Genomic DNA, 72,089 nt, shown 5'->3' with positions numbered 1-72,089 from the left:
TACCATTCTGCTATTCATCAATCTTTTCTTAAGTCACTCTTCAAATCCTATTGGTCGAAAATGGGTTAAAAATATATTTTTTAATGCCTCACAATTAGGAAATTGACTAACGGGCTGGCAATTATATCATTCAAATGTTGTGTCCTTTAATATTATTGGTAGCCATCTTAACCAAATATCTTCAGTATTTCCATTATTGGCTACACATACAATCAAAAATTGTGATAAATATTGATTTGGATCGGCTCCTAGTAAACCTCTAGAAGTAGATAATGGAGCCATGCTAGTTGTGTGATCTCCCGCCGCACCCATTTGGACTGCAATTGGAACTGCTGGTCCTCCGGACGCCATTAAAGATGCCGGTGTTCCATTCAATTCCTTATTAAAATAAAAACTGTCTCCCACAAAAGTCTTTTTTGGACTTCCAGGCCTTCCCGATTGACTATTATTATCCCCAAATATTTTTACTAGTTGAATATGAGGTAAAAATGATGGATTTTGATATACTCTAAAATTGGTCTTTATTGGCAAGTGATTTATGTCAATCTTCATAACTAATCTTGTTAGAATCGGACGTATCTCCAATTGGGACAATACTCAATGGGGTACCTAATTCCTCTATGCCTTCCTCGCTTTCTGTTAACGACTTTAAGAGGTATGTTGGACTATTAGCAATACTCCCCGCAAGTGCTCTTGATAATTTCTTTAACAGTATGTACTTTTGGAATATTACAGGTCAATCATCTTTTGGATACAATCGAATATGCTGACAGGCATGCAACTATGGCTTAATCCAACTTTATTGATGCTTCTTTTTCAATTTACGATCTCGCTTATTATGCAACAAATTTCTTGCTTGCAATCCCTCTGTTCATTTCTTTGATTGCTTTATTCTCTTTGTTGTTAAATTCTCACTCTTAATAACCATACTCTTTCATTATTTCTATTGATTTTGCTTCCTAATCTCCTTTACTGCTTCGGTAGTTAATTCCTAAAATTCAATAATGTTGTCAATCTCCAAAAACGGTGCCAAAATGTGATTGTTGTTTTACTTATTTCAGAAGAAACCTCCTAGAATAAATCCGTATAGGGGAATTTGACACAGGGAAAGACCATGTATATGAGCTCTAATTGTTAGAGTCACACAATTAACCGCTACTGTTGAATGCTTACAATATCAAAGAACATTTAACTTTTTCTCCTATTGTCCACTCTCTCATATCAATACAATAACAACCACAATATCAATTTTAGTACCCTGTATAATTTACGAACACACAAGCATAACCCAAACCCTGGAATGAACAACTTTCAATCCACAAAATTTGATCGAGATAATTCCTTCGATTATAATTCCTCTCTACTGAATTCACAACCTTGCGATAAACAGTGACTGGAAACTTCCATACATCATCAATCTTTCACAACAATTAATAAGCAGTGATCCATAAACAACTTCGTATATCAAACATTGATTCATTAAATCGATTCTTTTCACTAGAATCAACACTAACACAAAAGAAATAAAAAAGCTAAGAAGTGATAGCACCAAGCTTATCCCGGCTCAGTACTATCGCAGTTTGGTGTTTTCTTCCTCTCTCCCATCCTCCTTATACTACCCCGAGATACCAACTCCTATACTACGGATGATAACTACTTTTCCTGACTATTCATCTATTCTACCTGCTGAACCATCTTTTCAGCAATTACCTATCCCTGTTTATACTATACACTAGATATCTACATTCTAAAAATAACTACTTATTCTACAACCATATTAATTATTTACCACTTTTAATCTGATTTTATAAATTTATGATCTTTCTAAAGTAGTAAAAGAATCTCTACAATCTAGAAGGTTAATTTATTAATCAACCTTCAACCTACTAACTATTAAGATAAGAAAACAAATTAAGAAGCTTTTATAAAATTTATATTTAAACATCTTGAATTATTATTAAATTAAGATAATTAGATATTAACTAAAATTTTAATTTTGATTATATTTCACTATATAGTCATATTACATCACGACAATGCATAGATGACCTTCATGAACACCTTCAAGGAACAACTATCTTTGGCAAAGTAGACCTTTGAAGTGGATGTTAGTAGATATCTATTCCAAAAGAAGATATAGAAAAGTCGACATTTTATATATACACTATTGACATTTTGAATGGCTTATTTTATCTTTTGGTCTTACTAATGCTCTAGCATCTTTTATGGATCACATAAAAAGATTGTTTTGGGACCTTTTGAACAAATGTATAGTTGTCTTCATCAATGATGTCCTAATCTATAGTAAAACTTCTAAAGAACATGAGCAACACCTACAAAAAGTGCTGCGCTAATTATAAGATAGTTGCTTTTATAACAAGCAATCAAAGTATGAATTTTGGAAATTAGAGGTCATCTTTTTGAGGCATGTAGTGTCTTCTAAGGGCATATGCATGGAGTAGGATAACGTGAAAGCAGTAGAAGATTGGCCAACCCCTAAGGATGCTTCTGAAATTTGCTAATTTTTAGGTCTTGCTAAATATTAAAACTATTTTATTTAATAATTTGCACATATTGTTGCCTCATTGACAAGCCTATTAAAAAAATGATGCCTCATTTGAATGAAAACTAGAACAGCAAAGCGTCTTTAATAAGTTAAAGCAAGCACTCATTACTACTCTAATATTGCAACCATATGATCTCAACTTTCTTTATACACTTAACATTGATGCTTTTGACTTTGCTATTGGAGTGGTCTTTCAATAAGACTTTGATACAGGCCTTCAACTTGTGGCATATGAATCACACAAGCTTAGAATAGTAGAATATAATTACTTTGTATGTAATCAAGAGTAATTAGCAATTGTACATGCCATAAAGATGTGGCAACACTATCTATTGAAAAAACCTATGATTGTTCAAACTGATCATTGGCCTCTACTATATGTTTTGCATCTAAAAAATATGAAATCATGACATCATTGTTCAGAAGAATAATTGCAATTTTTTGACATTTAACTTAAATACAAGCAAAGGCAACAATATACTATATCAAACAGCTTCTTGAAGAGACCATATTTGAAGCCCAAATTAGAGAATAAGGCAAAATTTGCTACCATTAGTAGTATCATTTTAAATGTAATAAAAGAAGGAGAATAAAAAAAAACTATGCATTGCAATGCTTATTTTAAGACGATGAATGATGAATCAAAGATAGGTAATATACAATATCAAGATTATAGACTTGATAATGGCTTGCTTCATTTCAAGAAGCAGATTTATGTACATGGTGATATTATACTCCGAATGGATATACTTCAAGAAGGATATGACATTCCAATATCTGAGCATTTAAAGTATAAAAAGACTATAGAAAAAATTTCAAAGATATGATTTTGAATAGATTTGGATTATGATTTTGAACTTTTGTGTAGTCTTACAAGTCATGCCAATGGAATAAAACATATAATGTGACATCTTGTAGGTTATTGTAGCCAATTCTACTACTTATAACATATTGGATATAAGTGAATATAGACTTCATTGTGTGTTTGACGCAAACACTTCATAATCACATCATGGTCGCTGTCTTTGTGGATCGATTCTTGAAGCAACTTCACTTTACTGCAATGTGTTATGATATTGGTGCCAAAACACTTGCATGAGTTTTCTTTGACATTATCTTTCATCACTATGGATTATTTCATGTCATCGACTTAGATTGAGATTTGTATTTTATGGAGAGTTTTTAAATGGCTTAATTCAAGCTATTGGACACACGACTTATCATGTCGATAGCCTTTTATTTTCAAATAGATAAAAAAATAAAGCATATAAATTGAACCTTGGAAGATATGCTATGAGCATTTATAACAGTTCATCATAATGATTGGGATGAATATTTGATATCATTGGAGTTTGCTTATAATGATAGTATTCTAACAAGTACAAGTCATTCACTATTCTTCTTTAACAGTAGTCAAGATCTGATTATGTCAATAATTCTTTATTATTCTATGGACAGTAACAACTCGACAACAAAGGAATTAATACAATAGCTTACAATGGTCTTGTATGAGGTGTGACACTACCTCCTTATTGCAAAAAATTAATAAAATCAGTATGTGGATAACCATTAGCAATATAAGTCTTTCTATAAAGGTGACCAACTTTCGACTTGCTACATCAACCCAAGTTTGTAAGTTGGCACCTTAATGGCTTGGATCTTTCTACATTTTTGTAGTATTTTTTGATATTATACATTGCCTCAAACTTCTGCCACATATTTGATCCATTTGGTCTTCTATATTTTATAGCTCAAGGAATTTCATACTGAATCAAGGTACTTCTTAAATTGACACCAACTACCACCACTACTAGTTGTGATTGATGACCAACAAGAATATGAGATAAAGAGCATTTTGGAGCATCACTTCCTTTGTCATGGTAATGGATGTTTGCAACTTCAATACAAGGTCCTTTGAAAAGATTATTCCATCTACAATATAACATAGGAATCTATACATAGCCTCATCCATTATCAAGAAACAATCTAAAGGTACCATCAGGAGTGAAACAAGGAGATTCGACATTAGTGGAGGAAGATTAATTATAATGGGGCATGGATAAGATAATTATACTATTGACATATACAAATAAGTAATTGAAGCTATTTTTGGAAAGTTTCTATAAGTTTTTAAAATTAGAGCCAGGTTAGTGGTCTATGTAGGATCTACCATAGAACATTCTAAAAGAACTTCGGGCAATTATTTAGGTAGGTTTCTCTTCTAGAATCTTCTAGAAGGATATTTATCTTGATAGAATCCTTGATTAAAGAAATTCTAGAAGATTTTAGGATGGTTGGACAAAGTATAAATAAGATTAATTTAGGCCATTTAAGACATTTGGTCAAGAATGGCTTTGGTTCCTTTCTCTCAATAAAGTTTGGTTTGAATTTTTTATTCAGTTTTGTTCTATTTTCTTTTGCTTTGCTTTGTTATTCATGTACTATTTTGTTTAGTTGTATTCAATTTTATTTTGGTCTATTTTATCCTATTTTGTAATAGAAACTATGTTATAATAGATTGAAAGAGTTTTAGATCTTAGAAAGAGTTCATTTCCATTTTGACATATGTCTATAGGTGATTTATAAGTTAAAATCTTGGCCAATAAAATAGCCACATGTTGTATATATTAATAGCTTGTGGTACAAACTAATGATGTGGCACACATATAAAAAACTTATCTTAGAAATTAAGAATTTTTTTTTGCAAATTAGACATGTATTGGAGGTCCTACAGAACATTGTCATATAACTCTTTGATTAGTAATATATATGAAAGCAAGACTAAAGCCTTCTTGACCTTTATCAATTCCTTTCTTATTTCTAGTCTAGTTTTAAGGGTTTGTAGTTGTTATATCTTTTGGCAATAGCCTTTTTAGTTTTTTTTTTTGAATATACATACTTTTATATTTCTAACTTTTCATCTTTCTTTGAAAAAAGTCTCACTTGTTTATTTTCTTTCATTGAGTTCTTGTCCTTGACACTTATTCACTCTGATCAACGCCTTTCTTGTTCTTAATCTTATTTTAAGAGACTTTAATTTTCTTGTCTTATTTTTTGACATTATTTTTAATACCTTTTAATATAATTTTTTTTATATTTTCTAAAAACCACTTTTTAAAATGGATTTTTTTTTTTTTTTTTTTTTTTTTTTTGTGAAAGATATTTTTTATGCCATGTAAAAAAAATAATAGATCTCCTCTCATCTTATCCCTCAAATATAAAGACCCTCTAAACTCCAATAATTATATATGACATACTAACTAGTAGAAATCCATATTGTTGGCTACAAAAAAGGTGTAAAAGCTTAATTTGCAGTTGCTAAGTCAAAAATTGACCACTCCTAAAAATAAATGTTTTTAAGGGGAATCAAGGTAGTCTATAAAAACTATCTTTATTAGCATATTTAGTATTCTAAAAAAAGATTTTAGGATGTGGGATGGTACTATAGCAACCAAAATAAAACAAACAAACCAACAAACAAAACATGTTTGTGTATATGTATATATAATGTTTTATCTAATATGAATAAATGTAAAATTGTCTTTGAAATATGAAGCACATCTCTATTTAGAACCAACTTTAAGATTAGCGATTCAAACCACACTTATTAATACATTATTTGTACAATAGGATATTTAATTTTGATTCCATTGATTTTTTTTTATTGTTTTTATCTTTATAAAACATCTTAATTAGCAAGTATTTCAAACAACTCTGCAATTTCATTATTTTTTTCTCATATTTTTATTCTAAATATTTTTTTGTCTCAAATTTTTTTGATTTATGAGACAAAAAAAACGTCCAAAAATCACCAACAGTAAACCTCCAAAAATTTGACACGATTTATGAACCTCCTTCACATGGAACTAAACCAATTCATTTGAAACAGTGAGATTAAAAGACACTTGTTGTGTATGCTTCACATTTTGATAATCTACTATTTCAGTATGCTCTACACTTCAAAAACGTAGTGTGAAGTAATAATAATAATAATAATAATAATAATCATAAAAAAAACCCAATCACTGTAAAACACACGATATGACAATCACATAGAACCATAATCCTATTTTTAATGTGTAACTATGTTCAACACACACACATATATTTGGTCATTGTTCTCACAAATATGTGAAGCAGAATTAAAAAAATTGATAGTTGCAGAAAATGATTTGACCCAAGCGAAATGGAATCTGCACTGGTATTTGATAATCATCTGCATACCAGTTCTTCAAGCGCCACGCAAAATCACGTCATTGGAAAAATGACCTCATAAGCATCTTCTATCAACAATATTCAAATTCTACGATGTCCAGGTTCTTTGCTACTCGGCAGAGGTCTCAGTTGCAATGGACCTTCAAGAGATTATGTGAGGGTGAGGGGCACATCTGCATCGTTACTTGTCGAAACAAATATTAACGCAAATGTTTGCAGTTAATTGAAGGAAGTTAGAGAGTAGACAGTAGTTAGGGGTCTAACTTTCAGGTCTGAATCGAAGGTTCGGCCGAAATTCGCTGTGAAAAGAAGTTTCTCCAATCGTCCCACCCTATCTTTCATCACCCAGTTCAGGGCAGCAGCTGCATCAATTGTTGTGCACAATCCTCATAAATCAACGCAACAGATCAACTCCACCCAGAGTGGCGCCGATCACACAACCTTAAAGCAAAACCGTAATCCTCAGCGGCTAAAACCAGTTGAAAACATATGCGTTGCATTGCAGTTCAGTCGACATGGGGGCCTCGTATTAGTTGTTGATGACATGAAATTCGAGATTCGAACTTTGAACTTCGAAATTCGAAATGTTTGCGACTAGGAAACAAAACATAGAAAAATGCACAAGCAAAACAGACAGAAAACGGTATGAAATCCAAGAGAAAGAGGAGATTGGTAGAGACCGATACTCGAAGTAAATATTAGTTTCTGATTCAATGAAAACATCAAATTGAGGAGCTGCAGAGTAAGTGTAAGGCTGTGAATGCTGACCGCATTCAAAGCGACCATAGGATTAATTTCAAGCGCGATCACAGTTCCATGACCGCCAACAGACGTATCAGCGTGGATAGCTAAACGCATCAAGCAACAAACTACTCCCCCATCACATTCTATCGAATGAACCTTTGCTGAAGTTGTGAACACAGCTCAGGGACTTCATGCGCTGCAGCAAGCAGACAAACCAAGTTGACAATCTTCGTCACGCAGCTTGGGATGGTGCGATCAAGGCGGGCTCTCCAGCAGCAGCGCGGGCCTCGTGGTTCTCAACTTCAACAGCAACTGGAGGCACATGTGGACGGGCCACCGGAGGACCTCCATAGAAGAGGTATTCGATCTCGCCAGGCAGGAAGGTCAGACTGGATTCAAGGAGAAGAATTGGGGGGATCGGATTGAAGCCCATCGTGACGGATTCACTCTGCAATTCACGATGACTACGCAACTTCTGAAGCCAAATCAATGCAAGTCGAAACTGCACTCACTGAACTGATGATACTGCCTCACATCAAGCTCGACAAATCAACTGAATACTGGTCCCACAAAACAGACTGTATCCGCGATGACAGATTTTCGGCCTTCTTATTCTATCGAGCTCGGGGAGAACCTGTGGGCACGGGCAGAAACCTCACTAGGGGGGGCGGACTAGCTTACTGTTTCGGAGGGAGGGAGGGAGGGAACTCGGTTAGAGAGGCAACCGAGTTGTTGGCAGAGGGGAAAATCCCCTACCGGGCGGAAGCAGGAGCAAATTCTAAATTCGGAATTCCCAACCCGGAATCAGTGGCACCTATGAGATCTAAGGAAAAATGGAGTATAACATGAATGAGCACTACAAGAAGTTGACGCACCTATGATGACATGAGATTTCATAGGTGCCACTGATGCATGGACCAATCGTCTTCTGAGCACATCTGCGTGACCCATTGACGACAACAGACTCAATATTGACGAGTCACTGCTTCCTTCCGCTCGCCCCACCGCGTCCCCCGCGCTCCCCTGCTCGCACCGCCAGGTCCCCTCGAGCACCAATGCTGACCCCACGAGTTCCCTCCGGCGCTCCTCCACGTTCCCGATAGATCTTTCAATCATTCAACCACGATTGATTCTGTCACGCTGTGCGCAAGTGCACATAACCATAAAATTGCAACCTCAGTCCATCGCGTGAGGTCTCGCACTCTTTTACAACCCATTTCCAGAATCCGGGATTCCTTGTCGTTGTTGCCCCCTCCCCCCAAGTTTCTCTCGAAAGGGTACTTCGTTTCTGTACCAGGTTTCATTGTCCCCCCCCCCAAACCATATTTACTGCAGAGCTCACATTCCTGGCACCTTCCTTCCTCTGCTATTGTATTTTATTCAATTCACCTACAATCCTCATTGTTGTTGGGGGAAAGGAATAAATGTTGTGCTTGACGTATGAATGCTCACAAATCAGTTCCAAACTATCAAACGTATGAAAGGCAACACATATGATAATATGATTATATATATATAAGAGTATATTAAATAAATTCAAGCTTTTATTAAATTGACCCACCTATCCTAACCATCATGAAAAGAATAAAATGATATCTAGATTCATTTCTCCATTATTGGATCCAAAATCAATCAAAACCAACCATATTCATCATAATTATGTCATGGACACAGAAATACAGACTTGAGATCTAACAAGAAGTTCAAGAAGAACTGGCAAGAACTAGATTAATCAGATGAATATAAGAACAACACCAGAGAGGTGAGTTAGAGCTCCAAGAGATGTGTTGTCGAGACTGAAGAACTCTTCAGCCTCGATTCCAATATATACTCTTATTTAGGAAGCTTCTCAAGCAACTTCTACCAACTAGGAAGCTTTTAGAAACTTATCTCTAGAAGGTTCTAAGGACTATGTCTCTAACATCTTCTATCAACTAAGAAGCTTCTAGAAGGTTCCAGAGACTTGCTTCTAGAAGGTTCTAGAAACTTGTCTCTAAAAGATTCTAGAAACTTGTCTCTATAAGGTTCTAAGGACTATGTCCCTAACATCACCCCCTCCTTCAGTTTCGAGGTCTCTGAGAAGCAATGTTGTTGTTAATCAGTACCAACACAAGAAAATGAAGATCTATCCCATGACGTCTGCTATGAACTCCAACTGTTGTTCACGAGGCAAGTGGTTCATCGGCCCTTGAAGCCAACAGTAGTGGCCCACTTCTTCAACTTCTGACCAAGTATGAACTTCCGTGTTCTCATTGTGAAATTATCCTACAAACACACCTTTTGGCTGACCATCGTAAGCAGGCTCGGACTCAAATATAATCACTAGTAATCGGTTACTCCGTATCCTTCGTCGTCGCCATGGTGTAGGCGGTTCTTCATCTCAAGATCGCCTTCGTGAGCTAGTCGGTTGAGATAATCTGATTGGCATGGTATCTATCTCTTGGCTATCCATATCAGAAGACCAAACTATGGCTACTGAAAAAATTCTATTTCATCTTAGAGAAAATAACTACATTAACTACGAATTTTGGTGGTGCTCTCCCCCTTTCTTATATTCTTAGGTGAGCAAGCTTCAGAAGGAAGCTATCATCGAACCGGCTTAGATTTATGAAGATATTGTTGATAAAACTCCTGTATCTTTTGCGGCGAATTGGCGAGATTTTCAGCTGGCTCCCACGTTCGCTCATTAATGTCGTAGCCGCACCAATAAACAAGATACTCCAACTTGCTGTTACAGCCATAATCATGTAAGCTAATAATTACATATAAAAATAGATAGAAGTAAGTAAAAGTAGATAAAAGTAAGTTAATTCTATAGTATTTAATATGGAAGCTTCCTAAAAACTTCCTAGACGCTACTTTGACTTCATAGGTGTCTTTAATTGACTTTTTGGATTAGAAACGTGGTCAACAAGTTGGCCATGTGCCACACATGTTGTTAGCTTGAAGATCAAGCTAACTATGTGGCCCACATGTAGAAAAACTTGCTTTGTAAGTCAAGGCATGTATCCTACAAAGTCAACACATATTAGAGGTCCTATAGAACGTCGCCACAAAGCCCCTAGTTAGATAGTATATATAGAGACAAGAGTGAAGGCTTCTTCACTCTTGTCAACTCCTTTCTTGCTTCTAGTCTAGGTTCAAGAGTCTTTAGTTTCTTGTCTTGTGGCAATAGCCATTCCAGTTTCCTTTTAATATACATACTTGTTTATATTTTGACTTATTATATCGAGATAGCCTTTTTGTGTATATTTTCTCTCATCGAGTCTTTGTCCTTGACAGATTGACAAGAGTACACTTATAATATCAGAGCTTTATTTTTCTTGACGAAGAGTGGATTACCCCTTTCTCTTAACAAGACATAAGCGTATTAGAAGTTTGCGGATTACCCACTTCTAAACTGATATTGTTCTTAGTATCTTCTTTGTTATCAAGTCTTTCTTTTCTTTTGTCTTGAGCAGTATCAAACAAATTTTTCTTCTTAGTGTCATTATGGCAGAGCTTGTTGAAATGAAGAGTGCAATGGCATAAATGCAAGAGCAAATGAGGGAGTTAATGCTTGCGATGCATCAACTCAATTCACCAACACATGAAAGAACAAGAATAGCAGAAAGTGGGGATATAGAGATGATCGGAGCTGCTTCAACATCTGCAACAAATCACGTTCCTTCTCCAATTGTACAACACCCTGTAAGCACTAGAGAACCAAGAATTACCTTACCCGAGAAATTTGATGGTACGAGATCAAAGTTTTGAGGGTTCATCAATCAAGTACAATTGGCAATTGAACTTCAACCACAAAGCTATCCAACTCCAGGATCACAAGTCAGGTTTATTGGCACTCTACTTTCTGGTTCTGCATTATCATGGTTTTCATCTTTTCTTGAACAACGAAATCCAATATTGGACAATTTGGAAGCTTTTTTGGCAGAGTTTAGATCTATGTATGGTGAACACGATGCAACTCTTGTTGCAGCAAATAAGATCCGAATTCTGCGACAAGAAAATCGCTCAGTAACAGTGTATGCTTCACAATTTTGACAACTTGCAATTGACATCAAGTGGGATGATGCTGCACTCATCAGTCAATTTCTTTATGGATTGTAATACGAAGTAAAGAAATTGATGCTCAACTTACCTGATCCTCAAACTTTGAATCAAGCAATCGATTTTGCAGTAAAATGTGATAATCGACTTTTCGAATTTCGATCCGAGAATCATTCACGGGAACCTCAACGTTATTACTCAATGGCAACTTCAACATCTTTGCCAAACGTACATTCGGAAGTAGAAGACATGCAAATTGACGTGGTACGTTTTAAACCCCTAACTGAGCAAGAAAAGATTCGTCGTCGTCAAGAAGGATTATGTTTATATTGCAAAGAACCTAAGCATACTACTCAACATTGTCCAAAGAAACGACACAACTATAAAATGAGGGGTACGACGGTCAAAGAAGACAACATGTCGGAAAACGGATTCGTCCAGCTACAATAGGGACCGTGCAACTGGAACCTTGTACAATTCCTAATGAAGGTCCTATCCTCTTCTTAGAACCCTCTCCTTGTTTTATAATAGACTTATATTTAGGACCTAAGAATTACAAAGCCTCTACTTTATTAGATTCGGGAGCCTCAGCATGTTTTTTAGATGAACAATTTGTTAAAAGTCGTAAAATACCTTTTGTACAGAAACCTAAACCAGTACATGTAGAAGTCATAGATGGTCGTCCCTTGTCTTCTGGAGATGTCACTCATGAAACTCATCCTATAAAAGTAACAATAAATGGTCATGATAGCTACATAGCTTTTAACATAATTAAATCCCCGTCTAATCCAATTATTTTAGGTTTATCTTAGTTAGAAAAATATAATCCTCAAATAGATTGGAATTCGCATAAACTTGACTTTTTCTAGAGCGTTATTAATAGTTCTACCAATCAAGTAAAAAATTATAAGTTAAGTATAGTAAAACCCGTACTGATAGGTGCAAAAGCATTTATACACGATGCAAAAGAAGGATCAACTTTTGCTATTTATGCTGCACCTATTTCTGAAAATGTAAAGACTTCAAGTCGCATTCCAAGTCAATATCAGGAGTATCAAGACGTTTTTGAGAAAAAGAATGCAGATATTCTTCCTAAGCATCGTCCATATGATTGTTCAATCGACCTCAAGGAAGGAACTCAGCCACCATTTGGACCAATTTATAGTTTATCGCAAGATGAGATGGCTGAACTCAAGACATATATTGACAAGAATTTAGCAACGAATTTCATACACCATTCAAAATCTCCAATAGGAGCTCCAATTCTATTCGTAAAGAAAAAAGATGGATCTTTACGAATGTGTGTTGATTATCGAGGACTGAATAAGATCACAATCAAGAATAGGTATCCATTACCTTTGATATCAGGACTCCTTGACCAGTTGAATCAAGCTAAGATCTATACAAAAATAGATCTAAGAGGAGCATATAATCTAGTATGGATCAAAGAAGGAGATGAATGGAAGACTACGTTTCAAACCAGGTATGAACATTTCGAATATAATGTCATGCCCTTTGGACTCACAAATGCACCAGCTGCTTTTCAACATCTCATGAATGATGTATTTCGTGAATTCTTAGACAATTTTGTCGTCTGCTATCTAGATGATATCCTGATCTATTCTAAGAACGTCGAAGAACATGAAATACATGTTCGTCAAGTATTACAAAAACTTAGAGATGCAGGATTGTACGCGAAGATGGAAAAGTGTGTATTTCACACTACTCAAGTTGACTTTTTAGGATACATCATTTCAAATGATGGTCTCATGATGGATTCTAAGAAAGTCCAAACAATCATGGATTCGAAGATTCCAAGGACAGTAAGAAATGTCCAATGTTTCTTGAAATTTGTCAATTACTATCGGATCTTCATCAAAGATTTCTCACAAGTTGCAGCTCCACTTACACACTTGACTAGTAAAGATAAATTCCAATAGAATCAAGAAGCGGAAGCAGCATTTGAAGCCTTGAAGATATCGTTTGACTTTGTACCAGTCTTATATCGTGTTGACTTTTCCAAGGCATTTTTTATGGAAACAGAGGCATCAGATTTTGCCTTGGATGCAGTTTTATCACAAATGGGAACAGATGACAAACTTCATCCGATAGCTTTTCATTCAAAAAAATTCTCAGCAACCGAGATCAATTATGAGATCCACGATAAAGAACTTCTTGCGATCGTGGATTTCTTTCAAGAATGGCGTCATTATCTAGAGGGTGCTTCTAGTCCAGTCACTGTATATACAGATCACAAGAACCTCGAGTATTTCATGTCAGTACGCATGTTGAATCGTTGTCAAGCTCGTTGGAGTATGTCTTTGTCAAGATTCGAGTTCATTATCACTTATTGGCCAGGAAAACAACAAGGTTTATCCGATGCCCTGTCTAGACGTTCTTATTTTGCACCAAAAGAAGGAGATGCAGCTTTTGAGCAACAAAGAATGGTCCTCTTGAAACCGGAGCAATTTCATCTCCGAGCAATGAAATCAACATTGACTGTTGATTCAACTTTTCTCAAGCAAATCCAGTCCAGTATGTCCTCAGACCCTCTTGTTCATGATATCGAGAATAATTCTTTCAAGTCTCATGATCCTTCTAATTTCGAGTTCAAGAATAATCTATTATATTTTGAAGGACGCCTATATGTTTCAGAAGGAGAAGCACGTTTACGTGTTCTTCAAGCACGTCATGACTTTCCAGCAGCAGGGCACTTTGGATATAATAAGACTTTGGAACTCATATCAAGAGATTTTTGGTGGCCACAAATGTGGAAGTCAGTCAAAGACTTTGTACAACCATGTGATATTTGTTTAAGATCAAAAATTCCTCGTCATCGACCTTACGGACTTCTTCAGCCATTACCTATACCAGAACAACCATGGTCTTCTGTTTCTATGGATTTCATCACAGATCTTCCAAGCTCAAGATCTTATGATTCTATATTTGTGATAGTAGATCGTTTCACCAAGATGGCACACTTTGTGCCATGTACAAAATCTATCACAGGTGAAGAAACAGCTAAGCTTTTCATTGATAATATCTATCGCTATCATGGATTACCTAAAGATATCATATCGGATAGGGGAACTCAATTTGTGTCAAGATTCTGGAGGACCCTTTTCAAGATTTTAAAAGTGGACATAAAGCTATGTTCTGCTATCCATCCTCAAACTGATGGACAAACAGAGCGCGTAAACCAAGTCTTGGAGCAGTATTTAAGGTGTACTATCAACTACCAACAAGATGATTGGACAACCCTTCTGCCATTGGCAGAGTTTGCTTATAATAATACGGTACATTCTTCCACGTAACAAATACCTTTCTTTGCCAATTATGGCTATCATCCATGACTTGATACTTTTGATTTTTCAAAAGTTGATAATCCTGGAGCAGAAGGTATGGCAAATCGGTTGTCAGAGTTACATGCAATAATGAAGATGCAATTGGAGGAAGCTCAAGAACGACAAAAGATAAACGCAAATCTATATTGTAAGGAGCAACGACAACTCAACATGGATGATAAGGTATGGCTACTTCGTCGTAATATCAAGACAACTCGACCTTGTGACAAGTTGGACTATCGTAGGCTTGGCCCCTTTTTTGTTTCTGAATAGATCAACCCAGTTGCATATCAGTTACATCTACCGGAGTCAATGAAGATCCATCCTGTATTTCACGTGTCTCTTCTTGAACCATATAAGACAGTGGATATACAAGGAAGAAGACAAATGCCACCGCCTCCTATAGAAGTAGATAATAATGAAGAATTTGAGGTGGAAGAGATATTAGACTCAAGGCAGCGCCGAGATAAGCTGGAATATCTTGTTCATTGGCGCGGATATGATATTAGTGAATGCACATGGGAGCCATCCAGGAATCTAGCAAATGCATCAGCTAAAGTAAAAGTTTTTCATCAACGACATCCATCAAAACCAAGATGAAAATCTTTCTTATAAAAGAGACAAGATTGAGGCAAGATAACATTCAATTTCCTATCCTTGTTTGCATTTGTGACGCTAATTAGATGGAGAGCCAACAACCAGCGGATTCAACTCAAGAACCTTCGTTTGCTGACCTGTCGGACGAGACATTACGATTGTCACAACCTTCAAGACGACGCAATCGAGATGAAGATCTTCAAGAACGACATGTTCTTCCTCAAATAGATGGTGATATACAACACGTTTGGTATCACGATTTGGAAAGGGACTCCCGATGTTTGGTGATTTTGCTAGAGGTAGGAACAACTCCTGATAGTGTTCCAAATATTCTATTCAAAGGAAGTTACGAAGGCCTCAACAATGATCAAATAACTAGGTGGTCTTCCCGCCCCGGTATGGGACACTACCGATGGTTGAGAGGCCCTATCAATCATCTTCGAAGAGAACAAAGATCAGAGTATGTGGAGAATACAATTCGTGGCATCATAGATTTCCTCAACATATGGTGACTGCTCCTCGTGGAACTCGTCTCTAGAAGGAGGGGTAATGTTACGGCCATAATCATGTAAGCTAATAATTACATATAGAAATAGGTAGAAGTAAGTAAAAGTAGATAAAAGTAAGTTAATTCTATAGTATTTAATATGGAAGCTTCCTAAAAACTTCCTAGACGCTACTTTGACTTCATAGGTGTCTTTAATTGACTTTTTGGATTAGAAACGTGGTCAACAAGTTGGCCATGTGCCACACATGTTGTTAGCTTGAAGATCAAGCTAACTATGTGGCCCACATGTAGAAAAACTTGCTTTGTAAGTCAAGGCATGTATCCTACAAAGTCAACACATATTAGAGGTCCTATAGAACGTCGCCACAAAGCCCCTAGTTAGATAGTATATATAGAGACAAGAGTGAAGGCTTCTTCACTCTTGTCAACTCCTTTCTTGCTTCTAGTCTAGGTTCAAGAGTCTTTAGTTTCTTGTCTTGTGGCAATAGCCATTCCAGTTTCCTTTTAATATACATACTTGTTTATATTTTGACTTATTATATCGAGATAGCCTTTTTGTGTATATTTTCCCTCATCGAGTCTTTGTCCTTGACACTTGCCCTATCTTTGCCGTGAATCTAGCACCTTTTCAACCTCATATTCCTCGTGGTTCTTGATCTCAATACTAGGTGGCGGACATTGCACTCTTCCAGAAAAAGACGACTCTCGATAAGGCTCCAACAGAGAAACATGAAAGACTGGATGTACCTTCATAGAAGCCAGTAATTCCAGACGGTACGCCACTGGATTGATTTGCTTCTGGATGATAAATGGTCCCAATCTTTGATAGTCCAATTTATCACATGGTCGCTTGATCTTGATATTCCATCAAAGAAGCCATGCTTTATCTCCAATTTTGAAAATAGGTGCTTGATTCCAAAATCTATCTGTAGACGCCTTGTAGGATTCTTGAGCGGATTGTAATTGAAACTTCAACGTATTTTGAAGCTCTGATAGTTGTTTCACAAATCCTTCAGCTACTGGATTATTATTTGTTGATGGACTCAATAAATCAAGCTTTGGATGATATCCATAGTTGAAGAAGAATGGTGTGTATTGAGTCGACGCATGGAAGGTGTTGTTATATGCAAACTCGACTAGCAGCAGATATGTGGTCCAATCATCTTGCTGATAGTTGATGCTGCATCGTAAGTATTGTTCCAAGACTTGATTCACGCGTTCCGTTTGGCCGTCAGTTTGAGGATGAAAAGCTGAAGAAAGTTTGATATCCACCTTCAATATCTCAAAGAGAGATCTCCAAAACTTTGATACAAACTGGGTTCCTCGATGTGATACGATATCATCTGGTAGTCCATGATATGGATACACATTATCGAGAAAGAGCCTTGCTGTGACTTTACTAGACGATGTCTTCTTGCAAGGGAAAAAGTGTGCCATCTTTGTAAGCCGATCTACCACGACAAAGATGCTGTCAAATATTTTGATGATGGCAGGTTCGTGATGAAGTCCATAGAAATTGAAGACCATAGTCGACGTGGAATCGGCAATTGCTGTAGGAATCCATAAGGGCGATGCCGAGGATTCTTGGATCTTGAACAGATGTCGCAAGAGAGGACAAAATCTTTCACATCCTTCCACATTTGGGGCTACCAAAAATCTCGAGAAATAAGCTTCAAGGTCTTGTTAAATCCAAAATGTCCCGTAGCTAGAAAATTGTGGCGAGATTGAAGAACTCAAAGTCGTGCTGGTCCTTTTAGGATATATAACCGCTCTTCAAAGTATAAAAGATCTCCCTCTACCTTGAACTTGTCGTCATTGGCACGTTGCTTAATATCAATGGCTACTAAATCTTCAATGGTTACAGCATGTACCTGATTCAGGAAGTCAGCATCAATTGGCACAATAGTAGCGTAAATCTGAAATTGCTCTGGCTTCAACAATATCGTATATTGTTGATCAAACGTTGCTTCTCCAGCCTTTGATATAAGATACGATCTCCTCGATAAGGCATCAGATAGCCCTTGCTGCTTTCCAAGTCGATAAGTGATAACAAAATCGAACCTAGATAGCAACATACTCCACCGAGCTTGACGCCGATTTAGAACTCGAGCCGACATGAAATACTCCAAATTCTTGTGATCTGTGTATACGATCACTGGGTGTACAGCTCCTTCAAGAAAGTGACGCCATTCTTGGAAAGAATCTATTATAGTAAGAAGTTCCTTATCGTAGATCTCATAATTGATTTCAGTAGCAGAGAACTTTTGAGAATAGAATGCAACCAGATGGAGCTTCTTGTCTTCTCCCATTTGTGAAAGTATAGCTCCGAAAGCAAAATCCGAAGTATCAGTTTCTAAATAAAAGGCGTTTGTAAAGTCTGGATGTATCAAGATTGGAGCCGTAGTAAATGCAGTCTTCAGGTCTTGAAACGCCTTCTCCGCTAGAGGTCCCCATTCCAGCTTATCCTTGCATGTCAACTGAGTGAAATGAGCAATAATTTGAGAGTAATTCTTGATGAAGATCGGATAGAAGTTGACAAAACCAAGAAAGCATTGTACGTCTCTAACCGTCTTCGAAACCTCCCAAGACATGATTGCTTCCATCTTCTTGGGATCCATCTTCAAGCCTTCCGTAGTCGCAACAAACCCCAGAAACTCCATCTCTATTTGATGAAATAAACACTTCTCCAACTTGGCATATAGTCCTCGCTTGCGTAGTTTCTCCAAGACCAAACGAACGTGCTTTTCATGCTCTTCTTCGTTTTTGGAGAATATCAAAATATCATCCAAATAGATGACAACAAAATCGTCAAGGTTCTCTTGGAAAATGCCATTCATCATATGTTGAAAGACCGCTGGAGCATTAATAAGACCAAAGGGCATGACATTATACTCAAAATGGCCATACCTTGTACGGAACGCTGTCTTCCACTCATCTCCTTCTTTGATTCGTACGAGGTTGTAAGCTCCTTTTAGATCAATTTTTGTAAAGATCCTTGCACGTCCCACTTGTTCTAAGAGACCAAAAATCAAGGGTAACAGATAACGATTCTTCTTTGTTACCTTGTTGAGGCCTTGATAGTCCACGCACATCCGCAACGAGCCATCTTTCTACTTCACAAATAAGATGGGTGCTCCAGCTGACGATTTTGAATGACGGATGAAGTTCTTGGTTAGATTCTCGTCGATGTACTTCCGCAACTCCGCCAACTCCGTCTGCGATAGATTGTAGATTGGGCCAAATGGCGGTTGTACTCCTTCCTACAAGTCTATGGCGCAATCATATGGTCGATGTTCTGGTAGCATATCGACATTTTTCTTTTAAAACACGTCTTTAAAATCCTTATATTGCTCCGGTATACTTGCTGTCGAGATCTTCTCTCCAGTAGTTGGAGTCGCATAAATGACAAATGGTGTGCCTTCCTCGGACGATCTTATAAATACTCTTGCTCCAATGAATAAGGATTTCTCTATTCGCGGTTTTCTACTAGGCTTCCTTTTGGGTGGTTTTGTGGGAAAGGTCATCTTCCGCAACCTCTAATCTATGGATGGATTATGCTTTTCCAACTAGAAAAGTCCAAGAATAACAAGATTTGATGGGATTCTAATAATATTGAAAATAATATGACTACTATGGGCCTTAAACATCACTTCTATAGGTTTTGATTCATGGGTGACACTACCAGACAATAAAGGTCGCCCATCTATGACCTCAATGTGAACAAGTTTGGATTTTTATACTAAAGGGATCTTATGACGCTTCGCAAATTCTTCGTCTAAAAAACAAGCAGATGCTCTTGAATCTAATAATGCTAAGGTTCTCAGTTTGTGAGGGCCAATAAGTAAAAGGATTGTAAAGCAAAGGGCAGGTTGAGCGGAAAGAAAGGAACTTGGTTGTTCTTGCGATATTTCACTGTCCAACCGCACGGTTCCTATTGTGGCTGGGCATTCTCGTTTTCCTGAACAAACGCGCCCCTAGTCTTGACAATACGTCAATTTTGCTTCTTGGGGCAGTTTCCAACTTTGTGGCCTTCTTCATCGCAATACAAGCATAGACCTTCCTCCATACGCCACTTTTTTTCTTCTTGGGTAAGGGATTTGATACGTACCGCATCAATTTGCATGTCTTCTACCTCTGAATGTGAATTCATGTTGCTTGCCGACATAGTTGGGGCATGGCGAATCATATGTTGTCTTGAATGTTGGTCTTGGCGACGTTGGAATAGGCGATTATCACACTTCACAGCTTGGCTAATAGCTTCGTTGAGCATTTGTGGATCAGGAAGAATTAACAGCAAATCCTTCACATCATCCCTTAAACCCCAATAGAATTGACTCATCAACGCTTCTTTGTCCCAATTGATGTCGCATGCTAATTGCATGAAGTTCGATGCATAGACTGATGTAGAGTGCATCTCTTGTCGTAGTAACCAGATCTTTGTTGTAGCCCATCGAACCTTGTCGTGTTCACCAAATGCTTCCGCAAACGCCTCCAAAAAGATTTCAAAGTTGTTTAGTATGGACGATCGTTTCTCAAACAAAGGAGCAAACCATCATAGAGCTTGCCCTGTAAGTAAGGTTCCAACAAGCTCAACACGTGACTCCTCCGTTGGATAGCGTTCGGACTGTAAAACTGTTATCAACCTGATTTGATTGACAAATCCTTGAAACTTGAAATGCGTACCATCAAACTTGTCTGGAAGGCTAACTTGGGGCTCTTTATGTTGTAGAACCAGTGGTGCTTGTCAAACCTGAGGCAAAGTTGCTTCTCCAAGTGTAGAAGTTTGAGGCTGATGCAACCTAGTTTGTGCCATCCCAGATGCTCCATCATTATGAAGCCTTGCCACAACTCCTTCAATCTCTGCAGTTCTTTGCGATAATGTAGCGAAGGCATTCATAATAGCATCCAACTTGGACTCCGAACTTTTTGTCATACTAATGTCTTGGCCTCCGGCCATTCTAAGAGAAGGACAGAAATGACTCTATAAGAAGACAATATTGGTTTAGAGGAGGATAATCCGCAACCTCTAAAATGCTAGCACACTTTCAAGCAGAGGGATAATCCGCACTCTAATGAGGAAGAAACTAACTCTGATATCTGAGGTGAGTGAAGTCTCGACAAACTGTCACGGACACAGAAATACAGACTCGAGATCTAACAAGAAGTTCAAGAAGAACTGGCAAGAACTAGATTAATCAGATGAATATAAGAACAACACCAGAGAGGTGAGTTAGAGCTCCAAGAGATGTGTTGTCGAGACTGAAGAACTCTTCAGCCTTAATTCCAATATATACTCCTATTTAGGAAGCTTCTCAAGCAACTTCTACTAACTAGGAAGCTTCTAGAAGGTTCCAGAGTCTTGCTTCTAGAAGGTTCTAGAAACTTATCTCTAGATGGTTCTAAGGACTATGTCCCTAACATCTTCTACCAACTAAGAAGCTTCTAGAAGATTCCAGAGACTTGCTTCTAGAAGGTTCTAGAAACTTGTCTCTAGAAGATTCTAAGGACTATGTCCCTAACAAATTATCATATTCTTCATCATAGGTAGGTTGATTTAGTAAAAATCTGGGTATATTTAACATTCTCCCATATATGTATATATACTTATGTAAATTTATAGAGGAGAAAAGTGTAGGTGTCACATATGTGTTTTGTCTTAACAATATCCATGTTTTCTATGAACAATACTAAAATAAAAATTACCTATCATGTCAATTTAAATAATGAATATTTATTATGATTTAAACTTATCCATGTATATAGTGAAATAATTCAACTTTGGTATCATTGTAATCTCAACTTAAAATCTTTTGGGTTTTTAACAATGATTTTTTATTTTATTTTATCTGCAACATTTGAATTCTTCTCTCAATATGACTTTATTTAGCAACTTTTTAAAATATTTTTTCATTTTATACAAAAAGTCATAAGGAATGGAAACTATTTATTGAAAGTTTTGGTTTTTTATATCCTTGTTTTAATTTAGTTGAATGTACACCTAAATGTACAATGCATGTAAGGATAAAATTTTCACTGATTTTGAAGTAATACAATTTTAAAAAACACATTGAATCAAGGTTTGGCATTGTTTTATATATTGACTGAAAAAATTCTGTGAACCCAAGCTGGAAATAATAATTTGTTGACCAAAAGTACTTCAGTAAGTTATTTAATTTTGATTAATAATTTACTATGTAAGTTGTGAAAAACAATCTGTCAGAATATTTATTTATTTATTTGTTTTGGTATGTATAATTTGTTGCTACATAGTGCAAAATTTGACCTCAAATGTATTTGTTTATGAGATAACTTTAAAGTTAAAAATTCATTTGCAGGTTAATGGTTTGCAGGAACTGTCACGAACATCACCAAAAAGAAAAAAAAAAAAAAAAAAAAAAAAAAAAACTGGTTTTGAACAAACCTACCTTATTTTATTGAAGAAGAGGTTGAAAAGAGAAAGGTGTACGGGGAAAGTGTGGAGAGTAATTCGCATAAGATTGTGCAGAGATTGAAGTGGCAGAGGATGGCAGGGGGGAGCGAGAGAGAGTGTGTGCTAGAGAGGGGGTGAGAGTGAGTGTGCAATCCCAATGATTGTTGTGTGCTGTTGCATCGATCTCCCCTGCGGCACATCGGGTGCACCCACAATCCAGATCTCTGGCAGCCCCCCCCCCCCCCCTCCCACACACACATACTCAGTCTTCTCACACATTCATTGCAATTTGCAACAATGGATGATATCACACTTGCTTTGTGAGGAGAGGGAAAAATAAACACAAAAGTAGCAAAAGAGTGGCAGTTTTTTTCCAGAGTTTAATGGTCACTGCTTTCTGCATACAGTTAATCAAAGTGAACATAGACATGAGACATTGTCTACACCTGATGTTCAACTCAATTCTAGCACATTGGAGCAAGGTTTTTGAAATATCATTAAAATTATAAAATTAAAATCCATACGGAAGTATGAGTCTTCAGAAATGAAACTCGCCGTAGATGAGGGGGGAGGGGTGATGGTGAAGATCGCGGCCATGGGCCACAGTAGCATCGACGGCCCTTGCGCCCATTCCGGGGACGCTCTCCCCAACATGGGGAGAAAAATAGATGTTGGCGTTTGATGGCCCGTGGCCCGCTAATTTTCAAGCTGAGCCAGCAGGTTTCCAATTTCCACCAATTCAAAATTAGGTTCGTTTTGGCAGTTTATTGTTGGCTTTGTAGAATGTTTCTTAATTTTCCCCCTTGCTGGACCTCGGCAGGCCCCACAGGATTGTATCATGCGAGGGGCGTCGATTATTTGGTGATAAACTAAGAGACCCAAGTGGAGACTAATCCAGTGCAGTGCTGTTAAAACGGGAAATACAAACTGTTTTTCAGCATCTAAGCACAATGGTACGAGGCTCACTACGTAGAAGGTTTCGACTATGTTTGCAAGCGCAGGACTGGGTTTAGGGGGGAAAAAAAAAAAAAAAAAAAAAAAAAAACGGAAGCATCCCAGAACAAACCCACGGTTTCGTTGGGCCGCAAAGCAAGCCAAATCTTGCCCGAAATAATGTGGCGGCCCTGGGAGGGCCAGAGGAGCTTGCTTGAGAGGAGAGCGGTAACGCAACCGAAATAGCATTTGGAGCTCCAGTGATCCCCTAGGACTACGGTGGAGCTTCCCAGTGATACTTTTTCTAACGAACTCCTCAATACAGACCAGCGCTGATACGGTACTGTAGTAGCTCCGTTCAATGGCTGCACCGGGAAAACGAAAGTCGAGGAATGATCCTTTGGAGGCTGTGAGGGCGAAGGGGTGTGCTTTGATCCTATTCTTGTTGTCCACGTTCGTCGCTAACTGGCTTAGTTTCGCACCAGGATTCCGGAAGTTGCTTCATGGATGAATGGAAGTCTATGCGGAACACACACACACACACACACATATATATATATATATATATATATATTAAATTTCCGGTTGTCAATCACCTGCTGTTATGCTACAAATGTCATTGAAACCCTGACAGGTGCTTTGTCTAAAATTCAATCAGATAATGCGAATGGTTCTTTTCGTAACCTCAAATGTCTTCTCATATTCTCCTCTTCGAAACCTAATCGAAGTCCCTGAAATCATGGGATTTGTGAGCTTCTGCAATCTTCGAGAAGAAAGATTTCAAGCTAGGTTAGCCAAATCTAGCAGAAATGAAATCGGTGGTCACACCAAACTCGTATGACGGTGCTCTCGTACATATTTTTGCAAAGTTTGTTTTAGAATGCCATTTCCAGAAAAAGACTTAGGAACCATGGACATTGGCATGAACTCATGCAAATAATTCTTCCTTAACTAATCTTTTCATAATTTACCTAATTGTGCTTGATTCATTTTTCTTGTGTAGAAAATAAACTCTTATCTGTATATACTGTTACATATATATTTTATTCGTTTTTATTCCTGATTTGCTACTCATGTCCATCTGTGCAACAAATAAAATGAAAAAAGGTAAAAGAGAATAAGAGAAGGAGGTAAGCCTGGTGCATCACATATTAAATAGTTTCGTTTAGAACATATTTAATGTATATTTGTAACACTTGAATAGAAACAGGTTCATTGGTTACGCTTACAAAGCCTCGTAAAATCATTCACCACAATAAAAATAAGGTAAAAAAAAAGCTCGCAAATTCAGGGTTTTATACTAATAATCAAAACTAAATCTATACATGTAAAAGCATAATAATATATTCACAACCAGGCATTTGATGCAAGTGGCCGACACCTTGTGTAGTATGGGTGCATGTCCTCAAGAAATCCTAGACTGAAGACCCAAGAATGGAGTTTGGTGGAGGAACTGGTCGAAGATTCTATTTCAACACCAGTTGTTGAATCCTGCTGATGTGGAAGCCCCACAGGGACCCCAGTCACACTTGATGTTAATCGTCGAAGAAAACTCAATATTTTTTGGTTGGAGAGACAAGCCCACTGAAGACCAAGTACTAATGTTCCTTTTTATTTTATTTAAAATTTGGGCTTGCACGACTCTCGACGCCCGCAGGGCAGGGGGGGCACGAGTCCAAGCCACCCTCCTCTGGGCACCACTCCCATGGGGAATCAATTTCGAATCAAGTTAAATCAATATTGAGTCCCTTGTTTATAAAATATCCCTGCTGAAGAAAACAAATTAACGAATGAGTTTTTTGAGATGTAGAAATTCTTCCTGGAATCGATAGTATCATGTACATTGAGCGCTATTGTGTATGACACTAAAAAGATATTCTTTGAAGCAGAACAAAAAAAGTGGTTGTCCCAAAATGTCACAATATAATCAAAAAGTATTTTTACAAAGCTTTGCAATTTTACACAAGAGAGGTTATATGTGAGCTCTGAAGACTAGATTAGGATAAGGAAGCCAAATTCTTTAAATTTTCAATTAAATATAAATCTATATATTTATATATATAATTATATTATTTTTGTATATTATTTATTAATGTAAAGAATAATAATGATATTACAGAATTTATAGAAGTATTGTAGAAGTTATATAAACATATTTCTTATTGCCAATATAAACAAGAAGTTAATATACTTAAACAACATAAATGTCAATATTATAAATAATAATATTGTAGTTTATAGTATATCACTTTTAGATTCATTTAGTATCCTTGTGACTTGAAGTAGAAATGTTTTAAGACATTCTCAATTATATGTTTTATTTTAATTTTCTCTAAATCAAGTTAGATTTAACCTCAGAAATCAATAAAAGTGAAGCTTAAACAACTAATTCCAGCTTTAACATTAGACCAAGAAAGTTTTTGGAACTTAAAAAAATGCAACTTAAACTCACTCACACACACACACACAAATTTACTTCCTAACAAATATGATAATTGGAACTTAACAATCAACATAACTTATACCTGTTAGTTAATCATTATATGCTTAGTTGACAATTTTAATTGAAATATATTTATATATATATATATATATATAGATACGGATGCATAATTGTTAGTTCACAAGTTTAAAGATTTTTTTTATTTGATTTATCAAGATGGTCAATACATTTAATTAATAATAAGACAAAGTACCTTTAATATTCCAATTTACTTAAAGACTTTCATTATAAAGAAAATTTTAGATATTTTTCCAAAGTTCTTAAAAAAAAATAAGATTTTTTTTAAAACATTACCAAAAGCTAAATAGAATACATTTCAAAAGTTAATCAAACATGATAGATTCTAGAAAAAGTACATTTTTTTTTTCCCATTAAAGGTCAAAAGAATAAAATAAACCAAACTCTGTTCAAAATTTAGAACATGACATAGATTTTCAAATTTTTTATATTAGGAGGACAACCAACTTTAATTGCAACTTGCCATTCTTACATTTCTAAAAACATATTTAATTTTTCATTTTTTTTAACTAATCGCTCTAACCTATCTTTGTCCATAACTGATCAGAGAGTTTGTTATTGATTTTCTTTGTAATACACGTATTTCTATTTGAATCGAAAAGAAAACATGAAAAATCAAATAATAAATTAAGAAAAAAGAAGAAAGAAAAGGTAACTTCTTTTGTCATAGCATACACTTGAAAAAATTGGTGCAAGTGTTCAATGGCTATATACATCAATTGTGTCATTCAATCCAAGCAGAATCCGTCATTTTTGCAAAAAAAGAGTAGGCATCCACCATTTCATCTATCTGCACATCAAGGAAGATGTCTTCAGCATGATAATAACTTGAATAAAAAGTTAACCATCCAATCTATGATAATTTAAATTAATTTTCATTGCACTCAGTAGGTTGATCTGGAGAACCCTATCCACTGAAATATTTTTGTATAGTGAAAATAAAATGATGCAAGTCGAGGTATCAAGACATAGAAACCATTTCTGAGACTTACAATTTTCATGGTTGGGCGACCAGATCCATGACCAGCCCCTGTTTCAATCCTTCTTATTATTGGATTTGTCCGCTGGCTGTTGTCCAAACTAGTGCAAAGTTCATACTGCAATGTCTGTCCGCCCACAACAATGAATAGCTGATGAGGAGAAGAGAGATTTTTCGGATAAATCCTTGAGAGTATTCAATATAGAATCAAAGAAGAAATCAGAAAGTTTTTAAGAGTGCATACAGCGAGAAGCTTCAATGAATGTGAGGGAACAACTCGGTCATCGTGATCTGCTGTAAATAGGGTGGTAGCGGGATACTGAATAGACTTGGTACCATTTTCCCATGGTCTTTTTACATTATGCAATGGGCTATAACTACACAAAAGAAGACACATGATCAACATGAAGTAGAACCAAAACCGTAGACTCAGCTCGATTACTTCATGTTCTCACTAAGTCCACACAAAATATGCACTTGACTTGAAGATTAAGTTTGCTTAGAAATTGTTTTTTTCGTCACTGCAATGAGACTGGTACTTAAAATACGATATGAAATGCTTGTAATATGCAAAAGGATGCTTACTTGATCAGCCAGTCGAATTCCTCTGCAATATCAGCACAACCATAATCTGAAATCCACGCATGACCTGACCAAGGAATATAAACTTTTGCATTATTGAAAGCTCTCACGCATTCAGAAACAGAAACCTTCAAAAACAGAAATATACTAAGATCAATGAGAAATAGAAATCTAATGCAATATTTGTGAAAAAAAGGCAACCACTACAATGGCTTTACCAATAGTAAATTTCTGAAATCGGAGCATATCCATTACACCCACATGGGCCAAAGCACACCCAAACAAATCCGGTCTCGGCAAAGATGATGGAGGAGAGCAGATAAGACTGAAAATCATTAATAAAGTGCGAGAAATCGAATGGATGAGTAACTGGATCAGCATGCTACCGAGTAAGATTAAGCTAGAAATATCAAATAATAAATCTTCTTTATAGAGGCCCTAAAACAGAGATGTTAACAGTAAGCACCTGATTGATGCAGACAGCCACCAGCAAACCTCCATTACTCTTACCTTCAATGCACAACTTTTTATTTTGCTTATATCCTTCTTTTATTAAGTGTTCGTCACATGCAATGAAATCATCGAAACAGTTTTGTTTATTTGCTAGAGCACCAGCCTTGTGCCACTTCTCTCCATATTCTCCTCCACCCCTGGTATTTGCAGTTGCAACTACTGCTCCATAATGCTGGACTAACACCAGCCGAGACACACTGAAAAATGGCATCAGACTGACGTTGAAGCCTCCATACCCATAGAGTACAGCTGGATGATCTCCGTTTCGGACCAGACCTTTTTTCGCAACCACAAACATAGGCACTCTAGTCTCATCCTTGCTTGTCGCAAATTCCTGCATATTTTGAATTATGTAAGAAACCGCAATCCAGAATTTCTGGTCTTTAGCTGAGAGAGTTTTATTTTTAAAAGTACTCCAATAAGGAGAATTTGAAGGATAAGAATCCAAATGTCGAAGTTGAGAGGTTGGGCAATAATAGTATAGGTCATTTTTGAATTGGAAAATAGTAGGAAAAAACAGCAAGCATACGAAAAGTTAGAGAGAGAGAGAGAGAAGAATATCAGAATAGAAGCATAAATCTGTACCTGGCGAATCTCAAACAATGATCTATCCCAATTGGCAATTTTAGTCTCCTTCAGCACTGATAAATCAGGAGTTCCAGAAGTGAAATCGCATCGGTAGATAATTCCAGGGGTGAGAAAGCTTGTGAAACTGTAGAAGAAATCAGCATCTTCTGGTCTACTTGAAATTTCGGATATTGAGCCAATTTCAAGAGGTAATTTCTGAAGCAAATGACCGCTTTGAAGGTCATGCATCTGAAGCTGATGTTTTACATCATTCATATAGCATAAGACTAACTGCTGTCTATTAACCAGGTCAGCTGATGTAAGGACATCACTTTCCGATTCTGGAACCACATCCTTCCAAGAAGATGGATCATCAAGACTAACCCTTGTCAATTTATTCTTGGGTGCATCCTTGTTGGTCAAGAAGGTGAAAAGTGATCCTTCATTTGCAACCAGCCCATACTGAGCATCGAACTTATCAATCAGTTTTGTCTCAGCCCTTCCAGTCCTCGAGGCAAAGTGGAAAGATTGTAGTAGTAGAGTCTGTTGCCTGGGTCACAACTCTCTTCAATGGATAACACCAAGTACTGGAACCATACAACCAGATGTAAAATTCTTTTTCAAGAAGAAAATGTATTTGCCACGGTTACCTCTTTGTAACCTGAGTATCTCTTTTATTACAAAAGGGTGGATAGTGACAATAATAGAAGGATAATAGTAAATTCAAAATACATTTTCCACTGGTATGTAGATTCTAGTCAACAGCAAGAGAAAGGTGTATGTATATTTATTTCTCAAGCACAAGTTAATACGAAATTACCTGGCCATCGTAAGTAAGCTCTGCACGAGAAAACCATTCAGCATGTTCAGAATCTCTCCAACACAGTATATCTTGACTTTGGTCAGTTCCCAGAAAGTGATAATGTAATTCTTGGAAGAGGTTTGAATCTGTCTCAGTGCCTTCGTCTTCAATCTCGTTCATACTGTCATTTAACATGTCATCTTAGTCGGGTAAAGGAACATCATAAGATCTGAAGGGCTGGGAAAAATTTCTAACAAAGTGTCATAAACTCAAGCTCCCTATAGCACAACTTCAGCAATGGAGACACAAGAACAGACGTAGGTTTTGGATAACGGTTGTAGACGAAGTCCTTGTTGTGATGCGTCCACGCCAAGGATGAGAACTTCACCTGCACAGCCACAGGGAGTATTGGGTCAATCGCATCAGTGGCACCTATGACATCTGAAAAACTTTGGCACGGCTGTGGTTGGGGGGGGGGGGGGGGGGGGTAACAATCCCGGATTCTGGAAATGGGTTGTAAATAGCGAATGAATTTAATATTTATTCGGGAATCCCTGAGCTGTGTTCACAACTTCAGCAAAGGTTCATTTGCTAGAATGTGATGCGGGAGTAGTTTGTTGCTTGATGCGTTTACCTATCCACGCTGATACGTCTGCTGGCGGTCATAGAACTGTGATCGCGCTTGAAATTAATCCTATGGTCGCTTTGAATGCGGTCAGCATTCCCAGCCTTACACTTACTCTGCAGCTCCTCCATTTGATGTTTTCATTGAACCAGAAACTAATATTTACTTCGAGTATCGGTCTCTACCAATCTCCTCTTTCTCTTGGATTTCATACCGTTTTCTGTCTGTTTTGCTTGTGCATTTTTCTATGTTTTGTTTCCTAGTCGCAAACATTTCGAATTTCGAAGTTCAAAGTTCGAATTTCGAATTTCATGTCATCAACAACTAATACGAGGCCCCCATGTCGACTGAACTGCAATCCAACGCATATGTTTTCAACTGGTTTTAGCCGCTGAGGATTACGGTTTTGCTTTACGGTTGTGTGATCGGCGCCACTCTGGGTGGAGTTGATCTGTTGCGTTGATTTATAAGGATTGTGCACAACAATTGATGCAGCTGCTGCTCTGAACTGGGTGATGAAAGATGGGGTGGGACGATTGGAGAAACTTCTTTTCACAGCAAATTTTGGCCGAACCTTCGATTCAGACCTGAAAGTTAGACCCCTGACTTCTGTCTACTCTCTAACTTCCTTCAATTAACTGCAAACATTTGCGTTAATATTTGTTTCGATAAGCCACGATGAAGATGTTTTATAAAGATAAAAAAAAAAAATTCAATGGAATCAAAATTAAATATTCTATTGTAGAAATAATGCATTAACAGATGTGGTTTGAATTGCCTATCTTAAAGTTGGTTTTCTTTAGAGATGTGTCTCATTTTTATAAAAAAATTGTGCATTTTTTCATATTGGATAAAGCATTATATATACATATACATGTACCTATTTTTTTTGTTTGTTTTGTTTGTTTTGTTTGATATAGAACTAAAGTTATTAAAAATGATCTCAAAAAGAAATGAAACCAATTATTTTTGTTTGAAATAGCACTAAAGTTGTTAAAAATGATCTCAAAAAGAAATGAAACCATTTTTTTTTTTTTTTTTTTTTTTTTGGATACAATGGTTAAAATTAAGATATTTTTTGACATATTTAGACTTAAAATTTTAAAATAAAAATAAAATTCTATTTATATATATATATATTATGATATTATTATATATTTTTTTATTTTTATTAATTTAATAAAAAAAATAGTTATGTATTTTATTTTTTTACATATTTACAGTTATCTTTAAAATAAATTTTGTGTTTTCATTGCAAAACTAATGTCATATAATTCTTTTTCAAGTTACCACCATTTTTTTACACTTTGTATTGTGTCACCAATCTTGTGGATCTTGCTTGTACATACTATTTACACTTAATCAACATAAGGAATTTATCATCCTCTTATTTTATTTTTTTTAACTTTATTTTTATATTTTTATATTTGGAATTGTATCTTCAAAATTCCTCTTTTTTTAATGATTTGTCCCAAATTCAATGTAATTGGGTAAAGATAGTTCAACTTTGAGGAAAAAACATAAGAAGACATCACAAAATTGGTATAATTTACGTACTGCAATAGTGAATTTTACCCATAAAATTGAGATAGCAAGTGAGATCTCACAATAATAATTGGATGTAGATTAATTTCTTTGTATACATATGAATACAATGTTGTCCACAAAGTTTCTTTCATCCACATTCCAGAGTCAAGACCAAGAGTATCAGCAACATCCTTGTTTGAAAAAACATAGATACATTTAGCAAGATATAACCATTTCTTACATAAATAGGTTACATTCTTTGCAATACCATAGTAATTGAGATTCTTTGGATTCTTTGGACTTTAAAACGGCCTTAGATCTTCTCCCAAGTATTTGTATTTTCCTTTAAGCCCCTGCTGTTTTTCAATTGAGTTGTAGAAATTGTGAGAGGTTTTTCAGCTTTGTGATCAAATTATAAAACTTGTTTTGTTGGATTTGTCAATTGTTGAGTTGTAAAGACATCTTTTTTTCTTACTCAATTGTTCAATTTTTCTAGGTATAGGCTCTTTATTCTATAGCAAAGAAATTTTAAAAATTTATTTTATGTATTAGAGAGTTAGATTAGGTTGGTAACTAGATTTGTTGGAAGTTGGATTTTCAAGCTAGGATTTTTCAAGCTTTGAATTGATATGTTTTTGTAACCTTTGAGTAATTGTTTTGACGTATATGAAAGTAGAAGAGTACAAGATTGCGGTAGAGGTTTTTATGTGATGGGCTTGATTATAAAAATGAATTAAATGGTAGAAAAAAAAGAAGATACTCCTGTTGAAGCAATCCCCGAGGATGTGAATCAACGTAAGTTTGTTTCCTTGTAGAATCATATCTATATGGTTTAGCTTTCAATATGATTGTTTTTTATGCATAAAAAAAAGTTTTTTTTAAAAGAATCTATATATTAAATTTGAAAGATGAATTGTTGGTTGTCATAGAAAATCTCAATTGTGTAAGTTTTGTTGTTATGTGTCTCAATCTTTGTTGAGCAATTGGCTACCATCAATTCGCTTCGTGGAAGGATTTTTAAATAATTTTTGAAGGTCTCTTGTATAATCATGCTACAAGTGCTTGTAATTGTTCCTAAGAGGCAATCTAGACAGTTAGACAAGTTTGTCTTTTAGTAGGAAAAGAGAAAAAAGTTGTATGTGGTTGATTGGACTTGCAAGAAAATTGAGTTTTTTTTTGAAGAAGTATCTTGTTTGACACTCGAGCCATCTTAAGTGATTAAGACTCTATAACTCTAAGCAACTATGAATTGTGCCAATTGAGATTAATGTTTGTCAATGGCTTATATGAAACGGATTGTCTTAGGATGATTGTCTTAGGATTGATTATATAAGGCCTTGCTACTTCTTCTTCTTTTTCTTCTATTTATGCTACCAAAATTATTTTGTAGGCTATCCTTCCTTCTATTCCTAATTTGAAGGTAAGTTGTTTGCAATCTATGTTGGTAAATATTTTGTTCGATCTTACACTTGCTATGCTTTTGTTTTGCATCCTATAAGTTTTTTTTTTTTGTAGCATTTTTGTGGGTAGCTTATTTCATAGATTCACTTGTGATATATAGTTTCAATTACTATAGACATATGATTACCTTCTAGGTTTAGGGTTCATGATTTAGAGGAGTTAGTTTTGCTAATCAATTGTGTTGGTGACATTGTTACCTTTGCATAGGCTTGCACAAAGTTGTGTCATTTTTCATGTAATTACAATGAAATTAAGTTTGAAATTCTTCACATTTGCAGGCTTTAGGAGTGGAATTTAACAACAAAGACAAATACATCTACTCTACTAAATTTCTTTGTATCAAAAATCATGTAGTTGACACTCTACGTCAAAAGACATGCAGTTGGTAATCAATGTCGATCAGTGAGAGGAATAATTAGGATATTTTTTTATTTTTATATTTGGTATTTCAGGTATTTTTATTAATAATATAAAAAAATATTTTAGGCTCCTAACCTTCTACTTACAATTTCAAATTTGAACTCTAAGCCTTGCACTATTGATAGATGTTGCTATAATTATTTCTTTGAAACCTCTGTCTGAATCTACATTGCAAGCAATGTTCTAATTGAGTGGAAATAACAATGTGAAGGCAGCTGCAAAAAAGAGACATGTAAATATCATATCTTTTGAATTCACTGGAAATTATGCAATCAGGTAAACTCCATTAAAATTACAATCTGATTACCTTAAAGTAGTGTAGAATTCACCCACTAAACTTCAACTTTTTTCTTCTATGTTAAGCAATGAATCTATTCTTGCATTAAGTGATAGGTTTAAGTTCTCCTAACTAAAACCTTAGAAACATCTTCTACATGGTATGGTACACAATTGTTCACAAGTACTTGCACTATGCACATCATATTATGTTTCTCAATACTGTTTTTGAACACAAATCCCTCTTATGATCAGAAGCATTTAAAACATCATTAATATTGTGGCACAGAATATCATTTAACCACTAGTATGACACTGGGATTTATACTTGGAGCTATTTTTATTCCCTAGGCAAAAATGAGTTTCAGTTGATGTGGAATTATCTTAAGACCTTAAAAGAGCAATCTCTTAGTCGTAATTCTACGACAATAATGAAAAACAGAATGTGAATTTGGTTCTAAATTTCAAGGTCGGCTGAAATTATTCTAACTATCTATAACACAGAAGTGTTGGCTTCCAAGGTAGGGAGGTATCAAGGACATGAACTAAAAGATGATGCATAAACTAGTAAAATTCGTATAAAAGAAAGAGTAAAAAAATAGAAATAAAGAAGTACGCATATTAAAAAGAAACTGAAATAGCTTATTCTCAGAAGACAAGAAAACTTGAGACTCTTGAAATTAGACTAGAAGCAAGAAAAGAGTTGATAAAAGTGAAGAAAACTTCACTCTTATTTCTATATATACTATCTAAGTACAGGCTATGTGGCAATGTTCTATAGGACCTCTAATATGTATTGACTTTATAGGATACATATCTTGACTTACAAGGCAAGTTTTTTTGTGTATAGGCCATATAAATAGCTTGGTCTTCAAGCTAATAATATGTGTGGCACATGGCCAACTTGTTGACTACTTTTTTAATCCAAAAAATCAATTATAGGCACTTATAAAGTCAAAGCAATGTCTAAGAAGCTTCTAAGAAGCTTCTATAAAAGATATTATAGAATTAACTTACTTTTACGTACTTCTACTTACTTCTTCCTATTTATATAGGTAATTACTAGCTTACATGTGTATGTCCATGATAAGAGGCTTCAGTTGCTCAGCTTATATGGACAATATCCTCCGCAATCTTTTCTAGTGAAGAGATTCCAAAATGATTAGTTTTTTGTGACTACTCACGTAAAGGTTTGAAGTTCAATGAGCACAAACTTTTGGGCTCATGACAACTTCATAATACTTGCTAAATAAATAATTAGTTAGAATTTATAAGTTATATTTTTTAAATATATTTTGATTCTATTTAGAAATTAAAGTTATAGCTTATTGTTTATATTCTATACTATGTCAACAAATGTAAAAATAGTATTAGATATATTCCATATCAAAATAAAAGAAGAATATTCTATGTGGTAAAGAAAAAATTCATATAGATAAAAGTTAGTATGGAATGTATATATGAAGCTGGAATAGCTCAGTTGATTAGAGCCAAAGCAATCCAAGCCAAAAACATCAAAATTGCCAAGAACAAATGGGATACTTAGAAACACCTATATCAAACTCAACTCACACAACTCCTTGAAGCCAAAGTACTCCTACAATTAAATTGGAACAATCTAACAGCTCATGAAAAACTCAACTTATCTCAAAACCAAATCCAACAAATACAATACAAGAAGCTAGAAAAATAATTCACCTCAACATCTACCAAGTACACTAGAGTAGACAATAGATGTATCATTAATTTCTTCCACTACTACATTACTAGACATAAGAATGTCTGTATTAAAGAATTTAATGTAGGTGGTTGTATACTATGACAATAGCAAGGCATGGTCTCCTATGCCCAAGAATACTACCAAAATTTCTTCACTCAAGACAAGGAGATAGAAACGAATACCTTAGCCAAGTTGCTATGCATATCCAGTATGCTTAAACTGATCACTGGCACCTAAGACATTATATCAGACAAAAAATATCTTAATTGAGAAAATTAAGGCCGCAGTGAAAGTTCTTCTTTAGCAAAAAAATTCCAAGATTGACATGATTCCAGTTGAATTCTTCCAAAGATGCTAAAAAGATATTGAATCCAACATGGTTGAATTTATGAAAGAAATCTTCTTCTAAAGATACCTTTTCAGAAAAATAAAAATAAGTAACATACATAATATTTAGAGATGTCTCATTGATCACCAATAATCGACCAATCTCTATTCTCAATATAATATTCAAAATAATTACTAAATTCTTAGCCAATAGATTAAACCCAAACTTAACTTGATGGATCCAAAAATCTCAAAAAAGGTTCATAAAGGGCAAATGCATGTGTAGCAACGTTTTTCTTACAGCTAAAGCCATAACTTGGACAAAAAAAAAAACAACCAAGATCTAGTATTAATGCTATTGGACTTTGAAAAAGCTTACAATAGAATTAGTTGGACCTTCTTCCAAGAAACCATAAAATAAGTAGATTTTTTATATAATTAAATCAAATAAATAATGGTACTTTATATTGAAGCCAAATTACTCATAACTATCAATGGAGAACAAGGCACATCCTTTTGATTAGAAAGATGAATATGCCAAGGCTTCTTCTTAGCACCATACTTATTCTTCTTTCAAGTAGATGCTGTAGGATACATATTGGATGACTCCAAATACATGGTAGAAGGACTTACTTTATCCAAATCAACACATCATACTACTTCAATATTTGTTGATGACACCTTATTATTTCTAAAGAGTGACTATAAAAACTTACAAAATATAATGAAGGTATTAGATCTATACTACATGACTTTTGGGGCAAAAATCAACCTGCATAAAATAACAACTACATGGGCTTCTTTAAGACCATGCAAGACAAAGTAGAGAGTTCAATAGAGTAGGTCGGATTCCTTGAGGTGCTATCTTGGATTCTCAATTAGATTCTATATACCTCTAACAGAGAATAGAACAAAAATTCTATGCCAAATCACAACACAATTAATTAAATAGGATTCAATACAACTATCACTAACAAAAAGGATTGTAATCATCAACCAATTTATCTTGGCATCAATTTGATACATTATTGTATGTGTAAGTATAGAAACTAAAAACTTCAAATAAATCAAAGCATTCATGTAATATTACCTTTGGTCTGACATAATTGTATGTACTATATGAACTAAGGTCTAGTCGAGTATCACTATACAATCTATCATCCACAGAGGCTTCAAAGTTTTTAATCTTGAACTCCAAATACAAGCACTATTAGCTAAAATAATTGCAAGGGACATAGTATTGAAAGAAGTGCTCTGAAAAGTGCTTCTTTGATATAGAGTAATAAAAGTGCAATATTGCAAAGATGGACTTTGATATTCCAACCTCCACTAGATCGTGAGGACAAAGATATTGGTCTACAACCAAGGTTCTCTTTTCTAGATCACAACAAGACAAGGATGACAAGAAATCCAAATTGACATAAAACAATTCACTCTATATCAGAGGGATAAAATATTACAACAACTACTATTGATTAATTCTTTTCTTAAAGTACCAAACGGCATTATATAAAGACATAATATGGCTTAATAATACAATATGTGAGTAAGACAAGGATTACAAACTTGTAACGACCTTTGGTACCCAATTACACTAGGTTGACACAATACAATAATTCTTTCCATTATTAGTACAAAAAGAATAAAAAATCAATGTTCTCAACTACTTGATAATATATTTGATATCCTAAAGAGGCTCAAACTTAAACACACATTGAATAGTAGATACTATACACTATCAATATAATCATGGAAATATTCCACATCCTTAACATAATAGATGGTGTTTTATAAGGTGACAAGTATATTGTCACAATTTTTGAAGAAATAAATCTTGTGCCTATAGGATCCATCCACCTTGATGACAAGAAAGTCAAATGGGTCACCATAATAATGTGATAAGGCTTGATGGCAGTTCTTGGAGTATTCAATTCCTTAACTTGTCCTTTTAGACATACTATTAAATTGCTCAGTGGAGCCATTCTAATTCAATATCTTTCTATAGATTTTGCTAACTAACAATAGAAATATCAAAGCAACTTAATACATACTAATTTATTTAATTATATAATAAAATAAGGATATAGAGAATAAAGCCAAGCCAAGACTGTTCCTCCAAAAGGTGAAGCTATTTTTAATAATCACTACTTCAGACTCAAATCTAAAAAATAAGCTTATATAATTCTTTGGCACCCATGGCTCCTTTGAAAACTATTAGCCTTATAATGGCTAATATTAGTAGGAGGTATACTACTAGGAATATGACAATAAGTCATGAAGAGAGATGGCCAATGCTCTCTCTTCAACACCAATACTTTAAAATCAATATTTTATGCCTTTTAGGAGTGCCCTCACAATAACACAATATGGCATAGATACAACGTGTTCCAACAACCTGCACATCTTTCACTACTTACAAAGTAGAACAATACCTTATATAATGTTGTATACTAATACAACTATATGGTAAAAAATAAAAATATGTATGTTATTAAATACAACCTATTAAGAAGATGTAATAGAAAAAATAAGAATAAATGATAGGAAGATAATAAAAAATTTAGTCTTAATACTATTTTTAGAAAAGAAGCTTCTATTTACTTTGTAGATGCATAAAGACTTCAAATCAAAGTAAATGAGATGAGTAATTGATATAGAAATGTTATGAAGGAAGATATCAATATGTTCAAGCAAAAATTAATCCAAATTACCAAATATTGATACCTAGAGAGGACCACTTGTCAACCTGAGTTGAAATTAGATCCCAAGGCACAAAACTACATAGCTATGGCAACTCCAAAGTTCTTTGATAGATTAAAGAGTAGGATTTGAAAGTGAAATAGGAAAGAAATTTGTGAGCACTAGTTTTATATCAATTGAATTAATATTAAATTTTTGGGAGATTTTCAAAGTTAATAATATTCTTGGTTGGATTAGATTTTAGAAATTAAAATCATGTTTAAAAAATTAAAGATTTCTTGAATTTTTTGGTGTGTGTATGGATGAATTATAGGCAATGTTTTGGTGTTCTAGTTGTAAGTATGTATAAAGATTTTAAATTCAATCAAATAGTTAGAATTAAAGTGTATAAAGGATTTTGTAGATTGAGGTCTCAAAAATTCGAATTTGAGGGTCAATGAGTATTTTTAAGATTTTTAGTAATTTATTAATTAGATTGAAGTAATTTTTTTTTATAGACACTAGATTTGATTTTTTATAGTTTAAATTTATTTTGGAGGCAATTCAATAGTTCAAGAAGAAGATATTGGTACTAAAAGTTTAACATTTAGATTGAAATAGGATACCGGCTAATACCTGAGTGGAATTTAGGATTTCTTCATACTTATTTTGTAACTACTTTGAGGTTTCTTTGGATATATTAAAGCTTAATTAGCACTGTTAAGTTTTACTTGGAGTTTTTTAGGATTCTATTAGAAATAAAATCTTGTTGTTGCAATATTCCTTCTACCTTCTACAACCAAGTGCTTGGTGTATTTTCAAGCAAGGCTTCAAGTAATACAACAATAGATGAGTCAACCTTGATCCTCACCTCACAACAACTCTTACTCCCTCAATCAAGGTCTCTTTGGATATATCATGGCTCATACTGTGATCCTTCATATTTTGGTATATTTAGGTAAACAATTGTCCATTTGACAAAGATCACACCTCCTACTATACTGATTTTGTACTCTCTAGAGCTTAAAAGGCAACCATACACATTAAAATTGAAGCATGGCAAGATCTACAATGTTACAATTATACTAGAAAGGTAAAAACAATAAAAAAAATCATATTTATACAACTTTGGATAAAAGATAATATATTTTAATCTAGAATCTCAACAAATCCACCTACAATCTTCTCCTTTTGTCTTCCAATCTTTACTTTCTAAAGACCTTGTACATTACTTCAATGAACCAATATCACAATAGTCCACAACAATTTCCAAATAGATATCACCAACCTCCTTTGACAATACCTCAATAAAGCCAACCCCAACAACTTCAACCAATACAACTATAATTAATGATATGGAACTAAACTTGGAAATATAAAACATATTCGACAAGATAGAATATGAACAAAGAATCCAAACCATACATCAGCTGAATATTCACTAATGCTTATTTGAAGCTCTCTTCTCTTTACATCACCAACTTCTCTGTTACACACAATAATACCAAAATAAGTTGGCCTTAGACCTACAACTACACATCTACACTTCCATGGCATCTACAAACATTACAAACAAAGACTTATTTTATCTTATCAATAGTTGATACAATAATATGCAAAGATGGAGAGAGAGATTATAAATTTTTGATAGTCATAGTACAAACATGAGCCAAAGCAAAACTACAATTGGACAAAGAAGTCACATATTAAGTCCTTATTTAGAATAGAATAGTCATTAAATCCTAGTTCCATAGACCACACCTTTGGAAAAAAAAAACAGCCAAAATAGAGCAAAAAAGAACACTTACATTATAATTGCAAAGACTATGTTTTTATATGGACATAAGGCCATTTTACAAATGCTTGAGTGCATTATTTTTTTACTACGTTACTTAAATTTCGGCAGAATATTTTGCTCAATTGGTTAGACCTTGTGGTTGTTAACTACAAGGTCAGAGATTTAATCCTTCCTTCTAACAGATATTGTAGATCCAAATTTTTGCCTTTGACAAGGTGTAGTAAAATCTTACACTTAATCCATTGAATAAGGTCTTTATTTTTTTTTGGAGTTTTCTTAAAATACTTTTTATTAGTCATAGTAATTTATTAGAGCTTGATTGAGTCATTATATTTATAATATACTCTGATTTGAAAGTATTTTTTTTCATATAGTTCTACTTCTTTTAAAATAATATATATATAAACAATGTTCCATCTATTCAATTGTTGTTTTGATATACAAGCATTATGTCTTGATTTGTAAGAAGAAATTATGAAATATTTTGATAAATCATAATATACATGAATAAATCAATTGTCTTCTTTAATGTATACTTGTCACTGACATATTCATGTAAGCTAGTAATTACATATATAAAAAATTAGAAGTAAGTAAAATTAGATAAAAGTAAGTTAATTCTATAGTATTTGATATGGAAGCTTTTTAGAAGCTTCATAGATGCTACTTTGACTTTATAGGTATCTTTAATTGAATTTTTGGATTAGAAATGTGGTCAAAAAGTTGGCCATGTGCCACACATGTTGTTAGCTTGAAGACCAAGCTAACTATGAGGCCCATACTTAGAAAAACTTGTTTTATAAGTCAAGGCATATGTCTTACAAAGTCAACACATATTAGAGGTCCTATAGAATGTCGCCACATAGCTCCTAGTTAGATAGTATATATAGAGACAAGAGTGAAGCCTTCTTCATTCTTGTCAACTCTTTTCTTGCTTCTAGTCTAGTTTTAAGGATCTCTACTTTTTTTGTCTTTTGGCAATAGCCATTTTAATTTCTTTCTTAATATATATATCAAATTATTTCTATTTTAACATCTTTCTTTGAGAGAAGTCTCACTTATTTATTTGTCTTTATCATGTTCTTATCTTTGATAGATTGACAGGAATATACTTACAATATCACAGCTTTGTCTAATCTTGATTAAGAATGGATTATCCTTTTTTCTTGATAAGACATAAGTATATTAGAAGTTGTGGATTACCCTCTTCTAAACTAATATTGTCTTTAGTATTTTTTTTATTCTCAAGTCCTCTCTTCTATTTGTCTTGAGTGATATTAGACATCTTCTCTTTTTTAAGTGTTATAATGGCAGAACTTGTTAAAATGAAGAGTGCAATGGCACAAATGCAAGAGCAATTGAGGGAGTTAATGCTTGCAATGTATCAACTCAATTTACTACTACAAGGAGCAACAAGATTGATAGAAAATGAAGATATAAAAATGATTAGAGTTGCTTCAACATCTGCACCAAATCATGTCCATCCTCTTATAGTAGAATGCCCTTCCAATGTTAGAAAACCAAGAATTATCCTTCCCGAGAAGCTTAATGGCACCAAATCAAAGTTAAGAGGATTTATCTATCAAGTAAAACTTGTGATTGAACTTCAATCCCAAAGCTATCCAATTCTAAGATCACAAGTTAGATTCATTGGTACGCTTCTTTCAGGTTCAACATTATGATGGTTTTCATCTTTTTTTGAACGACGAGATCCAATATTAGATAATCTAGAAGCTTTTTTGGCAGAGTTTTGATCCATGTATGGAGAACATGATGCAATTCATATTGCAACCAATAAGATCCGTATTTTACGACAAGGCAATCGATCAGTAATATTGTATGCTTCACAATTTTGATAACTTGTAATTGATATCAAGTGGGATGATGTTGCACTTATTAGCCAATTTTTCTACGGATTAGAATATGACCTAAAAAAATTAATGCTGAACTTACCTGATCCTCAAACATTGAGTCAAGCAATTAACTTTTTTGTGAAGTGTGACAATTACTTATTTGAATTTTGATCTGAAAACCGTACAAGTGGACTTCAACGTAACTATAATTCAATAGCATTTCTAACATCTCTTCAATAGGTACATTCAGAAGTAGGAGATATGCTAATTGATGCAGTACATTTCAAACCTCTTACTGAGTAAGAAAAGATTCGTCGTCGTCAAGAAGGATTATGCTTATATTGAAGAGAACCTAAGTACACTACTCAACATTGCCCAAAGAAGCGACACAACCTTAAAATGAGGAGTACGGCAATCAAAGGAGATAGCATGTCAGAAAACAAATTTATCCAACTATAATAAGGATCGTGTAGCTAGAACCTTGTATAATGCCTAATGAAGGTCCTATCCTCTCCTCAGAACCCTCTCCATGTTTTATGATAAATGTTATTCTAGGACCTAAATATCTCAAAGCCTCTGTCTTGCTCAATTCAAGAGCCTCAATATATTTTTTAGATAAAAAAATTATTAAAAGATATAGCATATTTTTAATAAAAAAAACTAAAGTTGTTCATATAGAAGTCATAGATGGTCGTCCATTATCTTGAGAAGATGTTACTCATAAAATCCTTCCTATAGAAATAACAACTAATGGTCATAGTAGCTTTGTAATATTTAATATTATTAGATCCCATTCTAATCTAATCATTTTAGGTTTATCATGGCTAAAAAAATATAACCCTAAAATAGATTAAACTTCTTGTAGTCTTGACTTTTCTAAAAGTATAACTAAGAATGAGGTTAATTAAGTAGAAAGTCATAAGTCTAGTATAATTAAACCTATACTTATAGGTGCAAGTGCTTTCTTGCATGCTACAAAAGAAGGATCACCTTAGGTCATTTATGCCACACATGTTTCTACCGGTGGAAAGACTTTAAGTAGCATTTCAAGCCAATATCAAGATTTTTAAGATGTATTTGAGAAAAATAATATAGATATTCTTCCAGAACATCGTCCATATGACTATTCAATTGACCTTCAATAGGGAGTACAACCATCACTTGGACCAATCTACAATTTATCTCAAAATCAGTTGACTGAACTCAAGGAGTATATTAAAGAAAATTTGGCCAAGAACTTCATATGCCATTCTATATCTCCAGCAAGAGCTCCAATTTTATTTGTAAAGAAAAAAGATGAATCATTGCGGATGTCTGTTGATTATCGAGGACTCAATAAAATCTCTATCAAAAATAGGTACTTGTTACCTTTGATATCCAGACTTCTTGATTAGTTGAATCAAGCTAAGATCTATACAAAAATAGATCTATGCGGAGCATACAATTTGGTACGCATCAAAGAAAGAGATGAATGGAATACTATATTTTGAATAAGGTATGGACATTTTGAATACAATATCATACCTTATGGACTTAAAAATACACCAGCAGTATTGTAACATCTAATGAATGATGTCTTTTGGAAGTTTTTAGATGACTTTGTTATTTGTTACCTAGAGGACATCTTAATCTATTCTAAGAACCCAGAAGAACATGAACTTTATGTTCGCCAAGTATTACAAAAACTAAAAAATGTAAGATTCTATGCTAAGATAGAAAAGTATATATTTTACACTACTCAAGTCGAATTCTTAGGATACATCATTACAAATGATGGACTTATGATGGATCCTAAGAAAGTTCAAACTATTATGGATTGGAAGATCCGAAAAACAATAAGAAATGTCCAATGATTTTTGGAATTTACCAACTACTATTGGATCTTCATTAAAGACTTCTCTTAAGTTGCAGCTCCACTTACACGTTTGACTTGCAAAAAAAAACTTCAATAGAATCAAGAAGCTGAAGTAGCATTTGAAGCTTTGAAGACAGCCTTTATTTCTACACCAATCTTATATCGCGTCGATTTTTCTAAACCATTTTTTATGGAAATAGATGCATCAGACTTTTCTTTGGATATCGTATTGTTAGAAAATGATGATAAACTTCATCTAATAGCTTTTCATTCCAAAAAATTTTCAACTGCCAAGATCAACTACGAGATCCACGATAAAGAACTTCTTGCAATCATGGATTCATTTCAAGAATGGCGCCATTATCTAGAAGGTGCTTCTAACCTAGTCACAGTGTATACGGATCACAAGAATCTTAAATATTTTATATTAGCACGTATTTTGAATCGTCGCCAAGCTCATCGGAGTATAACTTTGTCAAGATTTGAATTCAAGATCACTTATTGACTAAAAAAACAACAAGGTTTGTAAGATGCACTCTCTAAACGATCTTATCTTGCACCAGAGGAAGGAGATGCTGCTTTTGATTAATAATGAATAATTTTCTTCAAGCCAAAGCATCTTCATCTTCGAGCAATAAAATCAACACTAACTATTGATTCAACTTTTTTTAAGCAAGTTCAGTTAAGTATGTCTTTTGATCCTCTTATTTGTGATATTAAAGAAAATCCTTCAAAGTCTTATGATACTTTCAAGTTTGAATTTAAGAAGAATCTACTATATTTTGAAGGACGCCTATATGTTCCAAAAGGTGAAGCTCGATTACGTATTCTTCAAGCTCATCATGACTTTCTTCAAGCAGGATATTTTCTATACAATAAAACTTTAGAACTAACATCCACAGACTTTTGGTGGCCACAAATATGGAAAGCAATCAAAGATTTTGTACAATCTTGTAATATTTGCTCCAGATCAAAAACTCCTTGTCATCGATCTTACGGACTTTTTCAGCCATTATCCATTCCAAAATAACCATGGACTTCTATTTCTATGGATTTCATCACGGATCTTCCAATCTCAAGTTCTTATGATTCTATATTCGTGATAGTGGATTATTTTACCAAGTTGGCACATTTTGTACCATATACAAAATCTATCACAAGTGAAGAAACAGCTAAGCTCTTTCTTGACAATAGCTATCGCTATCATGGATTATCCAAGGATATTTTAACAGATAGGGGAACTCAATTTGTATTAAGATTTTGGTGGATTTTTTTCAAGATTCTAAAAGTAGATATAAAACTATCTTTGGTATTCCATCCTCAAATTGATGGACAAAGACAGCGTGTTAATGAAGTTTTGGAGCAGTATTTAAGATATACCATTAACTACTAATAAGATGATTGGACAACTCTTTTGACATTGGCAAAGTTTGCTTACAATAACATGGTACATTCTTCTACAAAATAAACACCTTTATTTACTAATTATAGTTATCATCCATGACTTGATACTTTTAATTTTATAAAAGTTGATAATCCAGCTCCGAAAGATTTGGCTATTCATTTATCAAAGCTACATGCAACAATGAAGGTGTAGTTAAAAGAAGCTCAAGAACAACAAAAGGTCAATGCGGATGTCTTTCAAAAGGAACAACCACCATTCCACTTAGGTGATAAGATATAGTTACTTCATTACAATATCAAGACCACTCGTCCTTGTGACAAGTTGGACTATCAAAATCTTGGACCATTTTCTATTTTTGTACAAATGAATCTAGTTGCATATCAGTTACATCTACCATAGTCAATGAAAATCCATCTACTATTCCACGTGTCTCTTCTTGAACCATATAAGACAATGGACATACCAAGAAGAAGACAAGCTCCACCTCCTCCTATAGAAGTAGACAATAATGAAGAGTTTGAAGTGGAAGAAGTCTTAGATTCAAGGCGACGCCAAAATAAATTGGAGTATCTTGTCCATTGGCTTAGATATCATATTAGTGAATGTACATGGGAGCTAGCATAAAATCTTACAAATGCAGCAAAGGCGGTGGAGGCTTTTCATCGACGACATCCATCAAAATCACAATGAAAATCTTTTCTATTAAAGAAATAAGATCTAGGCAAGATAACATTCTACTTTCAATCTTTGTTTGTAGCTTCTTTGTAGTTGTGACACTCAAGAGATGGAGAACCAACAACCAATGGATTAGACTCAAGAGCCTTTGTTTGCTAACCTGCCAGATGAGACATTATAATTGTCACAACCTTCAAGACAACACAATCGAGATGAAGATCTTCAAGAACTACATGTTTTTCCTCGAATAGATGGTGAGATACAAGGCGTTTGGTATCACGACCTTGGAAGGAACTCTTGATTTTTGGTGATTTTATTAGAGGTAGGAACAACTCGTGACAGTGTTCCAAATATTTTATTTGAAGGAAGTTATGAAGACCTCAACAATAATCAAATAATTGGGTGGTCTTCCAGCCTTGGTATGGGACACTATCGATGGTTGAGAGGCTCAATCAATCATCTTCAAAAAAAACAAAGATCAGAGTATGTGGCAAATACAATTTGTTGCATCATAGATTTTCTCAACATATGATGACCACTCTTTCTGGAACTCGTTACTAGAAAGGGGGGTTATTTCATAGACATACTCATGTAAGTCAATAATTACATATATAAATAGGTAGAAGTAAGTAAAAATAGATAAAACTAAGTTAATTCTATAGTATTTACTATAGAAGCTTCTTAGAAGCTTAATAGATGCTACTTTGACTTTATAGGTGTCTTCAATTGACTTTTTGGATTAAAAACGTAGTCAACAAGTTGGCCATGTGCCACACATGTTGTTTGCTTGAAGATCAAGCTAACTATGTGGCCCACATGTAGAAAAACTTGTCTTGTAAGTCAAGGCATATGTCTTACAAAATCAACACATATTGGAGGTCCTATAGAACGTCGCCACGTACCCTCTAGTTAGATAGTATATATAGAGACAAGAGTGAAGCTTTCTTGTCAACTCTTTTCTTACTTCTAGTCTAGTTTCAAGGATTTCTAGTTTTCTTGTCTTTTAGCAATAGCCATTCCAGTTTCTTTCTTAATATACATATCAAGTTATTTCTATTTTGTCATCTTTCTTTGAAAGAAGTCTCACTTATTTATTTGTCTTTATCATGTTCTTCTCCTTGAGAATACCTCTGTTAGTCAAATAAATTATTGTTGATTGTATAAGTGTATTATTTGAAATAATTTCAAAAGATACATTGATTAGAAAATGTTAACAGATTAATAAATCATGTACATTATAATTTTTGGATTTTTTTGTTATCTTGAAGGAATAAAATTATAAAATTTTATTGTTGGTACAATGAAAAGATATTACTTCTAACTACTTTTTCAAATTTCTATTACAATATTTCATAAACTGCAAGGTAATTTAGCAATTACTAGAATCTTACTATTGGTGACTTCTTAATATTTATAAAATTTAATATCTATCGAATTATACAAAAGATTCTTACTTGTATACATATAAGATTTATGTTGAGGAATTTATCTACATAAAAGTGATGATAAATTGATAATAATATTAAAATGTGATAATTACAAGAAATAAAATTGTATAATCTAAAGATCTTAAACTTATGATAAATTATGCAAATACCTTTTAACAAACCAATTAATACTTGTTAAAAACTAATTAATGCTAAAATAATAAATAAAAATGATTAAAATCAAATATTCATTAAATACAAAATCTATTTATACATGGCATATAAAGGTTTAATAACAAATTCTTCATAGCATTTATAAAAAAATTATTATAAATATAAAAATGGCATGATAGCAAAGCTAAAATTTCAAACATAATGCAAGCAATAACATAAAGATTTTAAAATTGATATGTGATAGTATATATATATATATATTAATTAAAAAAACTTAAGTCACTATTTAAGAACTTTAAAATTATAAGGAAATTTGTACATTTAGCTAAGACCTTAAAATGAGTCTTTTTCTTTAAAATGCATGAATGTTTAAACTCAATAAACAATCTTAATTAAAGGTAAATAAGACAAGTCTCAATGAAAGTATTGAATGAGTTTATTTTAATCAATTTAAAATAAATAAATAAACAACATAATTATTATTCATTTTTATCACCAATAACCTCAATCAAAACTAAGATAACTTTTCCATAAACTTGATGAAGATAAGGAAACTAATACTTCACATTAACAAGTACTTGTATTCTAAAAAACTGAAGAAATGAACAAAAATCCAAAATGCAGTTAAACTTTCCAAAAGTGAAAAAAACTATTCATACAAAACAAACAAACATACAAATAAATAAATAAAAACCGGTAATGTTAAAAAAAACAATCAAGTAGCAAAAAACAAGAGAGAACAAACCAAGCATAAATACTACTTGTCCAAATGCAACACAGAGAATAATTCAGGACTTCTGAATCCAAACTTTCGTAACAAACCAAACAGACATGACACCCAAAATATAGAACCTGCAATGAAATGTCCATTTTCTTAGTGGAAATTGTAAATCAATTTTCACACAAGGCAACCTTCATGCATCACATCGGAGGCCTTGGAATGCACCGACTCCCGACATGTCCAAAAAGGCCAGAGTCCACAGCCAGAGTCACTCAATTCTTGACACTGAGCTGTTCCATGACGAAGAATTCGATGCAAACTGAGAATCCATCGACGTAAACTGATGCTCAAATCATGAGGATGCACCCATCTCAATCCAACCGAGCTACACACACAGATTCAGCACACAAGCGTGAACGATTTAGAACACGAGCAAGCTGTGCAAAGCTGTGGTTTTTCCAGTGTGCATTTTTGTGCTACCGACATGGTTGTTGTGCGAGGAGCCATCGCTCGGATCCACGCCACAAGTTCACGATGAGAGTGAGCGAGTGAGCCAGTGAGTGAGTGAGATCCCCGCCCTCATATGCCTTCAACTCGTTTTGTCCAGCTTCTTCCCAATGCGTATAAACTGGCGGCAGAAATGCATCACCCCTTTGCGCTTGGAGTTGGTGCAGTCGGATCTGGTGCTTGCACTGCGGGTCCAGTCACCGACACCGTGCTGGCGGCAGGAATAGTCTTGCACAATGGGTGGTGAGGCTCGCCCACAGGAAACACAATCCAGGATTGCTTGCCTCACCCCATACTTCTCACTGCATGCTCTTGCTATGGCCGTTGTAGTACCCCCATGGAGCCTGTGCTCTCGCATAGATGCTGCTTTCTTAATTACGGGGTGGATGTGGTGGTGATCACCGTCGTTGAATCCTGTTTCGCCGCCGGAGCTTGTCAGTAAGTCTGATGACTTCAGGCGGTTGTATCTCATGGATTGGGAACCAGTCAGTGGATGTCGTCGTCTGCCCGTGGGAGAATCTGATGGTGTTGTTGTGGTGGTGGATGGTGGTTGTTGTTAATGTCGCTGCGGCTCTCCAGTTGAACTCGCTGGGATCCTCCCATGGGTTGTGTTTTCGTGATTGCAAGGGGCGTATGACGGATGTTAGCCATCCCTGCGTCTCTCGCAGGAAGGAGTCTCGTTGAACTGACGGAGGGGTGACGTGCAGATGGTTGTTACCGTTGTCTGGAAAAGCGTGGACTGTCGGACGAGATGTTGGAGATGCGTGACCCGTGAGCGCGTTTAGCCACTCTTGACTGGGAGCGTTTCGCAGCGAAGGTTTTCTCTCGATGGACGCTGAATGTGAAGGTGCAGTGGTTGAACCTGTCCGCGGCTTCTCCTCCTGCGACAGTCTACTCGATGGAGATGGGGAGAGAGGATCACGGAAGGAGTCCATACCCTGTTCAGCCTCGTCCCACTGATCGTTTGTGCTCACTGAGCCCCACCGCGCACACAAGGACGCCGTTTCCGCTGACCCCCATCGCCCACTTCCTGCAGATTTTTTTTAATTTTAAACTTCAGCATTGGTAGGACCAACCATGTCAATTGCTCGGATAAGAAAATTTTATTCTCCCTAGATTGCAACTACTAGCTTCCCCCAACCTTAGCAGTCTATCTGGTGAATGAGACACTGGAACGTTCAAGCATCTTGGGGTAAGAAGTTATCCAGTGCCCGTGAAACTAAAGAAATCCCTTGAGAAAACCCAGGAAAATGGCGCAGTTTTCTATTGTCTTGGAGGCCTACCAATCAAAACTATGACCTTTCCCCTGCTTGATACTGCGAAACTTGTGATAATGGCTAGCAGTCAAGACATCCGAGGGCTGTACCCAACAGGACCACGAAATTTGGTGATGAGGAGTGAAGCGAGAAGGAAAATCATCTCACCTTTAGGACCCTGGGAATCACACTCGTCGTCCTGTGCATCGTTGGGCCACCTCTCACTCGAAGATCGTGACCGGATATCGTCATTAGCAGCCCCAACTTCACACTGCTCGCTAAATCTCCTCGACCCGTCATCTTGAGGCGCGGCCAGCATTTTGAAAGCTTCGGTCAAATAGTTGGGGAAAGGCGGGCCAGCTGCGGATGAGCTCGCAGGCTGCGTGGGCCGCACATTGGGCGAGGAGTCTCGTTGAGGCAAGGCAGATCTCTCTGATATCCTCCACGGAGACTGCGCAATGTCATAGTCGACAGAGTAATCCTCCGGACTCCCATTGTACAACACATTGTCACATTCCGCACAATCCTGCCGAAGCCTCGCATACCTCTTCATGTTTTTCAAATCCTAGTCTTCACGCCCTCTTTATGAGAGCTTCTTCGAATCCTCACCCCGAGGTTCATGGGTCAACCTCATGTGCCATTCCAATATTTCAGTGCTACAAAACCGCAAGTCAGAGCCATACCGCTAAGGAAATCACCTCTGAAGGATTTATATCGATGAGCAAGACCAAAACCACCAAACTCTGATCATATCAAACCCGAGGCTCCGGTTACAACGTGGCCACTGAAAACGGGTTTGAAGTGGATCCTCTCATCGCCGGGATTGAGAATCTCGCTCAATCGGCATTCCACTAGCAGACTGTGTGCGTAATCGACCCGAACCCAAGGTCAAATGCGAAGCGGAGACATTTCCATGCCGCAGACGATGCACTAACTCCGCAGGCTTTCACAACGCACTCGCTACAGAAATTGGGCATCAACAAGGCTGTTTGGCAACTACCAACCCCTTGGCTCTGAACACAGACAGCACTGAAAGCAGTCGTGGAGAGACACATTGATGACAGCCCCGTGTCTAAGGTCGTTCCAAACCGATTACAACCCAAGCACGCGCCAGCACGCATGAAGAAAACCCACAACAGAACGCAGGACGAAGAAGAGTGCGTGATCCAACTCAAGTGCATCACCCCCACACGAGGCTAAAGATCGTCCCGGTTCATGCTCCTCATCAATCGACAACAACAGCAGCTTTCAAGCGGCGCATTCAAGATAGCGGAGGCAAGCAAAAACCCAATTTTAAACCAGATCAGGGATCCTCCAGGATTCAATTCCTACTCTCGGGCTCTTCTAGCTAGAATCCTTACCATAGTGAACTCCCCCACACAGACAACTCCAAATCCGGGTTAACTAACCCCTCTCCCCATTGTGGCAATCTGATCAGGGACTCCACCAGCGCTCAATACAAACAGACTCCAGCTCTAGACACAGCGTCCGAGCCATGCCAAGAGCATTATGACCCGGCGGGTGTTCCCCTTCCATCCCTCCTTCGCTCCGAAAATCTAGATCGATCTGCAACTTGTTCACCTGGATTCCGTAACAACCCAGCTCTGGCTCGGGATCTTCATTCTACAACTGAACCACCTCGGTGACCCACATCGACAACTACAAGTGTAGCTGAAGCTAGAATCCACTTATTCCAACTTATCGACCACTGTGCCAATTCCTGCCTGAGCTTGGCCACCCACACACACAAACACACACAAACAGAAATATCTGCACAAAACACACGCATGCACACACTCACCCACACATCAGGGAGCGAGCGACCGAGTGAGGCCACCCACACACACAGACACATGCACACACCCACCCACAAATCAGCGAGCGTGCGACCGAGTGAGAAAGCATGCAATCAAGCTGGAATTCTGGCGATGGTGATAACGATGGTGAATGAGACACGCTCACTGTTTGTCGGTTCGTTTGTTTGTTTTTTCTCTCTTTGTTGTCTTTTTGTTGTTTTACATAGTATAAAATGCTATAGTGGGCTTTTTGAAGCTGATCATGTGCTTCTATCCACAGTCTCATGCCAAACATGGCAAAGCTGGAGGGTGCAGTTACATTGGCTGCGTCTTAAACGGGGAGCATTAGGGTGTGTGTCTTTTTGCAGTTCTTTGATGAATCTTTTGTGGAATTTCCCCACTTTGTGCCTCCACATTCTCCATCTCAATCCTCAATTTTTGTTTAATGTTAAACACTTTCTTACACTTGTCCATGCAATTTGGAGCAGAAAACTAACACCAAGTTCCTCTTTATTTATGTATAGGGGCTTCCTCGCTTTCTTTCAGCTATTGTTCTTTCTTTTGAACAAAGTAAGCAAATGCACTATGAGTAGATGTGTTTGGCCGATGTTGTGTTGGTTTGATTTAATGAGTTTTGAAGTGGGAGGTTGTTAATGGGTTTTGGTGTGTTTATTTGGAAGTTGCTTCAATGAGTTGGATAATCTGTAGGCATCTTTATGTGCCCAATATGTATGTGTATATATATACACATGTGTGTGTAATTATTTTTGCATAAGTGTGAGTTATTTGGTTTGATCTCTTCCTACATGTTTTGAAAGTTAGTTGCAATGTAAGCTTTAATATTGAAAAGTATCTTGTTATGGTATTATTTTTGTGGATTTGACTTTGCGTTATTATTTGACAGTAAAATATATTTCAACGTGTCATTTTTGCTAAAGTTGTATACTATTACCATTAGAAAATTATTATCATTTTATAAAAAAATATTTTAAATGTATGTATGTATGTATGTATGTATGTATGTATATTCACACATATATACATACTTGTAACACCGTTGTTATAGACATGAATTCATGGTTTAAACAAAATTAATAAAATTTGCTATAATTTTGATTTTAAGAAAAGCTATTTTGTGCTAAATATACCGATATTATTTCTTGTTATATTCTACATTAATTCTATCTTCTCACTATTAATTCTAATATTTCTACTGTAATAAGAAATGGGGTATATTGTGTATTTTTGGACAGCAAAGTATAAATTCATTTTATTCTTTGATGGACAAACTTTCTTTTGCCTACACTAAAGCAAACAACTTACCAGCTTGAAATTAATAAGTTTGTCCTACAAATCCACTCATTCAATATCTTCATGACTTTGGGTGCATTACGATGCAATTCCTGTTGTGTACCTCTCCTCAAGAAATGTACACATAGTAAAGAAAGCAAGTGGTGGCTTAGAAAGCAAGTGGTGGCTTAGACTGATGTACAATACTTGAATGACTTATATAAAAATCAACATGTATTTTGTGTTTGCATAGGTCTAACATCTTAAATTTAATGATACACTTTGTTTCTGTGAGAAGATAAATCATTAGATTGTTGTTTAGGAACTTTAATTCAAACTATTATTACTAAACGAACCAATAACTATTTAGTACAATATTTAAATAAATAAATTCAAAAAATATCATATGGAGTAAATAATAATTCTTTGTGTTTTAGATGAAATTTGCTTGTATACATGCATAGGTATATAAAAATACACAAACGTAATTGAATATATCACATTTATTACTTTTAATTATTATATGAGATTTAGAATGTTAATTCAATCTGTTTCCCTACTTATTCAGTTACTTATTTTACTTCAACAACTTTATACTCTACTATCCACAATTTTACTACATAATTTCAGCAATAATTTAATTTCTAAATAGTTTATATGATTGGTTTGAAAAATATTGAACAAAAATGGCATGTGTTGGGAGATTGTGATGGCAATAGCAAAATTGTGGTGACATTATAGATATTCTAAACGCAAAATACATGACAGTGCTTCCATCTTTATAAAGAGGAATATAGACATCATTTGGGACTTTAATTGAATTTCTTATTTATAAAGGCCTTAAAGACTTAGAAAAAACAAAGACTTAGTAAACACATGTGATCTCATTACAATTTGAAAGCCTGGCTCAGTTTGCATGATTTGAATTCAATGGCAGCAAATGAAAGATTAAAATTCAGACCAGTATGCTTCATTCTATGGAAAAAGAACACTAAACAAACATAACATTTGTTCAGATATATTACCCACACAAAAGAAATAAAAAAAAAGAAAAAAAAGAAAAAAAAGAAAAACAAAAATCTTGAAAAAAAATACGAATCTCTAACTTACTCTACTCATTTTACTTCATTTTACAATCTAAACAACACACAAATAAATAAACGAATAATCAAACAAATGCAAGTGAATACATGCTGAGTTGTACAAGATGACACCAGAGCATGGAATCCAGCTCTTGATAAAATAGTTTTGGTCAAGTCAGAATTAGGACGTCGTGAAAAGTTGGGTAGGAATCAGAGTTCAAAACGAAACTTATCGTGGGTCCAGCCTGTCATGCACATGTCCAAGCCTCTCCCGCCCACTCGTGTTGACTGTGAATGTCTACAATCAGGATTTCATACATCTGTGAATTTAGGTTTGTCGGCCATGGTGCCGGTGCTGTATCTAAATAATTTAAGCAATATTAGGGTCTGCTAAAGCGGTTACTTAATTTGCATGCCAGGGACGCACCAGCTCTTGCTACATGTTTCCACTTTTGAATCTTCGCTCATGGATAGTTTTGATGACTCATCCACACCAAGATTACTCTATTTCCACTTTGATGCACACGACACAAGAACGGAAAATAACTAGAAAACTTTTAGATACCAAGCATGAAGGTGGAACTAGAATTATGGTATAGAGAAATCTTTGCAGATACAAAGAGGAAGAGAAAAAACTAAATCAAAGACTCCTGACTCCACCAGCCCCACCGACAGGCCAAATCACGACCTAATCTGGAAGAATGGTGAGAACCCAAGCACAAAATACTGCTCAATATTCCCAAGTATACTGGTGCCACTTGTCTTTGCACAAAATACTTTGCAATTGTACCGCCTCACAGTGCTCAAAATACCTCAAAGGAGCGATTGCGTCTGCTTTGTGCCTTGCACCCCACTGATCACACCCATGCTTGCGCAGAACAGTTCGTTATGTGATTCCTGACGAAACAATTCACTCCTAAACCCAGCTTCAAGAAATTGCAAACCAAATGGGAAAGAGAAGTGAATACAGAGAGAAAGAACAAGGGGTTGCGACCCTGGGCAGTTACGGAGTTTCACATGAAGCGACACGAAGTTCAGCTGGCTGATTTTCACGTGTCCGTCCCAAACTTCTTCAATTCCCGATTCTCAAATGCATTCGACTCGAACGCATGCTTTGACTAAACCCCTTCATGTTCCTCCGGATTTCCTCACACTGATCACGAACTGGGTTGTGTACGTCGGAGCCACATTACACTGCATGTTATCTAACATCCACCATCGCTGCTGACGCTTCACGAACGCCTGGTGAAATTGAAATGTTTTCAACATCTGTACATTTAAATAGACAGAAAGAAGGATTGAAGAAAATCAAGCTACAAGTGCAATGCTAGAGTTTGAAACTGCGTAGTAATGACAAGGATTTCACTAAACTTTTACCAAATACTGGTATATTTATTCGGAGTAACTAGTAGAATGAGGAATTCCTCATTGTTGTGATTATTCGAGAAGTCGTGATAAGTCCGGACGGCTCTATCAGCAGACATGCTGTTCACAAGTTTTTCTTCCTTAGAAGTGTTGTATGTATCGGATACGATCTACATTGGCATTACTACCTCTAAAAACTTTGACTGAGTTCTGTAACACTTTTTTGCAAACCCTCTCGAGAGATTCCAAAACGTGAAGGAATCGTTGACGTCCTAGAGAAATGCAACAGCACAGTCGGCGGGAAAAGCTACAGGTTTATTACAATGTTTAGATCATTAAATGTAGCTAGCTCTCTCCATAATATTTACTGTACACTACAGTAAATATTGTACCTATAGTATTTAGAGTCTAGTGGAGAAGTACTGTTTATCCTTTCCCCTTTTCTCTTCTTGTATACGAGACACAACCAGATCAATAGAATTTTATGTGTAAAGCTCTCTCTCCTTAGAAACTCTCTTATGTATATTACTTACTATTACTCTTGTGTCTTTCTAAACATTTTCAACACGTTATCAGCATGACTCTCTTCTACATACTATCTCAAATTTTTTTTGCTCTAGTCTTGACTTTTCTTGCTACTCTTGCTCAATGTTTGCCTCATGATCTTGCTGCTCTTCTTGCTGGCCCCTCATACATTAGCTGCTTGCTTAGAGTACTTGTTCCACTCTTTGCCATGCTTGCTTAGAATACTTGATTTAGCCCAGCTTCACCTTCTTGCGCCCTATGCTAGCTGCCAAGTTGCCCTTAAGCTACCATTGAGCTGTCGCCGAGCTGCCACTGAGCTACCACTAAATTATTGACAAACTGTCGCTGCTACTATTGCTGCCACTCTACCGTCGTTGACATTGATGTTGCCTCGTAAGCTACTGCCGTCCTACTGCTGTTCTGCTGCCTTAAATTACAATCTCTCCTTAAAAAATAAAAAATAAAAAATAAAAAAATTAACATTTTTATTTTTCAAGTTCAAGTTTATCATTTTATTTGATTTTATATTTTAAGATACGTTTTACTCAACTTTTCTACTTGATCTTGTACTTTCTTTACAAATTTATTTATAATGAGTGCTTCAACATTTTCAACTGCTTCTACTATGGTTCCAACTATTACTAGTACATCCCAACATCTTCAAGCTCTTTTATTTCAACCATTGACTGTGGATGGAAACAATTATCTATTATGGGCAAAAATGGCAAAAATAAATTTATTTGTAGAACAACTCTCGAATGTCATTATATTTGAAGAAACTCCTACAATAAGTATTTATATTCTTCTTGCTATTTTTTGGAAAGCACTTCTTCTCCTTCGTCATCATCTTGTACCTACATTACAACATCAATACTTGGAAATGGTAGATCCTGTAGAACTTTGGAAGAATCTTAAATCCAAGTTTGATGATCAAGAGACCATTTTCCTTCCACGCACATATCATAATTGGACACATTTACGTGTCTTGGATTTTTCAAATTTAAATGCTTTTAATAGTAAAATATATAGTATTGTCTCAGAATTACGATTGTGTGGAAAAATCATCTCTGAAGAAGAAATGATTGAGAAAAATCTCTCTACATTTCTTCATGTATTTGCTATGCTTACACAATAATATAGGAACATGAAATTTCAGAATCATTCTGATTTCATGTCCTATCTACTTCTTGGAGAGAAGCAAAATGAGCTACTCTTGTGTAATGCATAAGCTCGTCCTATTAGAACTATAGTTCTAGAATCTCATATACTTAATATTTCAAAATCTAAGAAAAAATTATATAAACATGGGAAACATGCTTATAAGTATCAAGATAGTCATAGTCATGACCATTTCTACTCATATAGAAAGAATAAATGTTCTACTATTAATTATAGTAGAGAAAAAAATCAGAGATGCATTCTTACCATAAGTGTGGAATGATTTGACATTTTGTACATACGTGCCGTACTTCGGAATATTTTATTAAAAAGTTCCCAGAAAATAAGAAACTACGAGCTGAGGCTCATGAAGTTCACACCATGGATGCGTCTATGGATTCAATTGGTGTTGATGACGTAGAGGCTTATATAAATGAGAAAACTTCTAATGATGAATCAAATGATGCGCTCATTGATTTTGCAACAATACATACTATCTTGTGAGATAGACAATTTTTTATTGAAAAATCTTTAACTTGACAAACTAAAAATATGATGATCATGACTGGAGCAAATACGTTTTGTTTCTAAGAGGTCATAGTGATGATAAAATTACCTGCGGGTTCTATCATAAAATGTAAACATGTGATGTTTGTACCCTCAGCACCTCAAAGTCTGATCAGCTACCGAAATGTGCGTATTAATGGTTATCACCTCTCGACTGCCACTTTAAATAAAAAAGAGGTTTTGGTTCTTGCAAAGAACCATAAAGTTGTTGAAAAAGCTTTTGGTACAGAAAATAGTTTATACCAAATTGTGATTCGGCCTCCCATTATATTTAATTTTGCGTCATCTATCACAGAGAGTCGTGTTTCTCTCTGGCATGGACGATTGAGACATCCAAGATCCACATTATTTAGAAAGATCATTCCATGTATAACTTCGCACAATTTAAAGCCTACAGATGTAGACTCTATGGAATCATGTTATGCATGCATGTATGCAAGGTAAAATGATTATTCGGCCTTCAATTTGGAAACTTCCACAAGAATTACCACTAATGTTTGAAAGATTGCATGGTGGTATTTGTGGTCCTATTAATCCAATATTAGGACCATTTCGTTATTTTTTGGTCCTTGTTGATGCATCAAGTAAATACTCACATATTTTATTATTATCAACTCGAAACATGGTGTTTGCCAATCTTATATCTATACTTATTTGTTTCGGGCACATTTTCTTGATTATCCTATAAAAACATTGCATATAGATAATGTAAAAGAATTTGCATCAAAGTCTTTTGAAGACTATTGTATTGCAACAGAAATTGAGTTGACATATTGTGTTCCGTATGAACATGCTCAAAATGGACTTGAAGAGTCATTTATAAAGCGTATACAACTCATTACCCGACCACTCTTCCTTCATGCAAATTTACATGCATCTGTGTAGGATCATGTAGTTTTACATACTGCAGCATTAATATGCCTTTGTCCTTCTTCTCTTGAAATTATTCCACCACATGAACTCATTTCAGGTTGTGTTCCAAATGTATCTTACTTACCAGTATTTGATTGCCGTGCTTGGATTCCAGTACTTGAATCTCAAGAACGTATCATTGAAGCTCATCGACAAGAAGATATATATGTTGGTTTTGATTCACCAAGCATTATTTGTATTATTGATCCATCAAGTGGCACATTATTACGTACATGTTTGTAAAATTGCTGTTTTGAAGAAAATATATTTTCATCTCTTCAAGGAGGAATATCCAATCAACAAAGAAATAAAATACTCATATTTGAAGTACCAAAAACATTTACAATGAATCCCGATCCTATAACATCTTTGGTAGAAATTGAAGTTGCTAAGATTTTGCATCTAAAATGGATCATAGATGAAATACTCGATTGCTTTAATGATGCATCTAGAATTACAAGAGTTCTTATTAATGAGGCTCAGAATGCACATACTCAGATTGCAGTGCCATTGACTACATTACCTCAAGTTATAACAACAACAACTAAAAGAACTCGTGGACCAGATAAGCAACCACGTAAAAAGAAAGCTATTAAATTGACTAATCTTGGTATTATTTTTCAAGAAATTGCCACTCATCTATCAAGACTACCAATTCATGATGATATATCCATGCATAATGTACTTTCAATTCCTATGAAAAACAACCTTGAAATTTGAAGGAATAAGAACAAGTTGAGTAAAGAATTATCTATTCTGTATTGTCCTACAGGTGATATTTGGGACAGAACATCTATTATGGTAGATGAATCATTTGCATATATGATTATAGAAGCCCTTTCTTGCAAAGAAGACGATCCTAAATTTCAAACTATCAAAGAAGCAATGCATTGCTCTTATTGGTCAAAATAGAAAATTGCTATTGAGGAGGACTATGCCTCTTTGCGTAAGAAGAAAGTCTTTGGTCCAATTATAGATACTCTTATATCTTGTCTTGTGGGATATAAGATGGTATTAATATGCAAGCGAGATGCTGAAGGCCAAATAACTTGCTATAAAGCTCGTCTTGTTGCTCAAAGATTTACTCAATAATTTGGCATTGATTATGAATCTACATATTTTCCAGTCATGGATTCAATTACATTTTGATATATTATTGGAATGACAATTCATACCACCTTTGAAATACATCTGATAGATATAGTAATTGCATATCTATATGGTTCTGTTGATACAAATATTTATATGAAAGTTCTACTTGGCTTAAAAACAGGAACTCCAAATTGACCCGCTTTTGGACAATATCATGGTATTAAATTATGTAAGGCCTTGTATGGTTCAAAACAATCCGGACGCATGTGATATCAATGTCTTCGAGATTATTTAATTATAAATAATATTATAAGTGATCTTTTAATCTCTTGTTTTTTTATCAAATAAGATAAAATTGATTTTGTGATCATCGCTATATATGTTGATGATCTTAATTTAGTGGATACTACATCTGTATATGTTATAGCTATTAATCTATTTATATGTGAATTTGAGATGAAAATACTAGGAAAAATAACTTTTTGCATTGGTCTTCAGATTATGCATCTAATAGATGGTAGTATTTTTCTCTACCAACTAACATATATTAGATGAATCTTACAAAGATTTAATATGATTGATGCTTATCTATTGTCTACACTAATGGTTGGACGTGGTCGTTATGGTCATGATCTATATTATCTATGCGAAGAGGAGGAAGAAATATTGGGAGATCAATATCTATATCTTGTAGCAGTTGGAGCACTTTTGTATTTAGCTACATCTATAAGATCAGATATTGCATTTGCAGTTAGTGTTCTTCCAAGACATAATGTATGTCTAATATTACGACATTGAAATGGCATCAAATATTTATTACGTTATTTAAAAGATACTGAAGACTTGGAATTATACTACACACAATTCGCAGATCTAAAATTGGTTGAATATTGTGATGTAGGATATAAATTTGATACTGCAACAGCTAAATCTCAAACAAGATATGTATTTTTAAGACATAGAGTTACAATATGATGGAAATCAGTGAAACAAACAATAACTGCAACTTCATCCAACCATGCAAAAATTATTGCCTTACGTAAAGCATCTCGAGAATATATTTGGTTACAATCAATTACTAAATTCATTCAAACAACTTATGGATTTTCATATGATGATTCTCCAACTATCTTGCATGAAGATATTAGTGCTTGTATTACATAGATGTAAGTTGGTTTCATTGAAGGCAACATGACAAAGCATATTGATCTAAAGTATTTTAGTTATATCGATGACTTGACTATTAATCAAACACTTATAATTAAAAAAATTGAATCTACAAATAACCTTGCTGATCTCTTCACCAAAGCTCTCCCAGTGTGCAACCATCGTGGACTTATTTATGGCATTGATATATGGAGACTTGCTTTTTTTGAATAAAAAAGTTAATGAGTTCTTTAAATAATTAAAAAAAATGATGTTGTACTCTTTTTCCTTCATCTATGGTTTTTTCCTCAAATACAATAAGATTTTCTTAGATAAGGTTTTAATGAGGCAATAATTGTTGATCTTGCAAGATTACAGAAAAGTATAGATCATAATTCTATACAAATTTTATATTATGTAAATATTATGATGAGTGAGGAGGAATGTTGAGATCATTAAATGTAGCTGACGCTCTCCAAAATATTTACTATAGACTACAGTAAATACCATAGGTACAATATTTAGAATCTAGTGGAGAAGTATTGTTTATCCTCTCCCCTTTTTTCTTCTTGTATACGAGACACAATCAGATCAATAAAATTTTATGTGTGAAACTCTCTCTTCTTAGAAATCTTCTTATGTGTATGACTTACTATTACTTTTGTGTGTATGTATTACTTAATATTACTCTTGTGTCTTTCTAAACATTCTCAACATACAGAAAGTCTTACTTTATTCTTTGAAAATTTCTAACTACTTGTGATTTTTACTTGTAGTATATTTTTTTTCTAAATCATAACAAACTAATGATTTTCTTTGAATGTAGGGGAATGTTAAAGCAACCTAGACTTTTATTAAATCAACCTACATCATTGCACCCTTGTTCCTAGCCATTCCCTCATTCCTTGTCATGGCCTTGTTCTCGAGACTCCCAGCCCAAATCCTCTTAGCTCTCATTCTTGTTTTATCTACATCATTGTGTGGTATGCACTCAGCTTAGCAAAGCTTCAAAATCTGGGTCTTATAATTGAATCAATGCATTTGGATTGTGAACAAAAATTCATAATTTGTAATGAAAGATTGACAAAAATATAAAACAAAATATAGAAAAAAACTACTATTTTTGGGATCTTTCTATCAGCACCACCTTTAAAATCTAGTAATGTCGTCAATTATGTAGTGACTTGAAATTTCCATAGGAAGAAGGTGTTTATATTTATCACATCTTTGACATAAAATAAAATATCAATAAATAACAACAAAAATATTGTAGCCAAACATTGATGTGTTGGCTAGCAAGAAGTGAAACAAGCATCTATTAATACTAAGATAAGTTTGTAGCAGTACTTGAGTGAGAGAGATTAAACTCATTGGTAAATCCTAGCTTTAAGAAAATACCTTAAATTGTCTAGTTTTCTAAGACTAAAATTACGTGCAAGTAATGAGATATGTAATAGGAACCTTTCACATTGTACTCCATATACATTTTAATCGGAATAAAAAAAGAGATGGTGAAACGATACATTCATATACAAACATGGCACAAAATGGTACTTTTTGAAGTCTTTTGGAGTCGATTGACTTGAAAATAATCTTTTGTAGGAGAAGAATGCTGTAGATGAGTCCTTCAACAACTTTGATTAAGACAATTGATTCGTGTGTCAGACTTGCTATGAAAATGAATCGTAGAAATTCAAATATGCTTAAACTATATCAACTATTCTTCGCTACGACATTTTAATTAGTGAGGGTAGTTAGAAATCAATGCCACATTTCATATATTGAAACTCAATTGTGGACTTTTCTACTAAACATGACAACACCAAATTACAGTCCAAAAATTATAATTTCAGAGGTGGAATATGAAGTTGTTAGCATGTCTATATCAGAGATATTACTACAAATTTACTCATCCTATCTTAAGCGTCAATGATCTAGTGACATAGATGTACCAACACATGGTACAATTGATATTAATTACCTGCAATCTGAATTTTTACAATATAAAATCCATGACAATTACATTATTATTTCAAAGTTTGCGTAACTTCCAGTATCATCCTAATGAACTGCTTGTGACTCAATCCATTGAATAAAATACTTAAACTCAGCTTAATGGCCATCCAATGGGAGAATAAGCTCTGATTGAGATCTTGACAACAAGGTCATGTCAAAAGATATCCCTTTGACCATCACGCACGATCAACTTTCCTGCTTGATTTCAAATCAATAAGAGAGTTGTAGAATCCAATGGATTCCAAACAAAAACCTTCATTAAGAAGAAGAAACTAAAAGATCTACTCACTAAAAAATAGCTGAAGCTAAGATCTTATTATTTGAGCAGTTAGTACATAAGGCATATTAATTCGCCAATTCACTTCCATTTTTTTTTTTTTTTTTTTTTTTTTTAATATTTTTTTTTCATCGTTCTTATATTATTATTTTTATTCATTTATTTATTTATTTATTTGTCAAAATATACTTTTTATAGACCAAAATTTGACCAATATATATTTGATGAATTCATCATTATTTTTTTGAATGTTAATAATTATGAAATATATTTATTTGGATTACAAATTTTCTGGCAAAGGCGGCTCCAACTTCCATAGCAATCACTAATGGTCTTTTGGAAGAAATTAGACTTCAAAAATACAACTGAGATAAGACTTCTTTATGCAAACTACATAGAAGCATACAAGAGTATGAATGAGATGAACATTATGTTTGAAACAATGCATCGGTAGATATAAACATAGTTCCAAAAGATATCCCTGTTGCATACAATTTTTTCCAATTTATTTCAATAACAAGGTTTGTTAATAACTATTATGATTACAATAAAAAATAATGTGTAAATGTAGTAAATATAAATTTGATGGCTCTATTAGATACAAGTTTCTAAAACTAAAAAATACATGAAGGATAATTATTAAGAAAACTTCCAAATTTAAAATTTTTAAAATTTTTAATATGTACATGTAGAATAAATAAATAAATTTTGTGGTAAGTTACTGGTTGGTTATTGACAACCTTGAAAATTAGACTGATGGTTAGGCAATTTAATTAGTAACAGTAGGATGTTAGTGGAATAAATGATTAAGAATTCAAAGAGTCATAACCTTTGGAATCCGCTGACTCATGATTCATCTTTTGGGTAGGATAAAGAAATTGAAGAAAGAGAGATGGAGAGCCAGATTGAGAGTCATAAGCCGGGGTAAGCTTAGTGCTACTTCTTTTTGTTTTTCTTATAAAGAATTATGATTGAGAGAAGTATTGTTGAAATTGTAATTAGAATATTATAGAATATGATTTTGGACTGATCGTTTTGGAGAAGATCTGTAGAATTGAGATTATCAAATTGTGTTGTGTTAAAGTAAAGATATTGAATTCTGTGTGATGAATTGAGAAATTGAAAATAATAAATAAGCTGGAGATCAATAATTGAATATATATAAACCACAAAGAGAATAATCGAGAGATGAACTGATAAAAATATAGAAGTATTGTTGAATCGATAATCGTAGAATGGATTATGTGTTAAATTAAGATGGAGGTAGTAAGCCTTGGTGTTTTGTAGTTTGATAATTGATTTCAGATAGCTAGAGTATAGTCAATTGTGACACTAATAGATCCAATTCATATAACCAGTCTTTTCCCGTGTTCGAACCCACCTCTATTAATACAATTACTTTGGTATATTGAAACTTGAACACAACGAGAACAATATTTTGGCGCCACTACCGAGGAAATGATAACAATATGAAATGTTAGAAATTGATTATATGAGAAGAATAAAAGATTATGAGTGATAATCATGAAGGAAATGATTATCAAGGAATTAATCTAGAAGCAAAAGAAAGATGGGAGCGATTATGCATAAGAAATATCCTACGGGAACGACAAAAAAGAATTGTGGGTCCAAGTAAAATCAAAGGAAGAAAAATTCAAATTCAAATTTAAATATCAAAGAGACCAGTGATAACATCAATGGCCGCGGGAGTGCCACAAGTACCAATTGCAGTACAAATGGGAGTAGTAGGAGACCGAACTACAAGTGTGGCACCATTATCTACTTTTAGTGGTTGGTCGAGTTTTGATCTCGATCACCATATATCTCAATTCTTGACAACTTGCATGACTAATAATAGTAGAACTGAAGATATTTGGTTGACATAGTTGGTAGCAACTTTAAAAGTTACAACTTTTGAATGGTATATTCAGCAACCAGTGGATAGATTTTCCAATTGGGAGGCCTTGAGAAATACCTTCTTAACCCACTTTAGATTGATTGGATTTGAAGATCGGCTTTGAAAGAGTTTTATGAATAGTAGGATATTTGCAAGAAAATCAGTAGAGTCCTACTATGGCCGGATTGCAGATATACTTTGTAAATGGTCAAATAATCAAATGTCAAATGTGTTTATATTGTCGATATTCATTAATAGATTGCATCCACGAGAATTAAAAATATTTGTAAAAGAGGCTCAACTAGCTATGGTAGAAGCATTATTGGCACGAACAAAGGTGTAGGAAGAATGTCATTATGATCAATTGTTAATAGTAGGGGCCATGATGATTCCAAGTTGAAGAAGTCAACAAATACAACCGGAAAATGTGTCGATGGGTAATTATCCACAAATGGTTGTATCCAATGTGAAGAATGTTATCTTGCAACAACCAATTAATGCTACACCACTCTAAGCAATAGTGCCAATAATGATGATACCTTATTTTACATCGCCAACCTATCAACAAATGGAATTGTTCACAAATGCGACTGTTAAAGATCCAAATGAAGCCTTGTTATTGAATCTAACAAAGAAGATGGAAGAATTAGTTTTGAATTTGGCTAAAGATAAGAAAAAACAACATAGGCCTTCTAATACGAGACCTAATGTTTGGTGTAATAATTGTAAGGAATAAGGTCATTTTGATACGAAATGTGTATCACCGAGTCAAACGGGTATTTAATGTACATTTTGCGGAGGAAAGGATCCTACCTAAAACTGATGGCATTTACAAATGCAATAACAATTTAGTAATCAGACCATGATTCCACCGACTCAATAGGAAGTCAATCAAGTTCAAATAGAAAATACGTATGGATGGAATAGAAATCCATCTAATCGACAAAATCAAACATTCAATAACTATAAAAGTTCGAATTTTAATCAGGGGTCTACATCAAACCCCCAGAACTACAGGAAAGAGCAGCAGAGGTATCATCAATATGCTCCACTGGTGTCATCAAATCAAGTACCTTCCATACCAATGGAACAACTAGGATCATTTTCTAATCCTATATGGAACTAGCCTAATAGGTACATACTCGTAGAGACACCTAATATGCTGGATGGAGGTACAAGAAGACCACTTCGTTGTTTTCGTTACAGACATGTTGGTCATTATGCCAGTGAATGCTTCAATTCCAAAGCTAGTGACAATTATATGCTAGTATGTGTAAATTGTAAGTAGTTGGGACATACTTATCAACAATATAATGCTTTGTTTAATTTCAATAATCGAAATCAGCAGATTCAAAGCCAAGGAACAATAGAGGAGTTAAATCAAGATCCTCAAGATTCACCAGTTCATCGGGTAGAAGTAGTCCAAGCTGTCCTTACAAGAAGTCAGCAAAAAGAGAACGGACCAATTCAACATTTGGATGATCCTGAAGCGAAGGGCTAATTGGACCCAATTATGGAGCAATTTAATCTAGGTCCTGAAATAGGTCCTTTACTTAGTGTAAGACCTAAATCGGTTATGGATCCTAATGAAGTACCGATTGTGGAGGCTTCTATTCCGTTTCAAGCTGTTTCGTTTATTACATAGTTTTGAGAAATATCCATTTCGTTGAAAGATCTTCTAAGAAGGATGAATTCCAAAGAACCAATATTAGACTAATTGGAAAAAGAATCCTACCCATTGTCGTATTATGTGCTTTCCTGCTCGAGAATGCGCCGAGCGTCTAGCTGTAGAAGGTAGTATGGAGATTCACCGATAGTCAAGCAGTCTATCAGTTTTTGACTACCGAAATATAAACGACTGCAACAATGTACCGTAAATCTATACGGATGCTCTTCGACTGCTTGTCGAAGTCCTTTTTGTCCCAATCCGTAGGTCTCTAGACGTTACAGAGAATCCCGAACAATCCAAACTGATAATCTTCAATATCGATTTGTACTTACGATCTTATATCCACTGACTATCTTGTTAGATTAACTCAATAATTTTCATTCACTCTGCATACTCAATCCTATAAACACCCTTTTAATCCTTCAATCACAGACATAATTTGATTTCACAAAACAGTCAAGAGTATTCAAACCCACTTCATTAAAAATCTCGATTCACCATTACAATACTGACTTCAGCAGCGATTGCCTCAGTCGTCTCAAAACTCTACGAAGAAGAAAAATCCAAATTCTATCTCTTTCCTTCCCCGACCCAAAGCATGAAGCTCCTCTCCCTCTCTAATCCTCTTCAAAAACTTCCCCCCCCCAAAAACTATTCCCCTAACCTTATCCTCTGAATTTCTTCAATCTTCCATCTTAGATCCAGAATTAGCTCCCGCCGTCAGAGCTTAGATCCGGAATTGGCTCTCGTCATCAAGGCTTTCTCCTCCATTTTTACCTTTAAGAGATCTATTGACCGCAAACAACATTCCCTGAAACGGCACAAAGAACAGGGCACGCTGAAACAAAATCGAAACCCCGTACTCGAGTCCACATTGAGTCGCCCGACCAATTCAGGTCTCATATTGGGTAAGAGGACCTGGATTGGATTCTCGAAATTAGATCCAATTGGCTCTTTGAACCAGGCTCACCCGTCACATAAATTGGTCCTTTCCCTTCTTGGTGACTCCCGTTATTGGAATCGAACGGAGCATTTTAGTATGCCCCGGCTGACTGTAACGGGGTGACTAAACCTGGCCACTCAGTATTTGCATTGGAGTTGGTCGTTGCTCCCAATATTCGAGGTAATTGAACATTAATAAAAGTCTCTTTTCTTTATATTTTCACGGTATACTCGTGTTACAACACGACATCCACCTCCTCTGAACCTGTGCATCCTCCGGTATGCACCAATTTACCCAATTGCTGTTTGATTCAAAATATATCCTCTATGTCTTTGTCTTGTTCGTCTTCGTCACCTTCATTATCCAAATCACTTTCATCTTCTTGCTGCTGAATTTCTATACCTTCATTATGGTCTTCCATATTCATCTCTGCGTGTCTTCGTTTAAATATTTTTACTCGCTTCCCTGCAATTGGTATTTTCAATTTTGTACCATCTAACTCCCGTAACGAGTAAGTCGCATTATCATGAACTATTGTTACCACATATGGTCCAAACCAACGTTTTGAGAATTTCCGCAAGGTACTATGTTGATTATCCAAACTATTGTCATAAACAAGTACCTAGTTACCTTCCTCGATTGCTGTTGGTCTCAATCAATGTTGCTTATCGAATTGCGCCTTGTTTTGTAATCTAGCTCTTTTTAACCTTTCCAATGCTATCTGGACATCTTTCGTTCTTTGCTCCAATTGTCGAATCCTAATAGCCAGAAGTTCTTCTCTTGTCAATCCATCTTCCCATGGTAGCATACTCCAAGTAAGTACCTTTTCTTCAATCGGCATAATTGATTTTTGACCTGTCATAAGTTCTACTAGCATATATCCTATCACCGAACTATGTGTTGTTCGATCAGCCTATAATGCAAATGTCAAAAGCCGAGGCCACTCTTTAACTTTCCCATTACAAGCTTTAACCAATGCTTTCACAATCGGCGGATGACCGCGTTCGCTTTTTGCATTTCCTTCCCGATTATAAGTAATAGTCAGTGATACTTTAACTCCACATCTTTCAAAGAACTTACGAGCTTCTTGTGCATTTAATTCTCCACGACCTGCAGTGATTTTTCATACGCACCCATAACGGCAAATGACATCTTCAAGCAAAAACCTACAAATCCCCTCTGTAGATTTTATCCTCAATGCTCTTCCTTCTACTTGATTTGATAAATTTTCACGAGCTAAAACCAAATATCTCATCTGCCATAATCCAACCGGCATAATAACCAAATCAACAACCCATTTAAAATGAATAGCCAGAGGATACGTAGGATGAACACCATCTCGATGTCAGATATTAGAATATGATTGACAGATTTCACATGACTCTACAAATGAAAGCACATCTCGATACATATTTTTCCACCAATATCGTTCCTTGAGTTTAGCAAAAGTAGCCCAGATTCCTCTATGCCCTGCCCATAAACTATCATGAAACTCCTTTAATAATTTTAGTTTTTCTTTCTTTTTGCCTATCACTCGCTGTGGCATCTCAATTCCTTTCTTTGGTCTCTTCCATAAGAATCCATCTCAAAGTAAAAATCCATATATTTTTTTTCTTATTTGTTTGAATTTTTTTGTAGATCAATTCTCCTGCTTAGTCAAGGTATTCAAGTAATGACCAATATCCAATAATTCTCCTTCATAAGATTCTTCAAGAAATAGCTTGTCTTCTCAGTTGAGATTTGATATTGAATAAAATTTCAATCCGACGTCATCAATGTCTTCAACCATTTCGTCCTCCCTCTTGTATCTTGCTCGAGATAGCATGTCTGCTACTAAATTGTTCTTCCCAGTGATATGCTTAAATTCTGGATTTAGTGACTTAATATAAGCAATCCATCTCAACATTGTAATATTTGGCGTTGAACAGTTAATAATCATTCCAAGCAATGGTAAGCAATCTGTTTCAATTACTACTATTGCCCAATCAAATAGTCCTTTTCAGCTTTCATAGCCGAAATGACTCTCCAAAGTTCTCTTTTGACTTGCGAATATGCACGGTGACAAATACTTAAAACTTTAGCTTCAAACCGAACTGCAAATCTATTCCCACTGGAATCATCTTGGCCCACAGTCCATCCGATGGCAATTGGACTAGCGTCCACAGTAAGAATCACTGGTCTATTGCACTTTTAATCAACCTTCCTCAATATTGGAGGTGACATCAATAATTTCTTCAATCTTTGCATTGCCTGAATATGCCTTTCTTTCCATTTAAATCGATAACCCTTACATAACAGTTCATATAATGGATCCGCTATGTGAGCAAAATGAAGGATCCAGATTCGATAAAATACACATGCACCCAAAAACCTGCGAACTTCTATTAAAGAATCACAATCCTCTTTCATCCTTCCAATTGCATCAACTTTAGTCGGACTGGTTTTCTTCCGTAAGATCCACATAAATGTCCAACAATTACAACCTCTCGTACTCCAAATACGGACTTCATACCCGATAATGTAAGATGAACTTCTCCAAGCCGAGTTAAAATCTTTTCACAATCTTGTATATGATCAACAACATATTTGCAACATCCCCTCGTATCTAAAGTTTCATCCTTGTCTCCTTCTCTACACCCTTTTATAGGAACATCATTCAGAAAAGGCATAGTCTTTTTCAGAATAAAATCTCTCAATACCTTATTCATCCCATTCATCATATGCGCAACTGAGTTGGTCGTGCCTTGAGGAAGAGTGCACATTCTAACCAATCCAAGTGGTGTCCTCATTGTTGTCATATCTCTACTTCCTCCGGCAAGTTGAAATTGATCATAACCTGAATACAAGTCACCCATTGAATAGATCACCCTTCCAGCAAATGCCTCAACAAATTCATCCACAATAGGTCCAATTCCTGTATTTCTGACAGTTACTGCATTCACCGGTTGCATATCTTGAATAAACCGTAGTGACCCATTCTTCTTAGGTACCGTAAACCATCGACTAAAATACGGCGCAAATGAAGGTTCCAATATTTTCATCTTTATCTTTTTTTTTAATAGCTCAACCAATTTAGATAAATGTGCCCTCGGTACTCGAATCGGTCTTAAATTCCAAGGTACATGTGGTACAGTGAAGATAACCATAGGTGTTACAATATTTGGATCCACACACCCAATTTCATGAGATTCAAAGGCAAATGATCTACCTTGTTTAGCCAACATCTTTTTGAAGCAAGTAATTTCCTCCGGCAATAAAGAACCATCAGAACCAATCTTCAATTCTTCAAAAGTCTCTTTAGTAAACTGATGTCCAATACTCATTGGATCTCTTAAACTTGCTTCTTTTGATGCTTCTCCCATTTGTTCTTTAGAATCTTCAGGTAATGGTCCGACAACAGGCTTTACCTTCTTATCTGCCGTTTTATATCTCGTCTCTACTGTGACTTCTGGTGCTTGAAAAGATTCAAGCATGGTATAAACCTCTCTCGAATGAATCTCAACAATCTTATCATTATCCCCTAATCCAATAGATGTAATCAATTCCAATGAGTCTTCCAGTCCATTTTCTTCATAAACATCCAAAATCCTCTCATCATCTTGTAATGTACCTATCTTGCGTAATTGTTCTTCAATATTATATAATCTTTTTCTTTCTTTTTTTTTAAAATCATCAACTTTTTTATACATAATATTTCCATTCTCCAATATACTAATAAAACTCGCATCAAAGGCACCTTCATCTCGCAAGGGTACCTCCTCTTTTGTACCTCCATAATCTCGCTTAACAGTGGTACCTCCCCAAAATCCTTAAATCCTTCAACAATCTTTGGCAATGGTTTCTCCTTCAACCTATCTCGATTCCGTTCATGATTAGGAGGTACTATTAGAAATTGTACAGCTTTCCTCCCATCCTCGCTACGTACCCTTGCATAAGTAGAACCATCATTAAGTACTTTTGTTTCCATCCGTGTTGCTGTAATATAAGGTTGTCCTAAAATCAATGGATAAGACGTTGTATCCTGAACAAAGAAATGTTGCTCCGTCGCAACATCCCCAATCCGAATTTTGACATCTGGACAAGCTCCATATAATTCGCCCCGTGTGTTATTAGCTGCTCAAATTGCCCATCCATGTTCCATATCAATTGGCCATTTTTGCTTCTTATAAAGATCTTTAGACATGAGATTTATTTCAGAACCATGGTCGACTAAAGCAACTATTGGTTCTTCTATATCTCCTACTTTCACCAATACCTCAGTAATTGTCCTTGTCCAATGTTTCCGAGTATAATGGCTCAA

The 72,089-nt window shown here is 35.1% G+C and overlaps 2 protein-coding genes and 2 long non-coding RNA genes across 5 annotated transcripts; 1 reads left to right on the top strand and 3 right to left on the bottom strand.

Annotated features, from left to right (window-relative positions):
- Positions 1 to 22,463: 22,463 nt before the first annotated feature.
- LOC141045957 (uncharacterized) lies at positions 22,464 to 25,436 on the top strand. Of its 2 annotated transcripts, none has more exons than XR_012218584.1 (3): positions 22,464 to 23,171; positions 23,272 to 23,404; positions 24,775 to 25,436. It is a non-coding gene; the product is annotated as an uncharacterized LOC141045957 (long non-coding RNA). The 2 variants fall into 2 exon arrangements; XR_016505326.1 differs by having other exon boundaries at positions 23,272 to 24,650.
- Positions 25,437 to 26,317: 881 nt separating this feature from the next.
- On the bottom strand, positions 26,318 to 49,156 carry LOC112289076 (uncharacterized). Its single transcript, XM_090253989.1, is given in 13 exon segments — positions 26,318 to 26,695; positions 26,898 to 27,011; positions 27,129 to 27,261; positions 27,470 to 27,533; positions 27,685 to 27,758; positions 27,931 to 28,313; positions 28,565 to 29,037; positions 29,040 to 29,133; positions 29,367 to 29,529; positions 29,639 to 29,736; positions 30,245 to 30,325; positions 48,496 to 48,676; positions 48,921 to 49,156. Coding segments are annotated over 13 exon segments (2,160 nt in total). The 3' UTR covers positions 26,318 to 26,629.
- On the bottom strand, positions 48,424 to 51,931 carry LOC112288236 (uncharacterized). The gene is made up of 2 exons (XM_024532230.3): positions 50,223 to 51,931; positions 48,424 to 49,828 (listed from the first exon to the last, which is right to left on the bottom strand). Exons 1-2 carry the CDS (start codon positions 50,605 to 50,607, stop codon positions 49,197 to 49,199), a joined length of 1,017 nt encoding a protein of 338 aa, XP_024387998.1. The 5' UTR covers positions 50,608 to 51,931; the 3' UTR covers positions 48,424 to 49,196.
- A 2,012-nt stretch (positions 51,932 to 53,943) lies between these two features.
- Positions 53,944 to 56,547, bottom strand: LOC112288490 (uncharacterized). Its single transcript, XR_002971589.3, has 2 exons — positions 55,035 to 56,547; positions 53,944 to 54,520 (listed from the first exon to the last, which is right to left on the bottom strand). It is a non-coding gene; the product is annotated as an uncharacterized LOC112288490 (long non-coding RNA).
- Positions 56,548 to 72,089: the final 15,542 nt, after the last annotated feature.

This window comes from Physcomitrium patens, chromosome 11 (assembly GCF_059467195.1).
Source record: "Physcomitrium patens ecotype Gransden chromosome 11, ASM5946719v1, whole genome shotgun sequence".
Classification (NCBI taxonomy): domain Eukaryota; kingdom Viridiplantae; phylum Streptophyta; class Bryopsida; order Funariales; family Funariaceae; genus Physcomitrium; species Physcomitrium patens.
The sequence above is the reverse complement of the archived record's forward strand: the minus strand, read 5'-3'. Positions and strand labels throughout refer to the sequence as shown.

Bases quoted from the DNA above. Each gene is read 5' to 3' on its own strand.
- LOC112288236 (XM_024532230.3), bottom strand. From the start codon at position 50,607: ATGAAGAGGTATGCGAGGCTTCGGCAGGATTGTGCGGAATGTGACAAT. The intron at 49,829-50,222 runs GTGAGATGATTT...AAAAATCTGCAG, and splicing joins TGATTCCCAGGGTCCTAAAG to GAAGTGGGCGATGGGGGTCA.